The following is a 72,089-nucleotide window of genomic DNA, read 5'->3' as shown; positions in this document are numbered from 1 at the left end:
CTGAGAGATAAGTGTGTGTGAAAGCCGTCCTTCAACTAGCTTGTTGGGAACACAAATTTTTTTTTCAGTTGCCAACTCCATTCCATACATATATATGGGGAGGTAGAAGCTCCACCTCGGTTTTACAGTGAAAACTGCAGGAACTTATCACCGGCACTAGGAAACATACTGAGAAACCAGAGAAAAAGTTTCTCCAGCAAACCGTTCCTTTTGTGCTAGATGAACGAAAGTCTCTCCACATGCTCAGTTGTGAGAGATAAGTGTGTGTGAAAGCCGTCCTTCACCTAGCTTGTTGGGAACACAAAGTTTCTTTTCAGTTGCAAACTCCACTCCATACATATATATGGAGAAGTACAAGCTCCAACTCGGTTTTACACTGAAAACTGCAGGAACTTCAAACCGGCACTAGGAAACAGACTGAGAATCCAGTGTAAAAGTTTCTCCTGCAACACGTTCAATTTGTGCTAGATGAACGAACGTCTCTCCACATGCTCAGTTCTGAGAGATAAGTTTGTGTGAAAGCCGTCCTTAAACTAGCTTGTTGGAAACACAAATTTCCTTTTCAGAATTAAAATACACTCCATAAATATATATGGGGAGTTACTAGCTCCAACTCTGCCCTACAGTGAAACATGCAGGAACTTCAAACCGGCACTAGGAAACAGAATGAGGAACCAGAGTAAAAGTTTCTCCTTCACCCCGTTCCATTGTGCCAGATGAACGAACGTCTCTACACATGCTCATTTCTGAGAGATAAGTGTGTGTGAAAGCGTCCTTCACTTAGCTTCTTGGGAACACAAAGATTCTTTTCAGTTGCAAACTCTTTTCCATACATATATATGCGGAGGTACAAGCTCCAACTCGGTTTTATAGTGAAAACTGCAGGAACTTCAAAACGGCGCTAGGAAACAGACTGAGAAACCAGAGTAAAATTTTGTCATGCAAAGCATTCCAATTGTGCTGGATGAACGAACGTCTCACCACCTGCTCAGTTCTGAGAGATATGTGTGTGTGAAAGCCGTACTTCACTTAGCTTGTTGGGAACACAAAGTTTCTTTTCAGTTGCAAAGTGCAATCCATACATATATATGGGCTGGTACAAGCTCCAACTCTGTTTTACACTGAAAACTGCAGAAACTTCAAACCGGCACAAGGAAACAGACTAAGAAACCAGAGAATAATTTCTCCTGCAACCCGTTCCCTTTGAGCTAGATGAACGAAAGTCTCTCCACATGCTCAGTTGTGAGAGATAAGTGTGTGTGAAAGCCGGCCTTCACCTACTTTGTAGGGAACACAAAGTTTCTTTTCAGTTGCAAACTCCATTCCATAAATATATATGGGGATGTACAAGCTCCAACTCGGTTTTACAGTGAAAACTTCAGAAACTTCAAACCGGCACAAGGAAACAGACTGAGAAACAAGAGTAAAAGTTTCCCCTGCAAAGCTTTCCCATTTTGCTAGATGAACGAATGTCTCACAACATTCTCATTTCTGAGAGATAACTGTGTGTGAAAGCCGTGCTTCATTTAGCTTGTTGGGAACATAAAGTTACTTTTCAGTTGCAAACACCTTTCCATACATATATAAGCGGAGGTACAAGCTTCTATTCGGTTTTACAGTGAAAACTGCAGGAACTTCAAACCGGCACTAGGAAACAGACTGAGAAACAGAGAAAAAGTTTCTCCTGCAAACCGTTCCTTTGGTGCTAGATGAACGAAACTCTCTCCACATGCTCAGTTCTCAGAGATAATTGTGTGTGAAAGTCGTCCATTACCTAGCTTGTTGGGAACACATAGATACTTTTCAGTTGCAAACTGCATTGCATACATATATATGGGGAGGTACAAGCTCCAACTCTGTTTTACACTAAAACTGCAGGAAATTCAAACTGGCATTAGAAAACATACTGAGAAACCAGAGAATAATTTAACCTGCAAACCTTTCCATTTGTGCTAGATGAACGAAAGTCTCCTCACATGATCAGATGTGAGAGATAAGTGTGTGTGAAAGCCGTCCTTCACCTTGCTTGTTGGGAACACAAAGTTTCTTTTCAGTTGCAAACTCCACTCCATACATATATATTGAGAGGTACAAGCTCCAAATCGGTTTTACAGTGAAAACTGCAGGAACTTCAAACCGGAACTAGGAATCAGACTGAGAATTCAGAGTAAAAGTTTCTCCTGCAAAACGTTCCATTTGTGCTACATGAACGAACGTTTCCCACATGCTCAGTTTTGAGAGATAACTGTGTGTGAAAGCCGTCCTTCACCTAGCTTGTTGGGAACACAAATTTCCTTTTCAGAAGCAAACTCCACTCCATAATTATATATGGGGATTTACTAGCTCCAACTCTGCTTTACAGTGAATCATGCAGGAACTTCAAACAGGCACTAGGAAACAGAATGAGGAACCAGAGTAAACGTTTTTCCTGCAACCCGTTCCCTTTTTGCTAGATGAACGAACGTCTCTCCACATGCTCAGTTGTGAGAGATAAGTGTGTGTGATAGCCGTACTTCACCTAGCTTGTTGGGAACAAAAAGTTTCTTTTCAGTTGCAAACCCCACTCCATACGTATATATGGGGAGGTACAAGCTCCAAATCGGTTTTGTAGTGAAAACTGCAGGAGCTTCAAACCGGCACTAGGAAACAGACTGAGAAACCAGAGTAAAATTTTCTCCTGCAAACCTTTCCATTTGAGCTAGATGAACGAACGTCTCTCCACATGCTCAGATCTGAGAGATAATTGTGTGTGAAATCCGTCCTTCACCTATCTATTTGGGAACACAAATTTTTTTTTCAGTTGCAAACTCCAATCCATATATATATATGGGGAGGTAAAAGCTCCACCTCGGTTATACAGAGAAAACTGCAGGAACTTCAAACCGGCACTAGGAAACAGACTGAGAAACCAGAGAAAATGTTTCTACTGCAACCCGTTCCCATTTTGCTAGATGAACGAACGTCTCTACACATGCTCAGTTGTGAGAGATAAGTGTGTGTGAAAGCCGTCCTTCACCTAGCTAGTTGGGAACACAAATTTCCTTTTCAGAATCAAAATACACTCCATAAATATATATGGGGAGTTACTAGCTCCAACTCTGCCCTACAGTGAAACATGCAGGAACTTCAAACCGGCACTAGGAAACAGAATAGGAACCAGAGTAAAACTTTCTCCTTCAACCCGTTCCCTATGTGCCAGATGAACGAACGTCTCTACACATGCTCAGTTCTGAGAGATAAGTGTGTGTGAAAGCGTCCTTCACTTAGCTTCTTGGGAACACAAAGATTCTTTTCAGTTGCAAACTCTTTTCCATACATATATATGCGGAGGTACAAGCTCCAACTCGGTTTTATAGTGAAAACTGCAGGAACTTCAAAACGGCGCTAGGAAACAGACTGAGAAACCAGAGTAAAATTTTGTCATGCAAATCATTCCAATTGTGCTGGATGAACGAACGTCTCACCACCTGCTCAGTTCTGAGAGATATGTGTGTGTGAAAGCCGTACTTCACTTAGCTTGTTGGGAACACAAAGTTTCTTTTCAGTTGCAAAGTGCAATCCATACATATATATGGGCTGGTACAAGCTCCAACTCTGTTTTACACTGAAAACTGCAGAAAATTCAAACCGGCACAAGGAAACAGACTAAGAAACCAGAGAATAATTTCTCCTGCAACCCGTTCCCTTTGAGCTAGATGAACGAAAGTCTCTCCACATGCTCAGTTGTGAGAGATAAGTGTGTGTGAAAGCCGGCCTTCACCTACTTTGTAGGGAACACAAAGTTTCTTTTCAGTTGCAAACTCCATTCCATAAATATATATGGGGATGTACAAGCTCCAACTCGGTTTTACAGTGAAAACTTCAGAAAAATCAAACCGGCACAAGGAAACAGACTGAGGAACAAGAGTAAAAGTTTCCCCTTCAAAGCTTTCCCATTTTGCTAGATGAACGAATGTCTCACAACATTCTCATTTCTGAGAGATAACTGTGTGTGAAAGCCGTGCTTCATTTAGCTTGTTGGGAACATAAAGTTACTTTTCAGTTGCAAACACCTTTCCATACATATATAAGCGGAGGTACAAGCTTCTATTCGGTTTTACAGTGAAAACTGCAGGAACTTCAAACTGGCACTAGGAAACAGACTGAGAAACAGAGAAAAAGTTTCTCCTGCAAACCGTTCCTTTGGTGCTAGATGAACGAAACTCTCTCCACATGCTCAGTTCCCAGAGATAGTTGTGTGTGAAAGTCGTCCATTACCTAGCTTGTTGGGAACACATAGATACTTTTCAGTTGCAAACTGCATTGCATACATATATATATGGGGAGGTACAAGCTCCAACTCTGTTTTACACTAAAACTGCAGGAACTTCAAACTGGCATTAGAAAACATACTGAGAAACCAGAGAATAATTTAACCTGCAAACCTTTCCATTTGTGCTAGATGAACGAAAGTCTCCTCACATGATCAGATGTGAGAGATAAGTGTGTGTGAAAGCCGTCCTTCACCTTGCTTGTTGGGAACACAAAGTTTCTTTTCAGTTGCAAACTCCACTCCATACATATATATTGAGAGGTACAAGCTCCAAATCGGTTTTACAGTGAAAACTGCAGGAACTTCAAACCGGAACTAGGAAACAGACTGAGAATTCAGAGTAAAAGTTTCTCCTGCAAACCGTTCCATTTGTGCTACATGAACGAACGTCTCCCACATGCTCAGTTGTGAGAGATAACTGTGTGTGAAAGCCGTCCTTCACCTAGCTTGTTGGGAACACAAATTTCCTTTTCAGAAGCAAACTCCACTCCATAATTATATATGGGGATTTACTAGCTCCAACTCTGCTTTACAGTGAAACATGCAGGAACTTCAAACAGGCACTAGGAAACAGAATGAGGAACCAGAGTAAACGTTTTTCCTGCAACCCGTTCCCTTTTTGCTAGATGAACGAACGTCTCTCCACATGCTCAGTTGTGAGAGATAAGTGTGTGTGATAGCCGTACTTCACCTAGCTTGTTGGGAACAAAAAGTTTCTTTTCAGTTGCAAACCCCACTCCATACGTATATATGGGGAGGTACAAGCTCCAAATCGGTTTTGTAGTGAAAACTGCAGGAGCTTCAAACCGGCACTAGGAAACAGACTGAGAAACCAGAGTAAAATTTTCTCCTGCAAACCTTTCCATTTGAGCTAGATGAACGAACGTCTCTCCACATGCTCAGATCTGAGAGATAATTGTGTGTGAAATCCGTCCTTCACCTATCTATTTGGGAACACAAATTTTTTTTTCAGTTGCAAACTCCAATCCATATATATATATGGGGAGGTAAAAGCTCCACATCGGTTATACAGAGAAAACTGCAGGAACTTCAAACCGGCACTAGGAAACAGACTGAGAAACCAGAGAAAATGTTTCTACTGCAACCCGTTCCCATTTTGCTAGATGAACGAACGTCTCTACACATGCTCAGTTGTGAGAGATAAGTGTGTGTGAAAGCCGTCCTTCACCTAGCTAGTTGGGAACACAAATTTCCTTTTCAGAATCAAAATACACTCCATAAATATATATGGGGAGTTACTAGCTCCAACTCTGCCCTACAGTGAAACATGCAGGAACTTCAAACCGGCACTAGGAAACAGAATAGGAACCAGAGTAAAACTTTCTCCTTCAACCCGTTCCCTATGTGCCAGATGAACGAACGTCTCTACACATGCTCAGTTCTGAGAGATAAGTGTGTGTGAAAGCGTCCTTCACTTAGCTTCTTGGGAACACAAAGATTCTTTTCAGTTGCAAACTCTTTTCCATACATATATATGCGGAGGTACAAGCTCCAACTCGGTTTTATAGTGAAAACTGCAGGAACTTCAAAACGGCGCTAGGAAACAGACTGAGAAACCAGAGTAAAATTTTGTCATGCAAAGCATTTCAATTGTGCTAGATGAACGAACGTCTCACCATCTGCTCAGTTCTGAGAGATATGTGTGTGTGAAAGCCGTACTTCACTTAGCTTGTTGGGAACACAAAGTTTCTTTTCAGTTGCAAAGTGCAATCCATACATATATATGGGCTGGTACAAGCTTCAACTCTGTTTTACACTGAAAACTGCAGAAACTTCAAACCGGCACTAGGAAACAGACTAAGAAACCAGAGAATATTTTCCCCTGCAACCCGTTCTCTTTGTGCTAGATGAACGAAAGTCTCTCCACATGCTCAGTTGTGAGAGATAAGTGTGTGTTAAAGCCGGCCTTCACCTACTTTGTAGGGAACACAAAGTTTCTTTTCAGTTGCAAACTCCATTCCATAAATATATATGGGGATGTACAAGCTCCAACTCGGTTTTACAGTGAAAACTTCAGAAACTTCAAACCGTCACAAAGAAACAGACTGAGGAACAAGAGTAAAAGTTTCCCCTGCAAAGCTTTCCCATTTTGCTAGATGAACGAACGTCTCACATCATTCTCATTTCTGAGAGATAACTGTGTGTGAAAGCCGTCCTTCACCTAGCTTGTTGGGAACACAAAGTTTCTTTTCAGTTGTAAACTCCACTCCATACATATATATGGAGTGTTACAAGCTCCATCTCGGTTTTACAGTGAAATCTGCAGGAACTTCAAACCGGCATTAGGAAACAGACTGAGAAAACAGAGTAAAAGTTTCTCCTGCAACCTGTTCCCTTTGTGCCAGATGAACGAACGTCTCTTCAAATGCTCAGTTCTCAGAGATAATTGTGTGTGAAATCCGCCCTTCACCTAGCTTGTTGGGAACACAAATTTTTTTTTCAGTTGCCAACTCCATTCCATACATATATATGGGGAGTTAGAAGCTCCACCTCGGTTTTACAGTGAAAACTGCAGGAACTTATCACCGGCACTAGGAAACATACTGAGAAACCAGAGAAAAAGTTTCTCCTGCAAACCGTTCCTTTTGTGCTAGATGAACGAACGTCTCTCCACATGCTCAGTTCTGAGAGAAAAGTGTGTGTGAAAGCCGTCCTTCACCTAGCTTGTTGGGAACACAAAGATACTTTTCAGTTACAAACAGCATTCCATACATATATATGGGTAGGTACAAGCTCCAACTCTGTTTTACACTGAAAACTGAAGGAACTTCAAACCGGCATTAGGAAACAGACTGAGAAACCAGAGAATAATTTCTCCTGCAACCCGTTCCATTTGTGCTAGATGAACGAAAGTCTCACCACATGCTCATATATGAGAAATAAATGTGTGTGAATGCCGTCCTACAAATGGCTTGTTGGGAACACAAATTTCCTTTTCAGAAGCAAACTCCACTCCATACATATATATGGGGAGTTACTAGATCCAACTCTGCTTTACAGTGAAACAGGCAGGAACTTCAAACCGGCACTAGGATACAGATAGAGGAACCAGAGTAAAAGTTTTTCCTGCAACCCGTTCCTTTTTGCTAGATGAACGAACGTCTCTCTTCATGCTCAGTTGTGAAGAGATAAGTGTGGGTGAAGCCGTACTTCACCTAGCTTGTTGGGAACACAAAGTTTCTTTTCAGTTGCAAACCCCACTCCATACGTATATATGGGGAGGTACAAGCTCCAAATCGCTTTTGTAGTGAAAACTGCAGGAGCTTCAATCCGGCACTAGGAAACAGACTGAGAAACCAGAGAAAATATTCTCCTGCAACCCTTTCCCTTTGTGCTAGATGAACGAACGTCTCTCCACATGCTCAGCTGTGGGAGATAAGTGTGTGTGAAAGCCGTCCTTCACCTACCTTTTTGGGAACACAAATTTAGTTTCAGTTGCAAACACGACACCTTACATGTGTATGGGGATGTACTAGTTAAAATCTGTTTTATAGTGAAAACTGCAGGAACTTCAAACCGGCACTAGGAATCAGACTGAGAAACAGAGAAAAAGTTTCTACTTAAACCCGTTCACTTTGTGCTAGATGAACGAAAGTCTCTCGGCATGATCTGTTGTGAGAGAAATGTGTGTGTGAAAGCCGTCCTTCACCTAGCTTGTTGGGAACACAAAGTTTCTTTTCCGTTGCAAACTCCACTCCATATATATATATGGAGAGGTACAAGCTCCAACAGTTTTACAGTGAAAACTGCAGGAACTTCAAAACGGCACTAGGAAACAGACTGAGAAAACAGAGTAAAACTTTCTCCTGAAACCCGTTCCTTTGTGCTAGATGAACGAAAGTCTCTCCACATGCTCAGTTCTGAGAGATAAGTGTGTGTGAAATCCGTCCTTCACCTAGCTTATTGGGAACACAAATTTTTTTTTCAGTTGCCAACTCCATTCCATACATATATATGGGGAGGTAGAAGCTCCACCTCGGTTTTACAGTGAAAACTGCAGGAACTTAAAACCGGCATTAGGAAACAGACTGAGAAATCAGAGAAAAAGATTCTCCTGCAAACCGTTCCTTTTGTGCTAAATGAACGAACGTCTCTCCACATGCTCAGTTGTGAGAGATAAGTGTGTGTGAATGCTGTACTTCACCTAGTTTGTTGGGAACACAAAGTTTCTTTTAAGTTGCAAACTCCACTGCATACATATATATGGAGAAGTACAAGCTCCAACTCGATTTTACAGTGAAAACTGGAGGAACTTCAAACCTGCACTACGAAACAGACTGAGAAACCAGTGTAAAAGTTTCTCCTGCAACCCTTTCCCTTTGTGCTAGATGAACGAACGTCTCTCCACATGCTCAGTTCTGAGAGATAAGTGTGTGTGAAAGCCGTCCTTCACCTAGCTTGTTGGGAACACAAAGATAGTTTTCAGTTACAAACTGCATTCCATAAATATATATGGGGAGTTACTAGCTCCAACTATGCTATACAGTGAAACATGCAGTAACTTCAAACCGACACTAAAAACAGAATGAGGAACCAGAGTAAAAGTTTTTTCTGCAACCCGTTCCCTTTGTGCTAGATGAACGAACGTCTCTCCACATGCTCAGTTGTGAGAGATAAGTGTGTGTGAAAGCCGTCCTTCACTTAGCTTGTTGGGAACACAAAGTTTCTTTTCAGTTGCAAACCCCACTCCATACGTATATATGGGGAATTACAAGCTCCAAATCGATTTTGTAGTGAAAACTGCAGGAGCTTCAATCCGGCACTAGGAAACAGACTGAGAAACCAGAGTAAAAGTTTCCCCTGCAAACCTTTCCATTTGTGCTTGATGAACGAACGTTTCACCACATGCTCAGTTCTGAGAAATAATTTTGTGTGAAAGCCGCACTTCACTTAACTTGTTGGGAACACAAATTTTCTTTTCAGTGGCAAAATGCTTTCCATAAATATATATGCGGAGGTACAAGCTCCAACTCGGTTTTACAGTGAAAACTGCAGGTGTTTCATACCAGCAATAGGAAACATGCTGAGAAACCAGAAAAATAGTTTCTCCTGCAACCCGTTCCATTTGTGCTAGATGAACGAACGTCTCTCCCCGTGCTGAGTTCTGAGAGATAAGTGTGTGTGAAAGCCGTCCTTCACCTAGCTTGTTGGGAACACAAATTTTTTTTTCAGTTGCCAACTGCATTCCATACATTTATATGGGGAGGTAGAAGCTCCACCTCGGTTTTACAGTGAAAACTGCAGGAACTTATCACCGGCACTAGGAAACATACTGAGAAACCAGAGAAAAAGTTTCTCCTGCAAACCGTTCCTTTTGTGCTAGATGAACGAAAGTCTCTCCACATGCTCAGTTGTGAGAGATAAGTGTGTGTGAAAGCCGTACTTCACCTAGCTTGTTGGGAACACAAAGTTTCTTTTCAGTTGCAAACTCCACTCCATACATATATATGGAGAAGTACAAGCTCCAACTCGGTTTTACACTGAAAACTGCAGGAACTTCAAACCGGCACTAGGAAACAGACTGAGAATCCAGTGTAAAAGTTTCTCCTGCAACACGTTCAATTTGTGCTAGATGAACGAACGTCTCTCCACATGCTCAGTTCTGAGAGATAAGTGTGTGTGAAAGCCGTCCTTCACCTAGCTTGTTGGGAACACAAAGATACTTTTCAGTTACAAACAGCATTCCATACATATATATGGGTAGGTACAAGCTCCAACTCTTTTTACACTGAAAACTGAAGGAACTTCAAACCGGCATTAGGAAACAGACTGAGAAACCAGAGAATAATTTCTCCTGCAACCCGTTCCATTTGTGCTAGATGAACGAACCTCTCCCACATGCTCAGTTGTGAGAGATAAGTTTGTGTGAAGCCGTCCTTAACCTAGCTTGTTGGAAACACAAATTTCCTTTTCAGAATTAAAATACACTCCATAAATATATATGGGGAGTTACTAGCTCCAACTCTGCCCTACAGTGAAACATGCAGGAACTTCAAACCGGCACTAGGAAACAGAATGAGGAACCAGAGTAAACGTTTCTCCTTCAACCCGTTCCATTGTGCCAGATGAACGAACGTCTCTACACATGCTCATTTCTGAGAGATAAGTGTGTGTGAAAGCGTCCTTCACTTAGCTTCTTGGGAACACAAAGATTCTTTTCAGTTGCAAACTCTTTTCCATACATATATATGCGGAGGTACAAGCTCCAACTCGATTTTATAGTGAAAACTGCAGGAACTTCAAAACGGCGCTAGGAAACAGACTGAGAAACCAGAGTAAAATTTTGTCATGCAAAGCATTCCAATTGTGCTGGATGAACGAACGTCTCACCACCTGCTCAGTTCTGAGAGATATGTGTGTGTGAAAGCCGTACTTCACTTAGCTTGTTGGGAACACAAAGTATCTTTTCAGTTGCAAAGTGCAATCCATACATATATATGGGCTGGTACAAGCTCCAAATCTGTTTTACACTGAAAACTGCAGAAACTTCAAACCGGCACTAGGAAACAGACTAAGAAACCAGAGAATAATTTCTCCTGCAACCCGTTCCCTTTGAGCTAGATGAACGAAAGTCTCTCCACATGCTCAGTTGTGAGAGATAAGTGTGTGTGAAAGCCGGCCTTCACCTACTTTGTAGGGAACACAAAGTTTCTTTTCAGTTGCAAACTCCATTCCATAAATATATATGGGGATGTACAAGCTCCAACTCGGTTTTACAGTGAAAACTTCAGAAAAATCAAACCGTCACAAAGAAACAGACTGAGGAACAAGAGTAAAAGTTTCCCCTGCAAAGCTTTCCCATTTTGCTAGATGAACGAACGTCTCACATCATTCTCATTTCTGAGAGATAACTGTGTGTGAAAGCCGTCCTTCACCTAGCTTGTTGGGAACACAAAGTTTCTTTTCAGTTGTAAACTCCACTCCATACATATATATGGAGTGTTACAAGCTCCATCTCGGTTTTACAGTGAAATCTGCAGGAACTTCAAACCGGCATTAGGAAACAGACTGAGAAAACAGAGTAAAAGTTTCTCCTGCAACCTGTTCCCTTTGTGCCAGATGAACGAACGTCTCTTCAAATGCTCAGTTCTCAGAGATAATTGTGTGTGAAATCCGCCCTTCACCTAGCTTGTTGGGAACACAAATTTTTTTTTCAGTTGCCAACTCCATTCCATACATATATATGGGGAGTTAGAAGCTCCACCTCGGTTTTACAGTGAAAACTGCAGGAACTTATCACCGGCACTAGGAAACATACTGAGAAACCAGAGAAAAAGTTTCTCCTGCAAACCGTTCCTTTTGTGCTAGATGAACGAACGTCTCTCCACATGCTCAGTTCTGAGAGAAAAGTGTGTGTGAAAGCCGTCCTTCACCTAGCTTGTTGGGAACACAAAGATACTTTTCAGTTACAAACAGCATTCCATACATATATATGGGTAGGTACAAGCTCCAACTCTGTTTTACACTGAAAACTGAAGGAACTTCAAACCGGCATTAGGAAACAGACTGAGAAACCAGAGAATAATTTCTCCTGCAACCCGTTCCATTTGTGCTAGATGAACGAAAGTCTCACCACATGCTCATATATGAGAAATAAATGTGTGTGAATGCCGTCCTACAAATGGCTTGTTGGGAACACAAATTTCCTTTTCAGAAGCAAACTCCACTCCATACATATATATGGGGAGTTACTAGATCCAACTCTGCTTTACAGTGAAACAGGCAGGAACTTCAAACCGGCACTAGGATACAGAAAGAGGAACCAGAGTAAAAGTTTTTCCTGCAACCCGTTCCTTTTTGCTAGATGAACGAACGTCTCTCTTCATGCTCAGTTGTGAAGAGATAAGTGTGGGTGAAGCCGTACTTCACCTAGCTTGTTGGGAACACAAAGTTTCTTTTCAGTTGCAAACCCCACTCCATACGTATATATGGGGAGGTACAAGCTCCAAATCGCTTTTGTAGTGAAAACTGCAGGAGCTTCAATCCGGCACTAGGAAACAGACTGAGAAACCAGAGAAAATATTCTCCTGCAACCCTTTCCCTTTGTGCTAGATGAACGAACGTCTCTCCACATGCTCAGCTGTGGGAGATAAGTGTGTGTGAAAGCCGTCCTTCACCTACCTTTTTGGGAACACAAATTTAGTTTCAGTTGCAAACACGACACCTTACATGTGTATGGGGATGTACTAGTTAAAATCTGTTTTATAGTGAAAACTGCAGGAACTTCAAACCGGCACTAGGAATCAGACTGAGAAACAGAGAAAAAGTTTCTACTTAAACCCGTTCACTTTGTGCTAGATGAACGAACGTCTCTCGGCATGATCTGTTGTGAGAGAAATGTGTGTGTGAAAGCCGTCCTTCACCTAGCTTGTTGGGAACACAAAGTTTCTTTTCCGTTGCAAACTCCACTCCATATATATATATGGAGAGGTACAAGCTCCAACAGGTTTACAGTGAAAACTGCAGGAACTTCAAAACGGCACTAGGAAACAGACTGAGAAAACAGAGTAAAACTTTCTCCTGAAACCCATTCCTTTGTGCTAGATGAACGAAAGTCTCTCCACATGCTCAGTTGTGAGAGATAAGTGTGTGTGAAATCCGTCCTTCACCTAGCTTATTGGGAACACAAATTTTTTTTTCAGTTGCCAACTCCATTCCATACATATATATGGGGAGGTAGAAGCTCCACCTCGGTTTTACAGTGAAAACTGCAGGAACTTAAAACCGGCATTAGGAAACAGACTGAGAAATCAGAGAAAAAGATTCTCCTGCAAACCGTTCCTTTTGTGCTAAATGAACGAACGTCTCTCCACATGCTCAGTTGTGAGAGATAAGTGTGTGTGAATGCTGTACTTCACCTAGTTTGTTGGGAACACAAAGTTTCTTTTAAGTTGCAAACTCCACTGCATACATATATATGGAGAAGTACAAGCTCCAACTCGATTTTACAGTGAAAACTGGAGGAACTTCAAACCTGCACTACGAAACAGACTGAGAAACCAGTGTAAAAGTTTCTCCTGCAACCCTTTCCCTTTGTGCTAGATGAACGAACGTCTCTCCACATGCTCAGTTCTGAGAGATAAGTGTGTGTGAAAGCCGTCCTTCACCTAGCTTGTTGGGAACACAAAGATAGTTTTCAGTTACAAACTGCATTCCATAAATATATATGGGGAGTTACTAGCTCCAACTATGCTATACAGTGAAACATGCAGTAACTTCAAACCGACACTAAAAACAGAATGAGGAACCAGAGTAAAAGTTTTTTCTGCAACCCGTTCCCTTTGTGCTAGATGAACGAACGTCTCTCCACATGCTCAGTTGTGAGAGATAAGTGTGTGTGAAAGCCGTCCTTCACTTAGCTTGTTGGGAACACAAAGTTTCTTTTCAGTTGCAAACCCCACTCCATACGTATATATGGGGAATTACAAGCTCCAAATCGATTTTGTAGTGAAAACTGCAGGAGCTTCAATCCGGCACTAGGAAACAGACTGAGAAACCAGAGTAAAAGTTTCCCCTGCAAACCTTTCCATTTGTGCTTGATGAACGAACGTTTCACCACATGCTCAGTTCTGAGAAATAATTTTGTGTGAAAGCCGCACTTCACTTAACTTGTTGGGAACACAAATTTTCTTTTCAGTGGCAAAATGCTTTCCATAAATATATATGCGGAGGTACAAGCTCCAACTCGGTTTTACAGTGAAAACTGCAGGTGTTTCATACCAGCAATAGGAAACATGCTGAGAAACCAGAAAAATAGTTTCTCCTGCAACCCGTTCCATTTGTGCTAGATGAACGAACGTCTCTCCCCGTGCTGAGTTCTGAGAGATAAGTGTGTGTGAAAGCCGTCCTTCACCTAGCTTGTTGGGAACACAAATTTTTTTTTCAGTTGCCAACTGCATTCCATACATTTATATGGGGAGGTAGAAGCTCCACCTCGGTTTTACAGTGAAAACTGCAGGAACTTATCACCGGCACTAGGAAACATACTGAGAAACCAGAGAAAAAGTTTCTCCTGCAAACCGTTCCTTTTGTGCTAGATGAACGAAAGTCTCTCCACATGCTCAGTTGTGAGAGATAAGTGTGTGTGAAAGCCGTACTTCACCTAGCTTGTTGGGAACACAAAGTTTCTTTTCAGTTGCAAACTCCACTCCATACATATATATGGAGAAGTACAAGCTCCAACTCGGTTTTACACTGAAAACTGCAGGAACTTCAAACCGGCACTAGGAAACAGACTGAGAATCCAGTGTAAAAGTTTCTCCTGCAACACGTTCAATTTGTGCTAGATGAACGAACGTCTCTCCACATGCTCAGTTCTGAGAGATAAGTGTGTGTGAAAGCCGTCCTTCACCTAGCTTGTTGGGAACACAAAGATACTTTTCAGTTACAAACAGCATTCCATACATATATATGGGTAGGTACAAGCTCCAACTCTTTTTACACTGAAAACTGAAGGAACTTCAAACCGGCATTAGGAAACAGACTGAGAAACCAGAGAATAATTTCTCCTGCAACCCGTTCCATTTGTGCTAGATGAACGAACCTCTCCCACATGCTCAGTTGTGAGAGATAAGTTTGTGTGAAGCCGTCCTTAACCTAGCTTGTTGGAAACACAAATTTCCTTTTCAGAATTAAAATACACTCCATAAATATATATGGGGAGTTACTAGCTCCAACTCTGCCCTACAGTGAAACATGCAGGAACTTCAAACCGGCACTAGGAAACAGAATGAGGAACCAGAGTAAACGTTTCTCCTTCAACCCGTTCCATTGTGCCAGATGAACGAACGTCTCTACACATGCTCATTTCTGAGAGATAAGTGTGTGTGAAAGCGTCCTTCACTTAGCTTCTTGGGAACACAAAGATTCTTTTCAGTTGCAAACTCTTTTCCATACATATATATGCGGAGGTACAAGCTCCAACTCGATTTTATAGTGAAAACTGCAGGAACTTCAAAACGGCGCTAGGAAACAGACTGAGAAACCAGAGTAAAATTTTGTCATGCAAAGCATTCCAATTGTGCTGGATGAACGAACGTCTCACCACCTGCTCAGTTCTGAGAGATATGTGTGTGTGAAAGCCGTACTTCACTTAGCTTGTTGGGAACACAAAGTATCTTTTCAGTTGCAAAGTGCAATCCATACATATATATGGGCTGGTACAAGCTCCAAATCTGTTTTACACTGAAAACTGCAGAAACTTCAAACCGGCACTAGGAAACAGACTAAGAAACCAGAGAATAATTTCTCCTGCAACCCGTTCCCTTTGAGCTAGATGAACGAAAGTCTCTCCACATGCTCAGTTGTGAGAGATAAGTGTGTGTGAAAGCCGGCCTTCACCTACTTTGTAGGGAACACAAAGTTTCTTTTCAGTTGCAAACTCCATTCCATAAATATATATGGGGATGTACAAGCTCCAACTCGGTTTTACAGTGAAAACTTCAGAAACTTCAAACCGGCACAAGGAAACAGACTGAGGAACAAGAGTAAAAGTTTCCCCTGCAAAGCTTTCCCATTTTGCTAGATGAACGAATGTCTCACAACATTCTCATTTCTGAGAGATAACTGTGTGTGAAAGCCGTGCTTCATTTTGCTTGTTGGGAACATAAAGTTACTTTTCAGTTGCAAACACCTTTCCATACATATATAAGCGGAGGTACAAGCTTCAATTCGGTTTTACAGTGAAAACTGCAGGAACTTCAAACCGGCACTAGGAAACAGACTGAGAAACAGAGAAAAAGTTTCTCCTGCAAACCGTTCCTTTGGTGCTAGATGAACGAAACTCTCTCCACATGCTCAGTTCTCAGAGATAATTGTGTGTGAAAGTCGTCCTTTACCTAGCTTGTTGGGAACACATAGATACTTTTCAGTTGCAAACTGCATTGCATACATATATATGGGAAGGTACAAGCTCCAACTCTGTTTTACACTAAAACTGCAGGAACTTCAAACTGGCATTAGAAAACATACTGAGAAACCAGAGAATAATTTAACCTGCAAACCTTTCCATTTGTGCTAGATGAACGAATGTCTCTTCACATGATCAGATGTGAGAGATAAGTGTGTGTGAAAGCCGTCCTTCACCTTGCTTGTTGGGAACACAAAGTTTCTTTTCAGTTGCAAACTCCACTCTATACATATATATTGAGAGGTACAAGCTCCAAATCGGTTTTACAGTGAAAACTGCAGGAACTTCAAACCGGAACTAGGAATCAGACTGAGAATTCAGAGTAAAAGTTTCTCCTGCAAACCGTTCCATTTGTGCTACATGAACGAAAGTTTCCCACATGCTCAGTTGTGAGAGATAACTGTGTGTGAAAGCCGTCCTTCACCTAGCTTGTTGGGAACACAAATTTCCTTTTCAGAAGCAAACTCCACTCCATAATTATATATGGGGAATTACTAGCTCCAACTCTGCTTTACAGTGAAACATGCAGGAACTTCAAACAGGCACTAGGAAACAGAATGAGGAACCAGAGTAAACGTTTTTCCTGCAACCCGTTCCCTTTTTGCTAGATGAACGAACGTCTCTCCACATGCTCAGTTGTGAGAGATAAGTGTGTGTGATAGCCGTACTTCACCTAGCTTGTTGGGAACAAAAAGTTTCTTTTCAGTTGCAAACCCCACTGCATACGTATATATGGGGAGGTACAAGCTCCAAATCGGTTTTGTAGTGAAAATTGCAGGAGCTTCAAACCGGCACTAGGAAACAGACTGAGAAACCAGAGTAAAATTTTCTCCTGCAAACCTTTCCATTTGAGCTAGATGAACGAACGTCTCTCCACATGCTCAGATCTGAGAGATAATTGTGTGTGAAATCCGTCCTTCACCTAGCTAGTTGGGAACACAAATTTCCTTTTCAGAATCAAAATACACTCCATAAATATATATGGGGAGTTACTAGCTCCAACTCTGCCCTACAGTGAAACATGCAGGAACTTCAAACCGGCACTAGGAAACAGAATAGGAACCAGAGTAAAACTTTCTCCTTCAACCCGTTCCCTATGTGCCAGATGAACGAACGTCTCTACACATGCTCAGTTCTGAGAGATAAGTTTGTGTGAAAGCGTCCTTCACTTAACTTCTTGGGAACACAAAGATTCTTTTCAGTTGCAAACTCTTTTCCATACATATATATGCGGAGGTACAAGCTCCAACTCGTTTTTATAGTGAAAACTGCAGGAACTTCAAAACGGCGCTAGGAAACAGACTGAGAAACCAGAGTAAAATTTTGTCATGCAAAGCATTTCAATTGTGCTAGATGAACGAAAGTCTCACCATCTGCTCAGTTCTGAGAGATATGTGTGTGTGAAAGCCGTACTTCACTTAGCTTGTTGGGAACACAAAGTTTCTTTTCAGTTGCAAAGTGCAATCCATACATATATATGGGCTGGTACAAGCTCCAACTCTGTTTTACACTGAAAACTGCAGAAACTTCAAACCGGCACTAGGAAACAGACTAAGAAACCAGAGAATATTTTCCCCTGCAACCCGTTCTCTTTGTGCTAGATGAACGAAAGTCTCTCCACATGCTCAGTTGTGAGAGATAAGTGTGTGTGAAAGCCGGCCTTCACCTACTTTGTAGGGAACACAAAGTTTCTTTTCAGTTGCAAACTTCATTCCATAAATATATATGGGGATGTACAAGCTCCAACTCGGTTTTACAGTGAAAACTTCAGGAACTTCAAACCGGCACAAAGAAACAGACTGAGGAACAAGAGTAAAAGTTTCCCCTGCAAAGCTTTCCCATTTTTCTAGATGAACGAACGTCTCACATCATTCTCATTTCTGAGAGATAACTGTGTGTGAAAGCCGTTCTTCACTTACCTTGTTGGGAACATAAAGATACTTTTCAGTTGCAAACACCTTTCCATACATATATAAGCGGAGGTACAAGCTTCAATTCGGTTTTACAGTGAAAACTGCAGGAACTTCAAACCGGCACTAGGAAACAGACTGAGAAACAGAGAAAAAGTTTCTCCTGAAAACCGTTCCTTTGGTGCTAGATGAACGAAACTCTCTCCACATGCTCAGTTCTCAGAGATAATTGTGTGTGAAAGCCGTCCTTCAAATAGCTTGTTGGGAACACAAAGTTTCTTTTCAGTTGCAAACTCCACTCCATACATATATATGGGGAGGTACAAGCTCCAAATTTTTTTTATACTGAAAACTGCTGGAGCTTAAAACCGGCACTAGGAAACAGACTGAGAAAACAGAGTAAAAGTTTCTCCTGCAAACCTTTCCTTTTGTGCTAGATGAACGAAATTCTCACCACATGCTCATTTCTGAGAAATAAGTGTGTGTGAAAGCCGTCCTACAAATGGCTTGTTGGGAACACAAATTTTCTTTTAAGTTGCAATCTCCACTCCATACATATATATTGAGAGGTACAAGCTCCAAATCGGTTTTACAGTGAAAACTGCAGGAACTTCAAACCGGAACTTGGAATCAGACTGAGAATTCAGAGTAAAAGTTTCTCCTGCAAACCGTTCCATTTGTGCTACATGAACGAACGTCTCCCACATGCTCAGTTGTGAGAGATAAGTGTGTGTGAAAGCCGTCCTTCACCTAGCTTGTTGGGAACACAAATTTCCTTTTCAGAAGCAAATTCCACTCCATAATTATATATGGGGAGTTACTAGCTCCAACTCTGCTTTACAGTGAAACATGCAGGAACTTCAAACAGGCACTAGGAAACAGAATGAGGAACCAGAGTAAACGTTTTTCCTGCAACCCGTTCCCTTTTTGCTAGATGAACGAACGTCTCTGCACATGCTCAGTTGTGAGAGATAAGTGTGTGTGACAGCCGTCCTTCACCTAGCTTGTTGGGAACAAAAACTTTCTTTTCAGTTGCAAACCCCACTCCATACGTATATATGGGGAGGTACAAGCTCCAAATCGGTTTTGTCGTGAAAACTGCAGGAGCTTCAAACCGGCACTAGGAAACAGACTGAGAAATCAGAGTAAAATTTTATCCTGCAAACCTTTCCCTTTGAGCTAGATGAACGAACGTCTCTCCACATGCTCAGATCTGAGAGATAATTGTGTGTGAAATCCGTCCTTCAACTATCTATTTGGGAACACAAATTTGTTTTTCAGTTGCAAACTCCATTCCATATATATATATGGGGAGGTAAAAGCTCCACCTCGGTTATACAGTGAAAACTGCAGGAACTTCAAACCGGCACTAGGAAACAGACTGAGAAACAAGAGAAAATGTTTCAACTGCAACCCGTTCCCATTGTGCTAGATGAACGAACGTCTCTACACATTCTCAGGTGTGAGAGATAAGTGTGTGTGAAAGCTGTCCTTCATATAGCTTGTTGGGAACACAAAGTTTCTTTTCAGTTGCAAACTTCGCTCCATACATATATATGGAAAAGTACAAGCTTCAACTCGGTTTTACAGTGAAAACTGCAGGAACTTCAAACCGGCACTAAGAAACAGACTGAGAAACAGAGAAAATGTTTCTCTGGCAAAACGTTCCTTTTGTGCTAGATGAACGAACGTCTCTCCACATGCTCAGTTCTCAGAGTTAAGTGTGTGTGAAAGCCGTCCTTCACATAGCTTGTTGGGAACACATGGATAATTTTCAGTTGCACTGCATTCCATACATATATATGGGGAGGTAGAAGCTCCAACCCTGTTTTACACTGAAAAATGCAGGAGCTTCAAACCGGAACTAGGAAACAGACTGAGAAACCAGAGTAAAAGTTTCTCCTGCAAACCATTCCCTTTGTGCTAGATGAACGAACGTCTCTCCACATGCTCAGATCTCAGAGATATGTGTGTGTGAAAGCCGAACTTCACCTAGCTTGTTGGGAACACATAGATACTTTTCAGTTGCAAACTGCATTCTATATATATATATGGGGCGGTACAGCTCCAACTCGGCTTTACACTGAAAACTGCAGGAACATCAAACCGGCATTTGGAAACAGACTGAGAATCCAGAGAATAATTTCTCCTGCAAACCGTTCTTTTGTGCTAGATGAACGAACGTCTCTCCACATGCTCAGTTGTGAGAGATAAGTGTGTGTGAAAGCCGTCCTTCACCTAGCTTGTTGGGAACACAAATTCCCTTTTCAGATGCGAACTCCACTGCATACATATATAAGGGGAGTTACTAGCACCAAATCTGCTTTACAGTGAAACATGCAGGAAATTCACACCGTCACTATGAAACAGAATGAGAAACCAGAGAAAAAGTTTCTCCTGCAACCCGTTCCCTTTGTGATAGATGAACGAACGTCTCTCCACATGCTCATTTGTGAGGGATAAGTGTGTGGGAAAGCGGTCCTTCACCTAGCTTGCTGGGAACACAAAGTTTCTTTAAAATAGCAAAACCCATTCCATACATATATAAGGGGAGGTACAAGCTCCACCACGGTTTTACTGTGAAAATGGCAGGAACTTCAGAAAGGCACTAGAAAACAGACTGAGAAACCAGAGATATAGTTTCTCCTGCAACCCGTTCCATTTGTTCTAGATGAAAGAACGTCTCTCCACATGCTGAGTTTTGAGAGATAAGTGTGTGTGAAAGCCGTCCTTCACCTAGCTTGTTGGGAACACAAAGTTTCTTTTCAGTTGCAAACTCCACTCCATAAATATATATGGAGAAGTACAAGCTTCAATTCGGTTTTACAGTGAAAACTGCAGGAACTTCAAACCGGCACTAGGAAACAGACTGAGAAACAGAGAAAAAGTTTCTCCTGCAACCCGTTCCTTTGGTGCTAGATGAACGAAACTCTCTCCACATTCTCAGTTCTGAGAGATAATTGTGTGTGAAAGCCGTACATCAACTAGATTTTTGGGAGCACATAGATACTTTTCAGTTGCAAACAGCATTCCATACATATATATGGGGATGTACAAGCTCCAACTCTGTTTTACACTAAAACTGCAGGAACTTCAAACCGGCATTAGAAAACATACTGAGAAACCAGAGAATAATTTATCCTGCAAACCGTTCCCTTTGTGCTAGATGAGCGAATGTCTCTCCACATGCTCATTTGTGAGAGAATAGTGTGTGTGAAAGCCGTCCTTCACCTAGCTTTTTGGGAACACAAAGTTACTTTTCAGTTGCAAACACCACTCCATACATATATAAGGGGAGGTACAAGCTCAAAATTTGTTTTATAGTGAAAACTGCTGGAGCTTCAAACCGGCACTAGGAAACAGACTGAGAAACCAGAGTAAAAGTTTCTCCTGCAAAACTTTCCCTTTGTGCTAGATGAACGAAAGTCTCACAACATGCTCATTTCTGAGAAATAATTGTGTGTGAAAGCCGTCCTACAAATGGCTTGTTGGGAACACAAATTTTCTTTTCAGATGCAAACTCCACTCCATACATATATATTGAGAGGTACAAGCTCCAAATCGGTTTTGCAGTGAAAACTGCAAGAACTTCAAACCGGCACTAGGAATCAGACCTAGAATACAGAGTAAAAGTTTCTCCTGCAAACCGTTCCATTTGTGCTACATGAACGAACATCTCCCACATGCTCAGTTGTGAGAGATAAGTGTGTGTGAAAGCCGTCCTTCACCTAGCTTGTTGGGAACACAAATTTCCTTTTCAGAAGCAAACCCCACTCCATACATATATATGGGGAGTTACTAGCTCCAACTCTGCTTTACAGTGAAACATGCAGGAACTTCAAACAGGCACTAGGAAACAGAATGAGGAACCAGAGTAAAAGTTTTTCCTGCAACCCGCTCCCTTTTTGCTAGATGAACGAACGTCTCTATACATGCTCAGTTGTGAGTGATAAGTGTGTGTGAAAGCCGTCCTTCACCTAGCTTGTTGGGAACAGAAAGTTTCTTTTCAGTTGCAAACACCACTCCATACGTATATATGGGGAGGTACAAGCTCCAAATCGGTTTTGTAGTGAAAACTGCAGGGGCTTCAAACCGGCACTAGGAAACAGACCTAGAAACCAGAGTAAAATTTTCTCCTGCAAACCTTTCCCTTTGAGCTAGATGAACGAACGTCTCTCCACATGTTCAGTTCTGAGAGATAAGTGTATGTGAAATCCGTCCTTCACCTATCTATTTGGGAACAGAAATTTTTTTTTCAGTTGCAAACTCCATTCCATACATATATATGGGGAGGTAAAAGCTCCACCTCGTATTTACAGTGAAAACTGCAGGAACTTCAAAACGGCACTAGGAAACAGACTGAGAAACCAGAGATATAGTTTCTCCTGCAACCCGTTCCCATTGTGCAAGATGAACGAACGTCTCTACAGATGCTCAGTTGTGAGAGATATGTGTGTGTGAAAGCCGTCCTTCACCTAGCTTGTTGGGAACACAAAGTTTTTTTTCGGCTGCAAACTCCACTCCATACATATATATGGAAAAGTACAAGCTTCAACTCGGTTTTACAGTGAAAAGTGCAGGAACTTCAAACCGGAACTAAGAAACAGACTGAGAAACAGAGAAAAAGTTTCTCCTGCAAACCGTTCCATTTTTTTAGATGAACGAACGTCTCTCAACATGCTCAGTTCTCAGAGATAAGTGTGTGTGAAAGCCGTCCTTCACATAGCTTGTTGGGAACACATGGATACTTTTCAGTTGCAAACTGCATTCCATACATATATATGGGGAGGTACAAGCTCCAAATATGTTTTACACTGAAAAATGCAGGAGCTTCAAACCGGCACTAGGAAACAGACTGAGAAACCAGAGTATAAGTTTCTCCTGCATCCCATTCCCTTTGTGGTAGATGAACGAACGTCTCTCAACATGCTCAGATGTGGGAGATAATTGTGTGTGAAAGCCGTCCTTCACCTACATTTTTGGGAACACAAATTTTTTTTCAGTTGCCAACACGACTCCTTACATGTGTATGGAGATGTACTAGCTAAAATTCTGTTTTATAGTGAAAATTGCAGGAACTTCACACCGGCACTAGGAATCAGACTGAGAAACAGAGAAAAAGTTTCTCTTGCAACCCGTTCCATTTGTGCTAGATGAACGAACGTCTCTCCACATGCTCAGATCTCAGAGATAAGTGTGTGTGAAAGCCGAACTTCACCTAGCTTTTTGGGAACACATAGATACTTTTCAGTTGCAAACTGCTTTCCATACATATATATGGGGAGGTACAAGCTCCAACTCTGTTTTACACTGAAAACTGCAGGAACATCAAACCGGCATTTGGAAACAGACTGAGAAACCAGATAATAATTTCTCCTGCAAACCGTTCCCTTTGTGCTAGATGAACGAAAGTCTCTCCACATGCTCATTTGTGAGGGATATGTGTGTGGGAAAGCGGTACTTCACATAGCTTGTTTTGAACACAAAGTTTCTTTTAAGTAGCAAAATCCATTCCATACATATATAAGGGGAGGTAGAAGCTCCACCACGGTTTTACAGTGAAAACGGGAGGAACTTCAAACTGGCACTTGGAAACAGACTGAGAAACCAGAGTAAATGTTTCTACTGAAACCCGTTCACTTTGTGCTAGATGAACGAACGTCTCTCCACATGCACAGTTGTGAGAGGTGTGTGTTAAAGCCGTCCTTCATCTAGCTTGTTGGGAACACAAATTTTCTTTTCAGATGCAAACTCCACTCCTTACATATATATGGAGATGTATAAGCTCCAACAGTTTTACAGTGAAAATTGCAGGAACTTCAAACCGGCACTAGGAAACAGACTGAGAAAACAGAGTAAAACTTTCTCCTGAAACCCGTTCCTTTGTGCTAGATGAACGAAAGTCTCTCCACATGCTCATATCTGAGAGATAAGTGTGTGTGAAATCCGTCCTTCACCTAGCTTGTTGGGAACACAAAGATACTTTTCAGTTACAAACTGCATTCCATACATATATACGGGGAGGTACAAGCTCCAAATCTTTTTTACGCTGAAAACTGAAGGAACTTCAAACCGGCATTAGGAACAGACTGAGAAACCAGAGAATAATTTCTCCTGCAACCCGTTCCTTTTGTGCTAGATGAACGAACGTCTCCCACATGCTCAGTTGTGAGAGATAAGTTTGTGTGAAAGCCATCCTTCACCTAGCTTGTTGGGAACACAAATTTCCTTTTCAGAAGCAAACTACACTCCATAAATATATATGGGGAGTTACTAGCTCCAACTCTGCTTTACAGTGAAACATGCAGGAACTTCAAACAGGCACATAAATACAGAATGAGGAACCAGAGTTAACGTTTTTCCTGCAAATCGTTCCCTTTTTGCTAGATGAACGAACGTCTCTCCACATGCTCAGTTGTGAGAGATAAGTGTGTGTGAAAGCCGTCCTTCACCTAGCTTGTTGGGAACACAGTTTCTTTTCAGTTGCAAACACCACTCCATACATATATAAGGGGAGGTACAAGCTCCAAATTTATTTTATAGAGAAAACTGCTGGGGGTTCAAACCGGCACTAGGAAACAGACTGAGAAACCAGAGTAAAAGTTTCTCCTGCAAACCTTTCCCTTTGTGCTAGATGAACGAAAGTCTCACCACATGCTCATATCTGAGAAATAAGTGTGTGTGAAAGCCGTCCTACAAATGGCTTGTTGGGAACACAAATTTCCTTTTCAGAAGCAAACTCCACTCCATACATATATATGGGGAGTTACTAGATCCAACTCTGCTTTACAGTGAAACAGGCAGGAACTTCAAACCGGCACTAGGATACAGAATGAGGAACCAGAGTAAAAGTTTTTCCTGCAACCCGTTCCTTTTTGCTAGATGAACGAACGTCTCTCCTCATGCTCAGTTGTGAAGAGATAAGTGTGGGTGAAGCCGTACTTCACCTAGCTTGTTGGGAACACAAAGTTTCTTTTCAGTTGCAAACCCCACTCCATACGTATATATGGGGAGGTACAAGCTCCAAATCGCTTTTGTAGTGAAAACTGCAGGAGCTTCAAACCGGCACTAGGAAACAGACTGAGAAACCAGAGAAAATATTCTCCTGCAAACCTTTCCCTTTGAGCTAGATGAACGAACGTCTCTCCACATGCTCAGCTGTGGGAGATAAGTGTGTGTGAAAGCCGTCCTTCACCTACCTTTTTGGGAACACAAATTTTTTTTCAGTTGCAAACACGACACCTTACATGTGTATGGGGATGTACTAGTTAAAATCTGTTTTATAGTGAAAACTGCAGGAACTTCAAACCGGCACTAGGAATCAGACTGAGGAACAGAGAAAAAGTTTCTACTTAAATCCGTTCACTTTGTGCTAGATGAACGAACGTCTCTCCGCATGATCAGTTGTGAGAGAAAATTGTGTGTGATAGCCGTCCTTCACCTAGCTTGTTGGGAACACACAGTTTCTTTTCAGTTGCAAACCCCACTCCATACGTATATATGGGAAGGTACAAGCTCCAAATCGGTTTTGTAGTGAAAACTGCAGGAGCTTCAAACCGGCACTAGGAAACAGACTGAGAAAACAGAGTAAAATTTTCTCCTGCAAACTTCTCCATTTGAGCTAGATGAACGAACGTCTCTCCACATGTTCAGATCTGAGAGATAATTGTTTGTGAAATCCGTCCTTCACCTATCTATTTGGGAACAAAAATTTTTTTTTCAGTTGCAAACTCCATTCCATATATATATATGGGAAGGTAAAAGCTCCACCTCGGTTATACAGTGAAAACTGCAGTAAATTCAAACCGGCACTAGGAAACAGACTGAGAAACCAGAGAAAATGTTTCTACTGCAAACCGTTCCCATTGTGCTAGATGAATGAACGTCTCTACACATGCTCAGTTGTGAGAGAAAAGTGTGTGTGAAAGCCGTCCTTCACATAGCTTTTTGGGAACACAAAGTTTCTTTTCAGTTGCAAACTCCATTCCATACATATATATGGAAAAGTACAAGCTTCAACTCGGTTTTACAGTGAAAACTGCAGGAACTTCAAACCGGCACTAAGAAACAGATTGAGAAACAGAGAGAAAGTTTCTCCTGCAACCCGTTCCTTTTGTGCTAGATGAACGAAAGTCTCTCCACATGCTCAGTTCTCAGAGTTAAGTGTGTGTGAAAGCCGTCCTTCACATAGCTTGTTGGGAACACATGGATACTTTTCAGTTGCACACTGCATTCCATACATATATATGGGGAGGTAGAAGCTCCAACTCTGTTTTACACTGAAAAATGCAGGAGCTTCAAACCGGCATTAGAAAACATACTGAGAAACCAGAGAATAATTTATCCTGCAAACCGTTCCCTTTGTGCTAGATGAACGAATGTCTCTCCACATGCTCAGTTGTGAGAGATAAGTGTGTGTGAAAGCCGTCCTTCACCTAGCTTGTTGGGAACACAAAGTTTCTTTTCAGTTGCAAACTCCACTCCATAAATATATAAGGGGAGGTACAAGCTCCAAATTTATTTTATAGAGAAAACTGCTGGGGGTTCAAACCGGCACTAGGAAACAGACTGAGAAACCAGAGTAAAAGTTTCTCCTGCAAACCTTTCCCTTTGTGCTAGATGAACGAAAGTCTCACCACATGCTCATATCTGAGAAATAAGTGTGTGTGAAAGCCGTCCTACAAATGGCTGGTTGGGAACACAAATTTCCTTTTCAGAAGCAAATTCCACTCCATACATATATATGGGGAGTTACTAGATCCAACTCTGCTTTACAGTGAAACAGGCAGGAACTTCAAACCGGCACTAGGATACAGAATGAGGAACCAGAGTAAAAGTTTTTCCTGCAACCCGTTCCTTTTTGCTAGATGAACGAACGTCTCTCCTCATGCTCAGTTGTGAAGAGATAAGTGTGGGTGAAGCCGTACTTCACCTAGCTTGTTGGGAACACAAAGTTTCTTTTCAGTTGCAAACCCCACTCCATACGTATATATGGGGAGGTACAAGCTCCAAATCGCTTTTGTAGTGAAAACTGCAGGAGCTTCAAACCGGCACTAGGAAACAGACTGAGAAACCAGAGAAAATATTCTCCTGCAAACCTTTCCCTTTCAGCTAGATGAACGAACGTCTCTCCACATGCTCAGCTGTGGGAGATAAGTGTGTGTGAAAGCCGTCCTTCACCTACCTTTTTGGGAACACAAATTTATTTTCAGTTGCAAACACGACACCTTACATGTGTATGGGGATGTACTAGTTAAAATCTGTTTTATAGTGAAAACTGCAGGAACTTCAAACCGGCACTAGGAATCAGACTGAGAAACAGAGAAAAAGATTCTAGTTAAATCCGTTCACTTTGTGCTAGATGAACGAACGTCTCTCCGCATGATCTGTTGTGAGAGAAATGTGTGTGTGAAAGCCGTCCTTCACCTAGCTTTTTGGGAACACAAAGTTTCTTTTCCGTTGCCAACTCCACTCCATATATATATATGGAGAGGTACAAGCTCCAACAGTTTTACAGTGAAAACTGCAGGAACTTCAAAACGGCACTAGGAAACAGACTGAGAAAACAGAGTAAAACTTTCTCCTGAAACCCGTTCCTTTGTGCTAGATGAACGAACGTCTCTCCCCGTGCTGAGTTCTGAGAGATAAGTGTGTGTGAATGCCGTCCTTCACCTAGATTGTTGGGAACACAAAGTTTCTTTTCAGTTGTAAATTCCACTCCATACATATACATGGATAGTTACAAGCTCCAACTCGGTTTTACAGTGAAAACTGCAGGAACTTAAAACCGGCATTAGGAAATAGACTGAGAAATCAGAGAAAAAGATTCTCCTGCAAACCGTTCCTTTTGTGCTAGATGAAAGAACGTCTCTCCACATGCTTAGTTGTGAGAGATAAGTGTGTGTGAATGCTGTACTTCACCTAGTTTGTTGGGAACACAAAGTTTCTTTTAAGTTGCAAACTCCACTCCATACATATATATGGAGAAGTACAAGCTCCAACTCGGTTTTACAGTGAAAACTGGAGGAACTTCAAACCTGCACTACGAAACAGACTGAGAAAACAGTGTAAAAGTTTCTCCTGCAACCCTTTCCCTTTGTGCTAAATGAACGAACGTCTCTCCACATGCTCAGTTCTGAGAGATAAGTGTGTGTGAAAGCCGTCCTTCACCTAGCTTGTTGGGAACACAAAGATACTTTTCAGTTACAAACTGCATTCCATAAATATATATGGGGAGTTACAAGCTCCAGCTATGCTATACAGTGAAACATGCAGTAACTTCAAACCGACACTAAAAACAGAATGAGGAACCAGAGTAAAAGTTTTTTCTGCAACCCTTTCCCTTTGTGCTAGATGAACGAAAGTCTCTCCACATGCTCAGTTGTGAGAGATAAGTGTGTGTGAAAGCCGTCCTTCACTTAGCTTGTTGGGAACACAAAGTTTCTTTTCAGTTGCAAACCCCACTCCATACGTATATATGGGGAATTACAAGCTCCAAATCGATTTTGTAGTGAAAACTGCAGGAGCTTCAATCCGGCACTAGGAAACAGACTGAGAAACCAGAGTAAAAGTTTCCCCTGCAAACCTTTCCATTTGTGCTTGATGAACGAACGTTTCACCACATGCTCAGTTCTGAGAAATAATTTTGTGTGAAAGCCGCACTTCACTTAACTTGTTGGGAACACAAATTTTCTTTTCAGTTGCAAACTGCTTTCCATAAATATATATGCGGAGGTACAAGCTCCAACTCGGTTTTACAGTGAAAACTGCAGGTATTTCATACCAGCAATAGGAAACATGCTGAGAAACCAGAAAAATAGTTTCTCCTGCAACCCGTTCCATTTGTGCTAGATGAACGAACGTCTCTCCCCGTGCTGAGTTCTGAGAGATAAGTGTGTGTGAAAGCCGTCCTTCACCTAGTTTGTTGGGAACACAAAGTTTCTTTTCAGTTGTAAATTCCACTCCATACATATATATGGAGTGTTACAAGCTCCAACTCGGTTTTACAGTGAAAACTGCAGGAACTTCAAACCGGCACTAGGAAACAGACTGAGAAAACAGAGTAAAAGTTTCTCCTGCAACCCGTTCCCTTTGTGCCAGATGAACGAACGTCTCTTCAAATGCTCAGTTCTCAGAGATAATTGTGTGTGAAATCCGTCCTTCACCTAGCTTGTTGGGAACACAAATTTTTTTTTCAGTTGCCAACTCCATTCCATACATATATATGGGGAGGTACAAGCTCCAACTCTGTTTTACACTGAAAACTGAAGGAACTTCAAACCGGCATTAGGAAACAGACTGAGAAACCAGAGAATAATTTCTCCTGCAACCCGTTCCATTTGTGCTAGATGAACGAAACACTCCCACATGCTCAGTTGTGAGAGATAAGTTTGTGTGAAAGCCGTCCTTAACCTAGCTTGTTGGAAACACAAATTTCCTTTTCAGAATCAAAATACACTCCATAAATATATATGGGGAGTTACTAGCTCCAACTCTGCCCTGCAGTGAAACATGCAAGAACTTCAAACCGGCACTAGGAAACAGAATGAGGAACCAGAGTAAATGTTTCTCCTTCAACCCGTTACATTGTGCCAGATGAACGAACGTCTATACACATGCTCATTTCTGAGAGATAAGTGTGTGTGAAAGCGTCCTTCACTTAGCTTCTTGGGAACACAAAGATTCTTTTCAGTTGCAAACTCTTTTCCATACATATATATGCGGAGGTACAAGCTCCAACTCGGTTTTATAGTGAAAACTGCAGGAACTTCAAAACGGCACTTGGAAACAGACTGAGAAACCAGAGTAAAATTTTGTCATGCAAAGCATTCCAATTGTGCTAGATGAACGAACGTCTCACCACCTGCTCAGTTCTGAGAGATAAGTGTGTGTGAAAGCCGGCCTTCACCTACTTTGTAGGGAACACAAAGTTTCTTTTCAGTTGCAAACTCCATTCCATAAAAATATATGGGGATGTACAAGCTCCAACTCGGTTTTACAGTGAAAACTTCAGAAACTTCAAACCGGCACAAGGAAACAGACTGAGGAACAAGAGTAAAAGTTTCCCTGCAAAGCTTTCCCATTTTGCTAGATGAATGAATGTCTCACAACATTCTCATTTCTGAGAGATAACTGTGTGTGAAAGCCGTGCTTCATTTAGCTTGTTGGGAACATAAAGTTACTTTTCAGTTGCAAACACCTTTCCATACATATATAAGCGGAGGTACAAGCTTCAATTCGGTTTTACAGTGAAAACTGCAGGAACTTCAAACCGGCACTAGGAAACAGACTGAGAAACAGAGAAAAAGTTTCTCCTGCAAACCGTTCCTTTGGTGCTAGATGAACGAAACTCTCTCCACATGCTCAGTTCTCAGAGATAATTGTGTGTGAAAGTCGTCCTTTACCTAGCTTGTTGGGAACACATAGATACTTTTCAGTTGCAAACTGCATTCCATACATATATATGGGGAGGTACAAGCTCCAACTCTGTTTTACACTAAAACTGCAGGAACTTCAAACTGGCATTAGAAAACATACTGAGAAACCAGAGAATAATTTAACCTGCAAACCGTTCCCTTTGTGCTAGATGAACCAATGTCTCTTCACATGATCAAATGTGAGAGATAAGTGTGTGTGAAAGCCGTCCTTCACCTTGCTTGTTGGGAACACAAAGTTCTTTTCAGTTGCATACTCCACTCCATACATATATATTGAGAGGTACAAGCTCCAAATCGGTTTTACAGTGAAAACTGCAGGAACTTCAAACCGGAACTAGGAATCAGACTGAGAATTCAGAGTAAAAGTTTCTCCTGCAAACCGTTCCATTTGTGCTACATGAACGAACGTCTCCCACATGCTCAGTTGTGAGAGATAACTGTGTGTGAAAGCCGTCCTTCACCTAGCTTGTTGGGAACACAAATTTCCTTTTCAGAAGCAAACTCCACTCCATAATTATATATGGGGATTTATTAGCTCCAACTCTGCTTTACAGTGAAACATGCAGGAACTTCAAACAGGCACTAGGAAACAGAATGAGGAACCAGAGTAAACGTTTTTCCTGCAACCCGTTCCCTTTTTGCTAGATGAACGAACGTCTCTCCACATGCTCAGTTGTGAGAGATAAGTGTGTGTGAAAGCCGTCCTTCACCTAGCTTGTTGGGAACAGAAAGTTTCTTTTCAGTTGCAAACCCCACTCCATACGTATATATGGGGAGGTACAAGCTCCAAATCGGTTTTGTAGTGAAAACTGCAGGAGCTTCAAACCGGCACTAGGAAACAGACTGAGAAACCAGAGTAAAATTTTCTCCTGCAAACCTTTCCATTTGAGCTAGATGAACGAACTTCTCTCCACATGCTAGATCTGAGAGATAATTGTGTGTGAAATCCGTCCTTCACCTATCTATTTGGGAACACAAATTTTTTTTTCAGTTGCTAAATCCATTCCATATATATATATGGGGAGGTAAAAGCTCCACCTCGGTTATACAGAGAAAACTGCAGGAACTTCAAACCGGCACTAGGAAACAGACTGAGAAACCAGAGAAAATGTTTCTACTGCAAACCGTTCCCATTTTGCTAGATGAACGAAAGTCTCTACACATGCTCAGTTGTGAGAGATAAGTGTGTGTGAAAGCCGTCCTTCATAAAGCTTGTTGGGAACACAAAGATTCTTTTCAGTTGCAAACTCCACTCCATACATATATATGGAAAAGTACAAGCTTCAACTCGGTTTTACAGTGAAAACTGCAGGAACTTCATACCGGCACTAAGAAACAGACTGAGAAACAGAGAAAAAGTTTCTCCTGCAACCCGTTCCTTTTGTGCTAGATGAACGAACGTCTCTCCACATACTCAGTTCTCAGAGTTAAGTGTGTGTGAAAGCCGTCCTTCACATAGCTTGTTGGGAACACATGGATACTTTTCAGTTGCAAACTGCATTCCATACAAATATATGGGGAGGTAGAAGCTCCAACTCTGTTTTACACTGAAAAATGCAGGAGCTTCAAACCGGAACTAGGAAACAGACTGAGAAACCAGAGTAAAAGTTTCTCCTGCAAACCGTTCCCTTTGTTCTAGATGAACGAACGTCTCTCCACATGCTCAGTTCTGAGAGTTAAGTGTGTGTGAAAGCCGTCCTTCACATAGCTTGCTGGGAACACAAAGATTCTTTTCAGTTGCAAACTCCACTCCATACATATATATGGAAAAGTACAAGCTCCAACTCGGTTTTATAGTGAAAACTGCAGGAACTTCAAACCGGCGCTAGGAAACAGACTGAGAAACCAGAGTAAAATATTGTCATGCAAAGCATTTCAATTGTGCTAAATGAACGAACGTCTCACCACTTGCTCAGTTATGAGAGATATGTGTGTGTGAAAGCCGTACTTCACTTAGCTTGTTGGGAACACAAAGTTTCTTTTCAGTTGCAAAGTGCAATCCATACATATATATGGGCTGGTACAAGCTCCAACTCTGTTTTACACTGAAAACTGCAGAAACTTCAAACCGGCACTAGTAAACAGACTAAGAAACCAGAGAATAATTTCTCCTGCAACCCGTTCCCTTTGTGCTAGATGAACGAAAGTCTCTCCACATGCTCAGTTGTGAGAGATAAGTGTGTGTGAAAGCCGGCCTTCACCTACTTTGTAGGGAACACAAAGTTTCTTTTCAGTTGCAAACTCCATTCCATAAATATATATGGGGATGTACAAGCTCCAACTCGGTTTTACAGTGAAAACTTCAGAAAAATCAAACCGGCACAAGGAAACAGAATGAGGAACAAGAGTAAAAGTTTCCCCTTCAAAGCTTTCCCATTATGCTAGATGAACGAATGTCTCAAAACATTCTCATTTCTGAGAGATAACTGTGTGTGAAAGCCGTTCTTCACTTAGCTTGTTGGGAACATAAAGTTACTTTTCAGTTGCAAACACCTTTCCATACATATATAAGCGGAGGTACAAGCTTCAATTCGGTTTTACAGTGAAAACTGCAGGAACTTCAAACCGGCACTAGGAAACAGACTGAGAAACAGAGAAAAAGTTTCTCCTGCAAACCGTTCCTTTGGTGCTAGATGAACGAAACTCTCTCCACATGCTCAGTTCTCAGAGATAATTGTGTGTGAAAGTCGTCCTTTACCTAGCTTGTTGGGAACACATAGATACTTTTCAGTTGCAAACTGAATTGCATACATATATATGGGGAGGTACAAGCTCCAACTCTGTTTTACACTAAAACTGCAGGAACTTCAAACTGGCATTAGAAAACATACTGAGAAACCAGAGAACAATTTAACCTGCAAACCGTTCCCTTTGTGCTAGATGAACGAATGTCTCTTCACATGATCAGATGTGAGAGATAAGTGTGTGTGAAAGCCGTCCTTCACCTAGCTTGTTGGGAACACAAAATTTCTTTTCAGTTGCAAACACCTTTCCATACATATATAAGCGGAGGTACAAGCTTCAATTCGGTTTTACAGTGAAAACTGCAGGAACTTCAAACCGGCACTAGGAAACATACTGAGAAACAGAGAAAAAGTTTCTCCTGCAAACCGTTCCTTTGGTGCTAGATGAACGAAACTCTCTCCACATGCTCAGTTCTCAGAGATAATTGTGTGTGAAAGTCGTCCTTTACCTAGCTTGTTGGGAACACATAGATACTTTTCAGTTGCAAACTGCATTGCATACATATATATGGGGAGGTACAAGCTCCAACTCTCTTTTACACTAAAACTGCAGGAACTTCAAACTGGCATTAGAAAACATACTGAGAAAACAGAGAACAATTTAACCTGCAAACCGTTCCCTTTGTGCTAGATGAACGAATGTCTCTTCACATGATCAGATGTGAGAGATAAGTGTGTGTGAAAGCCGTCCTTCACCTAGCTTGTTGGGAACACAAAATTTCTTTTCAGATGCAAACTCCACTCCATACATATATATTGAGAAGTACAAACTCCAACTCTGTTTTACAGTGAAAACTGCAGGAATTTCAAACCGGCACTAGGAATCAGACTGAGAATACTGAGTAAAAGTTACTCCTGCAAACCTTTCCCTTTGTGCTACATGAACGAACGTCTCTCCGCATGATCAGTTGTGAGAGAATTGTGTGTGTGAAAGCCGTCCTTCACCTAGCTTGTTGGGAACACAAAGTTTCTTTTCCGTTGCAAACTCCACTCCATACATATATATACAGTGGTACAACCTCCAACAGTTTTACAGTGAAAACTGCAGGAAATTCAAACCGGCTCTAAGAAACAGACTGAGAAAACAGAGTAAAACTTTTTCCTGAAACCCGTTCCTTTGTGCTAGATGAACGAAAGTCTCTCCACATGCTCAGTTCTGAGAGATAAGTGTGTGTGAAAGCCGTTCTTCACCTACCTTGTTGGGAACACAAAGTTTCTTTTCAGTTGCAAACTCCACTCCATACATATATATGGAGAAGTACAAGCTCCAACTCGGTTTTACAGTGAAAACTGCAGGAACTTCAAACCGGCACTAGGAAACAGACTGAGAAACCAGTGTAAAATTTCTCCTGCAAACCGTTCCCTTTGTGCTAGATGAACGAACGTCTCTCCACATGCTCAGTTCTGAGAGATAAGTGTGTGTGATAGCCGTCCTTCACCTAGCTTGTTGGGAACACAAAGATACTTTTAAGTTACAAACTGAATTCCATACATATATAAGGGGAGGTACAAGCTCCAACTCTGTTTTACACTGAAAACTGAAGGAACTTCATACCGGCATTAGGAAACAGACTGAGAATCCAGAGAATAATTTCTCCTGTAACCCATTCCCTTTGTGCTAGATGAACGAACGTCTCCCACATGCTCAGTTCTGAGAGATAATTTTGTGTGAAAGCCGTCCTTCACCTAGCTTGTTGGGAACACAAATTTCGTTTTCAGAAGCAAACTACACTCCATAAATATATATGGGGAGTTACTATCTCCAAATCTGCTATACAGAGAAACATGCAGGAACTTCAATCCGGCACTAGGAAACAGAATTAGGAAACAGAGTAAAAGTTTTTCCTGCAACCAGTTCCCTTTGTGCTAGATGAACGAACGTCTCTCCACATGATCAGTTGTTAGAGATAAGTGTGTGTGGAATGCCGCCCTTCACCTTGCTTGTTGGGAACACAAAGTTTCTTTTCAGTAGCAAACCCCACTCCATACGTATATAAAGGGAGGTACAAGCTCCAAATCGGTTTTGTAGTGAAAACTGCAGGAGTTTCAAACCGGCACTAGGAAACAGACTGAGAAACCAGAGAATAATTTCTCCTGCAACCCGTTCCCTTTGTGCTAGATGAACGAAAGTCTCTCCACATGCTCAGTTGTGAGAGATAAGAGTGTGTGAAAGCCGGCCTTCACCTAGCTTGTTGGGAACACATAGTTTCTTTTCAGTTGCAAACACCATTCATTACATTTATATGCGGAGGTACCATCTCCAACTCGGATTTAAACTGAAAACTGCAGGAACTTCAAACCGGCACTAGGAAACAGACTGAGAAAGCAGAGAAAATGTTTCTACAGCAACCCGTTCCCTTTGTGCTAGATGAACGAAAGTCTCACCACATTCTCATTTCTGAGGGATAACTCTGTGTGAAAGCCATCCTTCACTTAGCTTGTTGGGAACATAAAGTTACTTTTCAGTTGCAAACACCTTTCCATACATATATAAGCGGAGGTACAAGCTCCAACTCGGTTTCACAGTGAAAACTGCAGGAACTTCAAACCTGCACTAGGAAACAGACTGAGAAATCAGAGTAAATGTTTCTCCTTCAACCCGTTCCCTATTGCCAGATGAACGAACGTCTCTACACATGCCCAGTTCTGAGAGATAAGTGTGTGTGAAAGCGTGCTTCACTTAGCTTCTTGGGAACACAAAGATTCTTTTCAGTTGCAAACTCCTTTCCATACATATATATGCGGAGGTACAAGCTCAAACTCGGTTTTATAGTGAAAAATGCAGGAACTTCAAACCGGCGCTATTAAACAGACTGAGAAACCAGAGTAAATATTTGTCATGCATAGCTATCCAATTGTGCTAGATGAACGAACGTCTCACCACCTGCTCTGTTCTGAGAGATATGTGTGTGTGAAAGCCGTACTACACTTAGCTTGTTGGGAACACAAAGTTTCTTTTGAGTTGCAAAGTGCAATCCATACATATATATGGGCAGGTACAAGCTCCAACTCTGTTTTACACTGAAAACTGCAGGAACTTAAAAACGGCACTAGGAAACAGACTAAGAAACCAGAGAATAATTTCTCCTGCAACCAGTTCCCTTTGTGCTAGATGAACGAATGTCTCTCCACATGCTCAGTTGTGAGTGATAAGTGTGTGTGAAAGCCGGCCTTCACCTATCTTGTAGGGAACACATAGTTTCTTTTCAGTTGCAAACACCATTCATTACATTTATATGCGGAGGTACCATCTCCAACTCGGATTTATACTGAAAAATGCATGAACTTCAAAACGGCACTAGGAAACAGACTGAGAAACCAGAGAAAAAGTTTCTCCTGCAACCCGTTCCCTTTGTGCTAGATGACGAACGTCTCTCCACATGCTCATTTGTGAGGGATAAGTGTGTGGGAAAGCGGTCCTTCACCTAGCTTTTTGGTAACACAAAGTTTCTTTTAAGTAGGAAAATCCATTCCATACATATATAAGGGTAGGTAGAAGCTCCACCACGGTTTTACAGTGAAAACTGCAGGAACTTCAAAAAGGCACTAGGAAACATTCTGAGAAACCAGAGAAAAATTGTCTCCAGCAACCCGTTCAATTTGTGCTAGATGAACGAACGTCTCACCACATGCTCATTTCTGATAGATAAGTGTGTGTGAAAGCCGTCCTTCACTTAGCTTGTTGGGAACACAAAGTTTCTTTTAAGTGGCAAACTCCACTCCATACATATATATGGGGAGGTAATAGCTCCAAATCGGTTTTAGAGTGAAAACTTCAGGAACTTAAAACCGGCACTAGGAAACAGACTGAGAAACCAGAGGAATTGTTTCTACAGCAAACCGTTCCCTTTGTGCTAGATGAACGAAAGTCTCTCCCCGTGCTGAGTTCTGAGAGATAAGTGTGTGTGAAAGCGTGCTTTACTTAGCTTCTTGGGAACACAAAGATTCTTTTCAGTTGCAAACTCCTTTCCATACATATATATGCGGAGGTACAAGCTCAAACTCGGTTTTATAGTGAAAAATGCAGGAACTTCAAACCGGCGCTATTAAACAGACTGAGAAACCAGAGTAAATATTTGTCATGCATAGCTATCCAATTGTGCTAGATGAACGAACGTCTCACCTCCTGCTCTGTTCTGAGAGATATGTGTGTGTGAAAGCCGTACTTCACTTAGCTTGTTGGGAACACAAAGTTTCTTTTGAGTTGCAAAGTGCAATCCAAACATATATATGGGCAGGTACAAGCTCCAACTCTGTTTTACACTGAAAACTGCAGGAACTTAAAAACGGCACTAGGAAACAGACTAAGAAACCAGAGAATAATTTCTCCTGCAAACCGTTCCCTTTGTGCTAGATGAACGAAAGTCTCTCCACATGCTCAGTTGTGAGTGATAAGTGTGTGTGAAAGCCGGCCTTCACCTATCTTGTTGGGAACACATAGTTTCTTTTCACTTGCAAACACCATTCATTACATTTATATGCGGAGGTACCATCTCCAACTCGGATTTATACTGAAAAATGCATGAACTTCAAAACGGCACTAGGAAACAGACTGAGAAACCAGAGAAAAAGTTTCTCCAGCAAACCGTTCCCTTTGTTCTAGATGAACGAACGTCTCACCACATGCTCATTTCTGAGATAGAAGTGTGTGTGAAAGCCGTCCTTCACTTAGCTTGTTGGGAACACAAAGTTTCTTTTCAGTTGCAAACTCCACTCCATACATATATATGGGAAGGTACAAGCTCCAACTCGTTTTTTTAGTGGAAACTGCAGGAAATTCAAACCGGCACTAGGAAACAGACTGAGAAAGCTGAGAAAAAGTTTCTCCTGCAAAGCTTTCCCATTTTGCTAGATGAACGAACGTCTCACCACATGCTCAGTTCTGAGAGATATGTGTGTGTGAAAACCGTCCTTAACTTAGCTCGTTGGGAACACAAAATTTCTTTTCAGTTGCAAACTCCTTTCCATAAATAAATATGCGGAAGTACAAGCTCCAACGAGGATTTACAGTGAAAACTGCAGGAACTTCATACCGGCACTTGGAAACAGGCTGAGAAACCAGAAATAAAGTTTCTCCTGCGACCCGTTCCCTTTGTGCTACATGAACGAACGTCTCTCCACATGCTCAGTTGTGAGAGATAAGTGTGTGTGAAAGCCTTCCTTCACCTAACTTGTTGGTAACACAAAGTTTCTTTTCAGTTGACAACTCCACTCCATACATATATATGGGGAGGTAGAAGCTCCAATACGATTTTACAGTGAATACTACAGGAACTTAAAACCGGCACTAGGAAACAGACTGAGAAACCAGAGAATAAGTTTCTACTGCAACCCGTTCCTTTGTGCTAGATGAACGAACATATCTCCACATGATAAGTTGTGAGATATAAGTGTGTTTGAAAGCCCTCCTTCACCTAGCTTGATGGGACCACAAAGTTTCTTTTCAGTTTCAAACACCACTCCATACATAAATATGGGGAGGTACGAGCTCCATCTCGGTTTATACAGTGAAAACTTAAGGAACTTCAAACTGGCACTAGGAAACAGACTGAGAAAAACTGAGAAAATTTTTTCCTGCAACCCGTTCCCATTTTGCTAGATGAACGAACGTCTCTCCACATGCTCATTTGTGAGAGATAATTGTGTGGGAAAGCGGTGGTTCAACTAGCATGTTGGGAACACAAAGTTTCTTTTAAGAAGCAAACTCCATTCCGTACATATATAAGGGGAGGTAGAAGCTCCAACACGGTTTTACAGTGAAAAATGCAGGAACTTAAAACCGGCATTAGGAAACAGACTGAGAAATCAGAGAAAAAGATTCTCCTGAAAAACCGTTCCTTTTGTGCTAGATGAACGAACGTCTCTCCACATGCTCAGGTGTGAGAGATAAGTGTGTGTGAATGCCGTCCTTCAACTAGCTTGTTGGGAACATAAAGTTACTTTTCTGTTGCAAACACCTTTCCATACATATATAAGCGGAGGTACAAGCTCCAACTCGGTTTTAAAGTGAAAACTGCAGGAACCTCCAACCGGCACTAGGAAACAGACTGAGAAAACAGAGAAAAAGTTTCTCCTGCAACCCTTTCCCTTTGTGCAAGATGAACGAACGTCTCTACAAATGCTCAGTTCTGAGAGATAAGTGTGTGTGAAAGCCGTCCTTCACCTAGCTTGTTGGGAACACAAAGTTTCTTTTCAGTTGTAAACTCCACTCCATACATATACATGGATAGTTACAAGCTCCAACTCGGTTTTACAGTGAAAACTGCAGGAACTTCAAACCGGCACTAGGAAAGAGACTGAGAAAACAGAGTAAAAGTTCCTCCTGCAACCCGTTCCATTTGTGCCAGATGAACGAACGTCTCTACATGTGCTCAGTTCTGAGAGATAAGTGTGTATGAAAGCGTCCTTCACTTAGCTTCTTGGGAACACAAAGATTCTTTTCAGTTGCAAACTCCTTTCCATACATATATTTGCGGAGGTACAAACTCCAACTCGGTTTGATAGTGAAAACTGCAGGAACTTCAAACCGGCGCTAGGAAACAGACTGAGAAATCAGAGTATAAGTTTCTACTGCAACCGGTTCACTTTGTGCTAGATGAACGAACGTCTCTCCACATGCTCAGTAGTGAGAGATAAGTGTGTGTGAAAGCCGTCCTTCATCTAGCTTGTTGGGAACACAAATTTCCTTTTCAGATGCAAACTCCACTCCATAGATATATATTGAGAAGTACAAGCTCCAAATCTGTTTTACAGTGAAAACTGCAGGAACTTCAAACCGGCACTAGGAATCAGACTGAGAATACAGAGTAAAAGTTACTCCTGCAAACCTTTCCCTTTGTGCTACATGAACGAACGTCTCTCCGCATGATCAGTTGTGAGATAAATGTGTGTGTGAAAGCCGTCCTTCACCTAGCTTGTTGGGAACACAAAGTTTCTTTTCCGTTGCAAATTCCACTCCATACATATATATGGAGAGGTACAAGCTCCAACAGTTTTACAGTGAAACTGCAGGAAATTCAAACCGGCACTAGGAAACAGACTGAGAAAAAACAGTAAAACTTTCTCCTGATACCATTTACTTTGTGCTAGATGAACGAACGTCTCCCACATGCTCAATTCTGAGAGATAAGTGTGTGTGAAAGCCGTCCTTCACCTAGCTTGTTGGGAACACAAATTTCCTTTTCAGAAGCAAACTACACTCCATAAATATATATGGGGAGTTACTAGCTCCAACTCTGCTATACAGAGAAACATGCAGGAACTTCAAACCGGCACTAGGAAACAGAATGAGGAACCAGAGTAAAAGTTTATCCTGCAACCCGTTCCCTTTGTGCTAGATGAACGAACGTCTCTCCACATGCTCAGTTGTTAGAGATAAGTGTGTGTGGAATGCCGCCCTTCACCTTGCTTGTTGGGAACACAAAGTTTCTTTTCAGTTGCAAACCCCACTCCATAGGTATATATGGGGAGGTACAAGCTCCAAATCGGTTTTGTAGTGAAAACTGCAGGAGCTTCAAACCGGCACTAGGAAACAGACTGAGAAACCAGAGTAAAAGTTTCCCCTGCAAACCTTTCCATTTGTGCTAGATGAACGAACGTTTCACCACATGCTCAGTTCTGAGAAATAAGTTTGTGTGAAAGCCGTCCTTCACTTAACTTGTTGGGAACAGAAATTTTCTTTTCAGTTGCAAACTCCTTTCCTTATATATATATGCAGAGGTACAATCTCCAACTCGGTTTTACAGTGAAAACTGCAGGTATTTCATACCGGCAATTGGAAACAGGCTGAGAAACCAGAAAAAAAGTTTCCCTTGCAACCCTTTCCATTTGTGCTAGATGAACGAAAGTCTCTCCCCGTGCTGAGTTCTGAGAGATAAGTGTGTTTGCAAGCCGTCCTTCACCTAGCTTGTTGGGAACACAAAGTTTCTTTTCAGTTGCAAAGTGCAATCCATACATATAAATGGGCAGGTACAAGCTCCAACTCTGTTTTACACTGAGAACTGCAGGAACTTCAAACCGGCACTAGGAAACAGACTAAGAAACCAGAGAATAATTTCTCCTGCAACCCGTTCCCTTTGTGCTAGATGAACGAAAGTCTCTCCACATGCTCAGTTGTGAGAGATAAGAGTGTGAAAGCCGGCCTTCACCTAGCTTGTTGGGAACACATAGTTTCTTTTGAGTTTCAAACACCATTCATTACATTTATATGCGGAGGTACCATCTCCAACTCGGATTTATACTGAAAACTGCAGGAACTTCAAACCGGCACTAGGAAAAGACTGAGAAACCAGAGGAAAAGTTTCTACAGCAACCCGTTCCCTTTGTGCTAGATGAACGAACGTCTCACCACATTCTTATTTCTGAGGGATAACTCTGTGTGAAAGCCATCCTTCACTTAGCTTGTTGGGAACATAAAGTTACTTTTCAGTTGCAAACACCTTTCCATACATATATAAGCGGAGGTACAAGCTCCAACTCGGTTTTACAGTGAAAACTGCAGGAACCTCCAACCGGCACTAGGAAAGAGACTGAGAAACCAGAGAAAAAGTTTCTCCTGCAACCCGTTCCCTTTGTGCTAGATGAACGAACGTCTCTCCACATGCTCATTTGTGAGGGATAACTGTGTGGGAAAGCGGTCCTTCACCTAGATTTTTGGGAACACAAAGTTTCTTTTAAGTAGCAAAATCCATTCCATACATATATAAGTGTAGGTAGAAGCTCCACCAAGGTTTTACAGTGAAAACTGCAGGAACTTCAAATAGGCACTAGGAAACAGACTGAGAAACCAGAGAAAAATTGTCTCCAGGAACCCGTTCAATTTGTGGTAGATGAACGAACGTCTCACCACATGCTCATTTCTGATAGATAAGTGTGTGTGAAAGCCGTCCTTCACTTAGCTTGTTGGGAACAAAGAGTTTCTTTAAAGTGGCAAACTCCACTCCATACATATATATGGGGAGGTACTAGCTCCAAATCGGTTTTAGAGTGAAAACTTCAGGAACTTCAAACCGGCACTAGGAAACAGACTGAGAAACCAGAGAAAATGTTTCTACTGCAACCCGTTCCCTTTGTGCTAGATGAACGAACGTCTCTCCACATGCTAAATTGTGAGATATAAGTGTGTTTGAAAGCCGTCCTTCACCTAGCTTGTTGGGACCACAAAGTTTCTTTTCAGTTTCAAACTCCACTCCATACATATATATGGTGAAGTACAAGCTCCAACTCGGTTTTACAGTGAAAACTGCAGGAACTTCAAACCGGCACTCGAAAACAGACTGAGAATTCAGAGTAAAATTTTCTCCTGCAAACCGTTCCCTTGGTGCAAGATGGACGAACGTCTCTCCACATGCTCAGTTGTGAGAGATAAGTGTGTGTGAATGCCGCCTTCACCTATCTTGTAGGGAACACAAAGTTTCTTTTCAGTTGCAAACTCCACTCCATAAATATATATGGGGAGGTACAAGCTCCAACTCGGTTTTACAGTGAAATCTTCAGGAACTTCAAAACGGCACAAGGAAACAGACTGAGAAAACAGAGTAAAAGTTTCCCCTGCAAAGCTTTCCCATTCTGCTAGATGAACGAACGTCTCACCACATTCTCATTTCTGAGAGATAACTGTGTATGAAAGGGGTACTTCACTTAGCTTGTTGGGAACATAAAGTTACTTTTCATTTGCAAAAACCTTTCCATACATATATAAGCGGAGGTACAAGCTCCAACTCGGTTTTACAGTGAAAACTGCAGGAACCTCCAACCGGCACTAGGAAACAGACTGAGAAACCAGAGAAAAAGTTTCTCCTGCAAACCGTACCCTTTGTGCTAGATGAACGAACGTCTCTCCACATGCTCATTTGTGAGGGATAAGTGTGTGGGAAAGCGGTCCTTCACCTAGCTTTTTGTTAACACAAAGTTTCTTTTAAGTAGCAAAATCCATTCCATACATATAAAAGGGTAGGTAGAAGCTCCACCACGGTTTTACAGTGAAAACTGCAGGAACTTCAAAAAGGCACTAGGAAACAGACTGAGAAAACAGTTTAAAATTTTCCCCTGAAACCCGTTCCTTTGTGCTACATGAACGAAAGTCTCTCCACATGCTCAGTTCTGAGAGATAAGTGTGTGTGAAATCCGACCTTCACCTAGCTTGTTGGGAACACAAATTTTTTTTTAATTTGCCAACCCCATTCCATACATATATATGGAGAAGTACAAGCTCCAACTCGGTTTTACAGTGAAAACTGCAGGAACTTAAAACCGGCACTAGGAAACAGACTGAGAAACCAGTGTAATAGTTTTTCCTGCAACCCGTTCCCTTTGTGCTAGATGAACGAACGTCTATCCACATGTTCAGTTCTGAGAGATAAGTGTGTGTGAAAGCCGCCCTTCACCTAGCTTGTTGGGAACACAAAGATACTTTTAAGTTACAAACTGCATTCCATACATATATATGGGGAGGTACAAGCTCCAACTCTGTTTTCCACTGAAAACTGAAGGAACTTCATACCGGCATTAGGAAACAGACTGAGAAACGAGAGAATATTTTCTCCTGCATCCCGGTCCCTTTGTGCTAGATGAACGAACGTCTCCCACATGCTCAGTTGTGAGAGATTAGTTTGTGTGAAAGCCTTCCTTCACCTAGCTTGTTGGGAACACAAATTTCCTTTTCAGAAGCAAACTACACTCCATAAATATATATGGGGAAATACTAGCTCCAACTCTGCTATACAGAGAAACATGCAGGAACTTCAAACCGGCACTAGGAATCAGAATGAGGAACCAGAGTAAAAGTTTTTCCTGCAACCCGTTCCCTTTGTGCTAGATGAACGAACATCTCTCCACATGCTCAGTTGTGAGAGATATGTGTGTGGGGAATGTCGTCCTAAACCTAGCTTGTTGGGAACACAAAGTTTCTTTTCAGTTGCAAACCCCACTCCATACGTATATATGGGGAGGTACAAGCTCCAAATCGTTTTTGTAGTGAAAACTGCAGGAGCTTCAAACCGGCACTAGGAAACAGACTGAGAAACCAGAGTAAAAGTTTCTCCTGCAAACTTTTCCATTTGTGCTAGATGAACGAACGTTTCACCACATGCTCAGTTCTGAGAAATAAGTTTGTGTGAAAGCCGTCCTTCACTTAACTTGTTGGGAACAGAAATTTTCTTTTCAGTTGCAAAGTCCTTTCCATAAATATATATGCAGAGGTACAAGCTCCAACTCGGTTTTACAGTGAAAACTGCAGGTATTTCATACCGGCAATAGGAAACAGGCTGAGAAACCAGAAAAAAAGTTTCTCCTGCAACCCGTTCCATTTGTGCTAGATGAACGAAAGTCTCTCCCCGTGCTGAGTTCTGAGAGATAAGTGTGTGTGAAAGCCATCCTTCACCTAGCTTGTTGGGAACACAGAGTTTCTTTTCAGTTTTAAACTCCACTCCATACATATATATGGAGAGTTACAAGCTCCAACTCGGTTTTACAGTGAAAACTGCAGGAACTTCAAACCGGCACTAGGAAACAGACTGAGAAAACAGAGTAAAAGTTTCTCCATCAACCCGTTCCCTTTGTGCCAGATGAACGAACGTCTGTACACATGCTCAGTTCTGAGAGATAAGTGTGTGTGAAAGCGTGCTTCACTTAGCTTCTTGGGAACACAAAGATTCTTTTCAGTTGCAAACTCCTTTCCATACATATATATGCGAAGGTACAAGCTCAAACTCGGTTTTATAGTGAAAAATGCAGGAACTTCAAACCGGCGCTATTAAACAGACTGAGAAACCAGAGTAAATATTTGTCATGCATAGCTATCCAATTGTGCTAGATGTACGAACGTCTCACCACCTGCTCTGTTCTGAGAGATATGTGTGTGTGAAAGCCGGCCTTCACCTAGAATGTTGGGAAAACATAGTTTCTTTTCAGTTGCAAACAACATTCATTACATTTATATGCGGAGGTACCATCTCCAACTCGGATTTATACTGAAAAATGCATGAACTTCAAACCGGCACTAGGAAACAGACTAAGAAACCAGAGAAAAAGTTTCTCCAGCAACCCGTTCCCTTTGTGCTAGATGAACGAACGTCTCACCACATGCTCATTTCTGTGATAGAATTGTGTGTGAAAGCCGTCCTTCACTTAGCTTGTTGGGAACACAAAGTTTCTTTTAAGTTGCAAACTCCACTCCATACATATATATGGGGAGGTACTAGCTCCAAATCGTTTTTAGAGTGAAAACTGCAGAAACTTCAAACCGGCACTAGGAAACAGACTGAGAAACCAGACAAAAAGTTTCTACTGCAACCCGTTCCCTTTGTGCTAGATGAACGAACGTCTCTCCACATGCTCAGTTGTGAGAGATAAGTGTGTGTGAAAGCCGCCTTCACCTATCTTGTAGGGAACACAAAATTTCTTTTCAGTTGCAAACTCCATTCCATATAATTATATGGGAGGTACAAACTCCAACTCGGTTTTACAGTGAAATCTTCAAGACTTTCAAACCGGCACTAGGAAACAGACTGAGATACCAGAGAAAAAGTTTCTCCTGCAACCCGTTCCCTTTGTGCTAGATGAAGGAACGTCTCTCCACATGCTCAGTTGTGAGAGATAAGTGTGTGTGAAAGCCGTACTTCACTTAGCTTGTTGGGAACACTAAGTTTTTTTTCAGTTGCAAACTCCACTCCACACATATATATGGGAAGGTACAAGCTCCAACTCGTTTTTATAGTGGAAACTGCAGGAACTTCAAACCGGCACTAGGAAACAGACTGAGAAAGCTGAGAAAAAGTTTCTCCTGCAAAGCTTTCCCATTTTGCTAGATGAACGAACGTCTCACCACATGCTCAGTTCTGAGAGATATGTGTGTGTGAAAACCGTCCTTAACTTAGCTCGTTGGGAACACAAAGTTTCTTTTCAGTTGCAAACTCCTTTCCATAAATATATATGCGGAAGTACAATCTCCAACGAAGTTTTACAGTGAAAACTGCAGGAACTTCATACCGGCAGTTGGAAACAGGCTGAGAAACCAGAAATAAAGTTTCTCCTGTGACCCGTTCCATTTGTGCTACATGAACGAACGTCTCTCCACATGCTCAGTTGTGAGAGATAAGTGTGTGTGAAAGCCTTCCTTCACCTAACTTGTTGGTAACACAAAGTTTCTTTTCAGTTGACAACTCCAATCCATACATATATAAGGGGAGGTAGAAGCTCCACCACGATTTTACAGTGAAAACTACAGGAACTTAAACCCGGCACTAGGAAACAGACTGAGAAACCAGAGAAAAATTGTCTCCAGGAACCCGTTCAATTTGTGGTAGATGAACGAACGTCTCACCACATGCTCATTTCTGATAGATAAGTGTGTGTGAAAGCCGTCCTTCACTTAGCTTGTTGGGAACAAAGAGTTTCTTTAAAGTGGCAAACTCCACTCCATACATATATATGGGGAGGTACTAGCTCCAAATCGGTTTTAGAGTGAAAACTTCAGGAACTTCAAACCGGCACTAGGAAACAGACTGAGAAACCAGAGAAAATGTTTCTACTGCAACCCGTTCCCTTTTTGCTAGATGAACGAACGTCTCTCCACCTGCTAAATTGTGAGATATAAGTGTGTTTGAAAGCCGTCCTTCACCTAGCTTGTTGGGACCACAAAGTTTCTTTTCAGTTTCAAACTCCACTCCATACATATATATGGTGAAGTACAAGCTCCAACTCGGTTTTACAGTGAAAACTGCAGGAACTTCAAACCGGCACTCGAAAACAGACTGAGAATTCTGAGTAAAATTTTCTCCTGCAAACCGTTCCCTTGGTGCAAGATGAATGAACGTCTCTCCACATGCTCAGTTGTGAGAGATAAGTGTGTGTGAATGCCGCCTTCACCTATTTGTTGGGAACACAAAGTTTCTTTTCAGTTGCATACTCCACTCCATAAATATATATGGGGAGGTACAAGCTCCAACTCGGTTTTACAGTGAAATCTTCAGGAACTTCAAAACGGCACAAGGAAACAGACTGAGAAAACAGAGTAAAAGTTTCCCCTGCAAAGCTTTCCCATTGTGCTAGATGAACGAACGTCTCACCACATTCTCATTTCTGAGAGATAACTGTGTATGAAAGGGGTACTTCACTTAGCTTGTTGGGAACATAAAGTTACTTTTCAGTTGCAAACACCTTTCCATACATATATAAGCGGAGGTACAATCTCCAACTCGGTTTTACAGTGAAAACTGCAGGAACCTCCAACCGGCACTAGGAAACAGACTGAGAAACCAGAGAAAAAGTTTCTCCTGCAAACCGTACCCTTTGTGCTAGATGAACGAACGTCTCTCCACATGCTCATTTGTGAGGGGTAAGTGTGTGGGAAAGCGGTCCTTCACCTAGCTTTTTTGGAACACAAAGTTTCTTTTAAGTAGCAAAATCCATTCCATACATATATAAGGGTAGGTAGAAGTTCCACCACGGTTTTACAGTGAAAACTGCAGGAACTTCAAAAAGGCACTAGGAAACAGACTGAGAAAACAGTATAAAATTTCCCCCTGAAACCCGTTCCTTTGTGCTACATGAACGAAAGTCTCTCCACATGCTCAGTTCTGAGAGATAAGTGTGTGTGAAATCCGACCTTCACCTAGCTTGTTGGGAACACAAATTTTTTTTTTAAGTTGCCAACTCCATTCCATACATATATATGGAGAAGTACAAGCTCCAACTCGGTTTTACAGTGAAAACTGCAGGAACTTCAAACCGGCACTAGGAAACAGACTGAGAAACCAGTGTAATAGTTTTTCCTGCAACCCGTTCCCTTTGTGCTAGATGAACGAACGTCTCTCCACATGCTCAGTTCTGAGAGATAAGTGTGTGTGAAAGCCGTCCTTCACCTAGCTTGTTGGGAACACATAGATACTTTTCAGTTACAAACTGCATTCCATACATATATATGGGGAGGTACAAGCTCCAACTCTGTTTTCCACTGAAAACTGAAGGAACTTCATACCGGCATTAGGAAACAGACTGAGAAACGAGAGAATATTTTCTCCTGCATCCCGGTCCCTTTGTGCTAGATGAACGAACGTCTCCCACATGCTCAGTTGTGAGAGATAAGTTTGTGTGAAAGCCTTCCTTCACCTAGCTTGTTGGGAACACAAATTTCCTTTTCAGAAGCAAACTACACTCCATAAATATATATGGGGAGTTACTAGCTCCAACTCTGCTATACAGAGAAACATGCAGGAACTTCAAACCGGCACTAGGAATCAGAATGAGGAACCAGAGTAAAAGTTTTTCCTGCAACCCGTTCCCTTTGTGCTAGATGAACGAACGTCTCTCCACATGCTCACTTGTGAGAGATATGTGTGTGGGGAATGTCGTCCTAAACCTAGCTTGTTGGGAACACAAAGTTTCTTTTCAGTTGCAAACCCCACTCCATACGTATATATGGGGAGGTACAAGCTCCAAATCGGTTTTGTAGTGAAAACTGCAGGAGCTTCAAACCGGCACTAGGAAACAGACTGAGAAACCAGAGTAAAATTTCTCCTGCAAACTTTTCCATTTGTGCTAGATGAACGAACGTTTCACCACATGCTCAGTTCTGAGAAATAAGTTTGTGTGAAAGCCGTACTTCACTTAACTTGTTGGGAACAGAAATTTTCTTTTCAGTTGCAAAGTCCTTTCCATAAATATATATGCAGAGGTACAATCTCCAACTCGGTTTTACAGTGAAAACTGCAGGTATTTCATACCGGCAATAGGAAACAGGCTGAGAAACCAGAAAAAAAGTTTCTCCTGCAACCCGTTCCATTTGTGCTAGATGAACGAAAGTCTCCCCCCTGCTGAGTTCTGAGAGTTAAGTGTGTTTAAAAACCATCCTTCACCTAGCTTGTTGGGAACACAGAGTTTCTTTTCAGTTTTAAACTCCACTCCATACATATATATGGAGAGTTACAAGCTCCAACTCGGTTTTACAGTGAAAACTGCAGGAACTTCAAACCGGCACTAGGAAACAGACTGAGAAAACAGAGTAAAAGTTTCTCCATTAACCCGTTCCCTTTGTGCCAGATGAACGAACGTCTGTACATATGCTCAGTTCTGAGAGATAAGTGTGTGTGAAAGCGTGCTTCACTTAGCTTCTTGGGAACACAAAGATTCTTTTCAGTTGCAAACTCCTTTCCATACATATATATGCGAAGGTACAAGCTCAAACTCGGTTTTATAGTGAAAAATGCAGGAACTTTAAACCGGCGCTATTAAACAGACTGAGAAACCAGAGTAAATATTTGTCATGCATAGCTATCCAATTGTGCTAGATGTACGAACGTCTCACCACCTGCTCTGTTCTGAGAGATATGTGTGTGTGAAAGCCGGCCTTCACCTAGAATGTTGGGAAAACATAGTTTCTTTTCAGTTGCAAACTCCATTCCATATAATTATATGGGGAGGTACAAACTCCAACTCGGTTTTACAGTGAAAACTTCAAGACCTTCAAACCGGCACTAGGAAACAGACTGAGAAACCAGAGAAAAAGTTTCTCCTGCAACCCGTTCCCTTTGTGCTAGATGAAGGAACGTCTCTCCACATGCTCAGTTGTGAGAGATAAGTGTGTGTGAAAGCCGTACTTCACCTAGCTTGTTGGGAACACTAAGTTTTTTTTCAGTTGCAAACCCACTCCATACATATATATGGGAAGGTACAAGCTCCAACTCGTTTTTATAGTGGAAACTGCAGGAACTTCAAACCGGCACTAGGAAACAGACTGAGAAAGCTGAGAAAAAGTTTCTCCTGCAAAGCTTTCCCATTTTGCTAGATGAACGAACGTCTCACCACATGCTCAGTTCTGAGAGATATGTGTGTGTGAAAACCGTCCTTAACTTAGCTCGTTGGGAACACAAAGTTTCTTTTCAGTTGCAAACTCCTTTCCATAAATATATATGCGGAAGTACAAGCTCCAACGAGGTTTTACAGTGAAAACTGCAGGAACTTCATACCGGCACTTGGAAACAGGCTGAGAAACCAGAAATAAAGTTTCTCCTGCGACCCGTTCCATTTGTGCTACATGAACGAACGTCTCTCCACATGCTCAGTTGTGAGAGATAAGTGTGTGTGAAAGCCTTCCTTCACCTAACTTGTTGGTAACACAAAGTTTCTTTTCAGTTGACAACTCCTATCCATACATATATATGGGGAGGTAGAAGCTCCACCACGATTTTACAGTGAAAACTACAGGAACTTAAACCCGGCACTAGGAAACAGACTGAGAAACCAGAGAAAAAGTTTCTACTGCAACCCGTTCCTTTGTGCTAGATGAACGAACGTATCTCCACATGCTAAGTTGTGAGATATAAGTGTGTTTGAAAGCCGTCCTTCACCTAGCTTTTTGGGACCACAAAGTTTCTTTTCAGTTTCAAACTCCACTCCATACATAAATATGGGGTGGTACGAGCTCCATCTCGGTTTATACAGTGAAAACTTAAGGAACTTCAAACTGGCACTACGAAACAGACTGAGAAAACCTGAGAAAATTTTTTCCTGCAACCCGTTCCCTTTTTGCTAGATGAACGAACGTCTCTCCACATGCTCAGTTGTGAGAGATAAGTGTGTGGGAAAGCAGTGGTTCAACTAGCATGTTGGGAACACAAAGTTTCTTTTAAGAAGCAAACTCCATTCCGTACATATATATGGGGAGGTAGAAGCTCCACCACGGTTTTACAGTGAAAAATTCAGGAACTTCAAACCGGCAAAAAGAAACAGACTGAGAAAACTGAGTAAAACTTTCTCCTGAAACCCGTTCCTTTGTGCTAGGTGAACGAAAGTCTCTCCACATGCTCAGTTCTGAGAGATAAGTGTGTGTGAAATCTGTACTTCAACTAGCTTGTAGGGAACACAAATTTTTTTTTCAGTTGCAAACTCCATTCCATAAATATATATGGGGAGGTAGAAGCTCCACCTCGGTTTTACAGTGAAAACTGCAGGAACTTAAAACCGGCATTAGGAAACAGACTGAGAAATCAGAGAAAAAGATTCTCCTGAAAAACCGTTCCTTTTGTGCTAGATGAACGAACGTCTCTCCACATGCTCAGTTGTGAGAGATAAGTGTGTGTGAATGCCGTCCTTCACCTAGCTTGTTGGGAACATAAAGTTACTTTTCAGTTGCAAACACCTTTCCATACATATATAAGCGGAGGTACAAACTCCAACTCGGTTTTAAAGTGAAAACTGCAGGAACCTCCAACCGGCACTAGGAAACAGACTGAGAAACCAGAGAAAAAGTTTCTCCTGCAACCCGTTCCCTTTGTGCCAGATGAACGAACGTCTCAACAAATGCTCAGTTCTGAGAGATAAGTGTGTGTGAAAGCGTCCTTCACTTAGCTTCTTGGGAACACAAAGATTCTTTTCAGTTGCAAACTCCTTTCCATACATATATTTACGGAGGTACAAGCTCCAACTCGGTTTTAAAGTGAAAACTGCAGGAACCTCCAACCGGCACTAGGAAACAGACTGAGAAACCAGAGAAAAAGTTTCTCCTGCAACCCGTTCCCTTTGTGCTAGATGAACGAACGTCTCTCCACATGCTCATTTGTGAGGGATAAGTGTGTGGGAAAGCGGTCCTTCACCTAGCTTGTTGGGAACACAAAGTTTATTTTAAGTAAGAAAATCCATTCCATACATATATAAGGGGAGGTAGAAGCTCCACCACGGTTTTACAGTGAAAACTGCATTAACTTCAAAAAGGCACTAGGAAACAGACTGAGAAACAAGAGAAAAGTTTCTCCTGCAACCCGTTCCCTTTGTGCTAGATGAACGAACGTCTCTCCAAATGCTTAGTTTTGAGAGATAAGTGTGTGTGAAAGCCGTCTTTCACCTAGCTTGTTGGGAACACAAAGTTTCTTTTCAGTTGCAAACTCCTTTCCATACATATATATGGAGAATTACAAGTTTCAATTCGGTTTTACAGTGAAAAGTGCAGGAACTTCAAACCAGCACTAGGAAACAGACTGAGAAACAGAGAAAAAGTTTCTCCTGCAACCCGTTCCTTTGGTGCTAGATGAACGAAACTCTCTCCACATGCTCAGTTCTCAGAGATAATTGTGTGTGAAAGACGTCCTTCACCTAGCTTGTTGGGAACACATAGATACTTTTCAGTTGCAAACTGCATTCCATACATATATATGGGGAGGTACAAGCTTCAACTCTGTTTTACACTAAAACTGCAGGAACTTCAAACTGGCATTAGAAAACATACTGAGAAACCAGGGAATAATTTATCCTGCAAACCGTTCCCTTTGTGCTAGATGAACGAACGTTTCACCACATGCTCATTTCTGAGAAATTAGTTTGTGTGAAAGCCGTCCTTCACTTAACTTGTTGGGAACAGAAATTTTCTTTTCAGTTGCAAACTCCTTTCCTTAAATATATATGCAGAGGTACAAGCTCCAACTCGGTTTTACAGTGAAAACTGCAGGTATTTCATACCGGCAATTGGAAACAGGCTGAGAAACCAGAAAAAAAGTTTCCCCTGCAACCCTTTCCATTTGTGCTAGATGAACGAAAGTCTCTCCCCGTGCTGAGTTCTGAGAGATAAGTGTGTGTGAAAGCCGTACTTCACCTAGCTTGTTGGGAACACAAAGTTTCTTTTCAGTTGTAAACTCCACTCCATACATATATATGGAGAGTTACAAGCTCAAACTCGGTTTTACAGTGAAAACTGCAGGAACTTCAAACCGGCACTAGGAAACAGACTGAGAAAACAGAGTAAAAGTTTCTCCTTCAACCCGTTCCCTTTGTGCCAGATGAACGAACGTCTGTACACATGCTCAGTTCTGAGAGATAAGTGTGTGTGAAAGCGTGCTTCACTTAGCTTCTTGGGAACACAAAGATTCTTTTCAGTTGCAAACTCCTTTCCATACATTTATATGTGGAGGTACAAGCTCCAACTCGGTTTGATAGTGAAAACTGCAGGAATATCATACCGGCGCTATTAAACAGACTGAGAAACCAGAGTAAATGTTTGTCATGCAAAGCTTTCCAAGTGTGCTTGATGAACGAACGTCTCACCAACTGCTCTGTTCTGAGAGATATGTGTGTGTGAAAGCCGTACTTCACTTAGCTTGTTGGGAACACAAAGTTTCTTTTCAGTTGCAAAGTGCAATCCATACATATATATGGGCAGGTCCAACTCCAACTCTGTTTTACACTGAAAACTGCAGGAACTTCAAACCGGCACTAGGAAACAGACTAAGAAACCAGAGAATAATTTCTCCTGCAACCCGTTCCCTTTGTGCTAGATGAACGAAAGTCTCTCCACATGCTCAGTTGTGAGAGATAAGAGTGTGAAAGCCGGCCTTCACCTAGCTTGTTGGGAACACATAGTTTCTTTTGAGTTTCAAACACCATTCATTACATTTATATGCGGAGGTACCATCTCCAACTCGGATTTATACTGAAAACTGCAGGAAATTCAAACCGGCACTAGGAAAATACTGAGAAACCAGAGAAAAAGTTTCTACAGCAACCCGTTCCCTTTGTGCTAGATGAACGAACGTCTCACCACATTCTTATTTCTGAGAGATAACTCTGTGTGAAAGCCATCCTTCACTTAGCTTGTTGGGAACATAAAGTTACTTTTCAGTTGCAAACTCCATTCCATACATATATAAGGGGAGGTACTAGCTCCAACTCGGTTTTACAGTGAAAACTGCAGGAACCTCCAACCGGCACTAGGAAACAGACTGAGAAACCAGAGAAAAAGTTTCTCCTGCAACCCGTTCCCTTTGTGCTAGATGAACGAACGTCTCTCCACATGCTCATTTGTGAGGGATAACTGTGTGGGAAAGCGGTCCTTCACCTAGATTTTTGGGAACACAAAGTTTCTTTTAAGTAGCAAAATCCATTCCATACATATATAAGGGTAGGTAGAAGCTCCACCACGGTTTTACAGTGAAAACTGCAGGAACTTCAAATAGGCACTAGGAAACAGACTGAGAAACCAGAGAAAAATTGTCTCCAGGAACCCATTCAATTTGTGCTAGATGAACGAACGTCTCACCACATGCTCATTTCTGACAGATAAGTGTGTGTGAAAGCCGTCCTTCACTTAGCTTGTTGGGAACACAAAGTTTCTTTAAAGTGGCAGACTCCACTCCATACATATATACGGGGAGGTACTAGCTCCAAATCGGTTTTAGAGTGAAAACTTCAGGAACTTCAAACCGGCACTAGGAAACAGACTGAGAAACCAGAGAAAATGTTTCTACTGCAACCCGTTCCCTTTGTGCTAGATAAACGAACGTCTCTCCACATGCTAAATTGTGAGATATAAGTGTGTGTGAATGCCGCCTTCACCTATCTTGTAGGGAACACAAAGTTTCTTTTCAGTTGCAAACTCCACTCCATAAATATATATGGGGAGGTACAAGCTCCAACTCGGTTTTACAGTGAAATCTTCAGGAACTTCAAAACGGCACAAGGAAACAGACTGAGAAAACAGAGTAAAATTTCCCCTGCAAAGCTTTCCCATTGTGCTAGATGAACGAACGTCTCACCACATTCTCATTTCTGAGAGATAACTGTGTATGAACGGGGTACTTCACTTAGCTTGTTGGGAACATAAAGTTACTTTTCAGTTGCAAACACCTTTCCATACATATATAAGCGGAGGTACAAGCTCAACTCGGTTTTACAGTGAAAACTGCAGGAACCTCCAACCGGCACTAGGAAACAGACTGAGAACCCAGAGAAAAAGTTTCTCCTGCAACCCGTTCCCTTTGTGCTAGATGAACGAACGTCTCTCCACATGCTCATTTGTGAGGGATAAGTGTGTGGGAAAGCGGTCCTTCACCTAGCTTATTGGGAACACAAAGTTTCTTTTAAGTAGCAAAATCCATTCCATACATATATAAGGGTAGGTAGAAGCTCCACCACGGTTTTACAGTGAAAACTGCAGGAACTTCAAACCGGCACTAGGAAACAGACTGAGAAACCAGTGTAATAGTTTTTCCTGCAACCCGTTCACTTTGTGCTAGATGAACGAACGTCTCTCCACATGCTCAGTTCTGAGAGATAAGTGTGTGTGAAAGCCGTCCTTCACCTAGCTTGTTGGGAACACAAAGATACTTTTCAGTTACAAACTGCATTCCATACATATATATGGGGAGGTATAAGCTCCAACTCTGTTTTCCACTGAAAACTGAAGGAAATTCATACCGTCATTAGGAAACAGACTGAGAAACGAGAGAATATTTTCTCCTGCAACCCGTTCCCTTTGTGCTAGATGAACGAACGTCTCTCCACATGATCAGTTGTGAGAGATAATTGTGTGTGATTGCAGTCCTTCACCTAGCTTGTTGGGAACACAAAGTTTCTTTTCAGTTGCAAACCCCACTCCATACGTATATATGGGGAGGTACAAGCTCCAAATCGGTTTTGTAGTGAAAACTGCAGGAGCTTCAAACCGGCACTAGGAAACAGACTGAGAAACCAGAGTAAAAGTTTCTCCTGCAAACTTTTCCATTTGTGCTAGATGAACGAACGTTTCACCACATGCTCAGTTCTGAGAAATAAGTTTGTGTGAAAGCCGTACTTCACATAACTTGTTGGGAACAGAAATTTTCTTTTCATTTGCAAACTCCTTTCCATAATTATATATGCAGAGGTACAAGCTCCAACTCGGTTTTACAGTGAAAACTGCAGGTATTTCATACCGGCAATAGGAAACAGGCTGAGAAACCAGAAAAAAAGTTTCTCCTGCAAACCGTTCCATTTGTGCTAGATGAACGAAAGTCTCTCCCCGTGCTGAGTTCTGAGAGATAAGTGTGTGTGAAAGCCATCCTTCACCTAGCTTGTTGAAAACACAGAGTTTCTTTTCAGTTTTAAACTCCTCTCCATACATATATATGGAGAGTTACAAGCTCCAACTCGGTTTTACAGTGAAAACTGCAGGAACTTCAAAACGGCACAAGGAAACAGACTGAGAAAACAGAGTAAAAGTTTCTCCATCAACCCGTTCCCTTTGTGCCAGATGAACGAACGTCTCTACACATGCTCAGTTCTGAGAGATAAGTGTGTGTGAAAGCGTGCTTCACTTAGCTTCTTGGGAACACAAAGATTCTTTTCAGTTGCAAACTCCTTTCCATACATATATATGCGAAGGTACAAGCTCAAACTCGGTTTTATAGTGAAAAATGCAGGAACTTCAAACCGGCGCTATTAAACAGACTGAGAAACCAGAGTAAATATTTGTCATGCATAGCTATCCAATTGTGCTAGATGTACGAACGTCTCACCACCTGCTCTGTTCTGAGAGATATGTGTGTGTGAAAGCCGGCCTTCACCTAGAATGTTGGGAACACATAGTTTCTTTTCAGTTGCAAACAACATTCATTACATTTATATGCGGAGGTACCATCTCCAACTCGGATTTATACTGAAAACTGCATGAAATTCAAACCGGCACTAGGAAACAGACTGAGAAACCAGAGAAAAAGTTTCTACAGCAACCCGTTCCGTTTGTGCTAGATGAACGAACGTCTCACCACATGCTCATTTCTGAGATAGAATTCTGTGTGAAAGCCGTCCTTCACTTAGGTTGTTGGGAACACAAAGTTTCTTTTAAGTTGCAAACTCCACTCCATACATATATATGGGGAGGTACAAGCTCCAAATCTTTTTTAGAGTGAAAACTTCAGGAACTTCAAACCGGCACTAGGAAACAGACTGAGAAACCAGACAAAAAGTTTCTACTGCAACCCGTTCCCTTTGTGCTAGATGAACGAACGTCTCTCCACATGCTCAGTTGTGAGAGATAATTGTGTGTGAAAGCCGCCTTCACCTATCTTGTAGGGAACACAAAGTTTCTTTTCAGTTGCAAACTCCATTCCATATAATTATATGGGGAGGTACAAACTCCAACTCGGTTTTACCGTGAAAACTTCAAGACCTTCAAACCGGCACTAGGAAACAGACTGAGATACCAGAGAAAAAGTTTCTCCTACAACCCGTTCCCTTTGTGCTAGATGAAGGAACGTCTCTCCACATGCTCAGTTGTGAGAGATAAGTGTGTGTGAAAGCCGTACTTCACCTAGCTTGTTGGGAACACTAAGTTTTTTTTCAGTTGCAAACTCCACTCCATACATATTTATGGGAAGGTACAAGCTCCAACTCGTTTTTATAGTGGAAACTGCAGGAACTTCAAACCGGCACTAGGAAACAGACTGAGAAAGCTGAGAAAAAGTTTCTCCTGCAAAGCTTTCCCATTTTGCTAGATGAACGAACGTCTCACCACATGCTCAGTTCTGAGAGATATGTGTGTGTGAAAACCGTCCTTAACTTAGCTCGTTGGGAACACAAAGTTTCTTTTCAGTTGCAAACTCCTTTCCATAAATATATATGCGGAAGTACAAGCTCCAACGAGGTTTTACAGTGAAAACAGCAGGAACTTCATACCGGCACTTGGAAACAGGCTGAGAAACCAGAAATAAAGTTTCTACTGCGACCCGTTCCATTTGTGCTACATGAACGAACGTCTCTCCACATGCTCAGTTGTGAGAGATAAGTGTGTGTGAAAGCCTTCCTTCACCTAACTTGTTGGTAACACAAAGTTTCTTTTCAGTTGACAACTCCAATCCATACATATATATGGGGAGGTAGAAGCTCCACCACGATTTTACAGTGAAAACTACAGGAACTTAAACCCGGCACTAGGAAACAGACTGAGAAACCAGAGAAAAAGTTTCTACTGCCACCCGTTCCTTTGTGCTAGATGAACGAACGTATCTCCACATGCTAAGTTGTGAGATATAAGTGTGTTTGAAAGCCGTCCTTCACCTAGCTTTTTGGGACCACAAAGTTTCTTTTCAGTTTCAAACTCCACTCCATACATAAATATGGGGTGGTACGAGCTCCATCTCGGTTTATACAGTGAAAACTTAAGGAACTTCAAACTGGCACTAGGAAACAGACTGAGGAAACCTGAGAAAATTTTTTCCTGCAACCCGTTTCCTTTTTGCTAGATGAACGAACGTCTCTTCACATGCTCAGTTGTGAGAGATAAGTGTGTGGGAAAGCGGTGATTCAACTAGCATGTTGGGAACACAAAGTTTCTTTTAAGAAGCAAACTCCATTCCGTACATATATATGGGTAGGTAGAAGCTCCACCACGGTTTTACAGTGAAAAATTCAGGAACTTCAAACCGGCAAAAAGAAACAGACTGAGAAAACTGAGTAAAACTTTCTCCTGAAACCCGTTCCTTTGTGCTAGGTGAACGAAAGTCTCTCCACATGCTCAGTTCTGAGAGATAAGTGTGTGTGAAATCCGTACTTCAACTAGCTTGTAGGGAACACAAATATTTTTTTCAGTTGCAAACTCCATTCCATAAATATATATGGGGAGGTAGAAGCTCCACCTCGGTTTTACAGTGAAAACTGCAGGAACTTAAAACCGGCATTAGGAAACAGACTGAGAAATCAGAGAAAAAGATTCTCCTGAAAAACCGTTCCTTTTGTGCTAGATGAACGAACGTCTCACCACATGCTCAGTTGTGAGAGATAAGTGTGTGTGAATGCCGTCCTTCACCTAGCTTGTTGGGAACATAAAGTTACTTTTCAGTTGCAAACACCTTTCCATACATATATAAGCGGAGGTACAAGCTCCAACTCGGTTTTAAAGTGAAAACTGCAGGAACCTCCAACCGGCACTAGGAAACAGACTGAGAAACCAGAGAAAAAGTTTCTCCTGCAACCCGTTCCCTTTGTGCCAGATGAACGAACGTCTCAACAAATGCTCAGTTCTGAGAGATAAGTGTGTGTGAAAGCGTCCTTCACTTAGCTTCTTGGGAACACAAAGATTCTTTTCAGTTGCAAACTCCTTTCCATACATATATTTACGGAGGTACAAGCTCCAACTCGGTTTGATAGTGAAAACTGCAGGAACTTCAAACCGACACTAGGAAAGAGACTGAGAAACCAGAGAAAAAGTTTCTCCAGCAACTCGTTCCCTTTGTGCTAGATGAACGAACGTCTCTCCCCGTGCTGAGTTCTGAGAGATAAGTGTGTGTGAAAGCCGTCCTTCACCTAGATTGTTGGGAACACAAAGTTTCTTTTCAGTTGTAAATTCCACTCCATACATATACATGGATAGTTACAAGCTCCAACTCGGTTTTACAGTGAAAACTGCAGGAACTTCAAACCGGCACTAGGAAAGAGACTGAGAAAACAGAGTAAAAGTTTCTCCTGCAACCCGTTCCCTTTGTGCCAGATGAACGAACGTCTCTACAAATGCTCAGTTCTGAGAGATAAGTGTGTGTGAAAGCGTCCTTCACTTAGCTTCTTGGGAACACAAAGATTCTTTTCAGTTGCAAACTCTTTTCCATACATATATATGCGGAGGTACAAGTTCCAACTCGGTTTTATAGTGAAAACTGCAGGAACTTCAAACCGGCGCTAGGAAACAGACTGAGAAACCAGAGTAAAATTTTGTCATGCAAAGCATTCCAATTGTGCTAGATGAACGAACGTCTCAACACCTGCTCAGTTCTGAGAGATATGTGTGTGTGAAAGCCGTACTTCACTTAGCTTGTTGGGAACACAAAGTTTCTTTTCAGATGCAAAGTGCAATCCATACATATATATGGGCTGGTACAAGCTCCAACTCTGTTTTACACTGAAAACTGCAGAAACTTCAAACCGGCACTAGGAAACAGACTAAGAAACCAGAGAATATTTTCTCCTGCAACCCTTTCCCTTTGTGCTAGATGAACGAAAGTCTCTCCACATGCTCAGTTGTGAGAGATAAGTGTGTGTGAAAGCCGGACTTCACCTATCTTGTAGGGAACACAAAGTTTCTTTTCAGTTGCAAACTCCATTCCATAAATATATATGAGGATGTACAAGCTCCAACTCGGATTTACAGTGAAAACTTCAGGAACTTCAAACCGGCACAAGGAAAGAGACTGAGGAACCAGAGTAAAAGTTTCCCCTGCAAAGCTTTCCCATTGTGCTAGATGAACGAACGTCTCACAACATTCTCATTTCTGAGAGATAACAGTGTGTGAAAGCCGTTCTTCACTTAGCTTGTTGGGAACATAAAGTTACTTTTCATTTGCAAACACCTTTCCATAAATATATAAGCGGAGGTACAAGCTCCAACTCGGTTTTAAAGTGAAAACTGCAGGAACCTCAAACCGGCACTAGGAAACAGACTGAGAAACCAGAGAAAAAGTTTCTCCTGCAACCCGTTCCCTTTGTGCTAGATGAACGAACGTCTCTCCACATGCTCATTTGTGAGGGATAAGTGTGTGGGAAAGCGGTCCTTCACCTAGCTTGTTGGGAACACAAAGTTTAGTTTAAGTAGCAAAATCCATTCCATACATATATAAGGGGAGGTAGAAGCTCCACCACGGTTTTACAGTGAAAACTGCAGGAACTTTAAAAAGGCACTAGGAAACAGACTGAGAAACCAGAGAAAAGTTTCTCCTGCAACCCGTTCCCTTTGTGCTAGATGAACGAACGTCTCTCCAAATGCTTAGTTTTGAGAGATAAGTGTGTGTGAAAGCCGTCTTTCACCTAGCTTGTTGGGAACACAAAGTTTCTTTTCAGTTGCAAACTCCTTTCCATACATATATATGGAGAATTACAAGTTTCAATTCGGTTTTACAGTGAAACTGCAGGAACTTCAAACCGGCACTAGGAAACAGACTGAGAAACAGAGAAAAAGTTTCTCCTGCAACCCGTTCCTTTGGTGCTAGATGAACGAAACTCTCTCCACATGCTCGGTTCTCAGAGATAATTGTGTGTGAAAGACGTCCTTCACCTAGCTTGTTGGGAACACATAGATACTTTTCAGTTGCAAACTGCATTCCATACATATATATGGGGAGGTACAAGCTCCAACTCTGTTTTACACTAAAACTGCAGGAACTTCAAACTGGCATTAGAAAACATACTGAGAAACCAGGGAATAATTTATCCTGCAAACCGTTCCCTTTGTTCTAGATGAACGAATGCCTTTCCACATGCTCAGATGTGAGAGATAAGTGTGTGTGAAAGCCGTCCTTCACCTAGCTTGTTGGGAACACAAATTTTCTTTTCAGTTCCAAACTCCACCCCATACATATATATGGGGAGGTACAAGCTCCAAATTTTTTTTATAGTGAAAACTGCTGGAGCTTCAAACCGGCACTAGGAAACAGACTGAGAACCCAGAGTAAAAGTTTCTAATGCAAACCTTTCCCTTTCTGCTGGATGAACGAAAGTCTCACCACATGCTCATTTCTGAGAAATAAGTGTGTGTGAAAGCCGTCCTACAAATGGCTTGTTGGGAACACAAATTTTCTTTTCAGTTGCAAACTCCACTCCATACATATATATTGAGAGGTACAAGCTCCAAATCGGTTTTACAGTGAAAACTGCAGGAACTTCAAACCGGAACTAGGAATCAGACTGAGAATTCAGAGTAAAAGTTTCTCCTGCAAACCGCTCCCTTTGTGCTACATGACGAACGTCTCCCACATGCTCAGTTGTGAGAGATAAGTGTGTGTGAAAGCCGTCCTTCACCTAGCTTGTTGGGAACACAAATTTCCTTCTCAGAAGCAAACTCCACTCCATAATTATATATGGGGAGTTACTAGCTCCAACTCTGCTTTACAGTGAAACATGCAGGAACTTCAAACAGGCACTAGGAAACAGAATGAGGAACCAGAGTAAAAGTTTTTCCTGCAACACGTTCCAATTTTGCTAGATGAACGAACGTCTCTCCACATGCTCAGTTGTGAGAGATAAGTGTGTGTGATAGCCGTCCTTCACCTTGCTTGTTGGGAACAAAAAGTTTCTTTTCAGTTGCAAACCCCACTCCATACGTATATATGGGGTGGTACAAGCTCCAAATCTGTTTTGTAGTGAAAACTGCAGGAGCTTCAAACCGGCACTAGGAAACAGACTGAGAAACCAGAGTAAAATTTTCTCCTGCAAACCTTTCATTTTGAGATAGATGAAAGAACGTCTCTCCACATGCTCAGTTCAGAGAGATAATTGTGTGTGAAATCCGTCCTTCACCTATCTATTTGGTAACACAAATTTTTTTTTCAGTTGCAAAGAACATTCCATATATATATATGGGGAGGTAAAAGCTCCACCTCAGTTTTACTGTGAATACTGCAAGAACTTCAAACCGGCACTAAGAAACAGACTGAGAAACAGAGAAAAATTTCTCCTGCTACAAGTTCCATTTGTGCTAGATGAACGGACGTCTCTCCACATGCTCAGTTCTCAGAGTTAAGTGTGTGTGAAAGCCGTCCTTCACATAGCTTGTTGGGAACAGATGGATACTTTTCAGTTGCAAACTGCATTCCATACTTATATATGGGGAGGTAGAATCTCCAACTCTGTTTTACACTGAAAAATGCAGGAGCTTCAAACCGGCACTAGGAAACAGACTGAGAAACCAGAGTAAAAGTTTCTCCTGCAAACCATTCCCTTTGTGCTAGATGAACGAACGTCTCTCCACATGCTCAGTTGTGGGAGATAAGTGTGTGTGAAAGCCGTCCTTCACCTACCTTTTTGGGAACACAAATTTTTTTTCAGTTGCAACACGACTCCTTATATGTGTATGGGGATGTACTAGCTAAAACTCTGTATTATAGTGAAAACTGAAGGAACTTCAAACCGCACAAGGAATCAGACTGAGAAACAGAGAAAAAGTATCTCCTGCAACCCGTTCCATTTGTGCTAGATGAATGATCGTCTGTCCACATGCTCAGATCTCAGAGATAAGTGTGTGTGAAAGCCGACCTTCACCTAGCTTGTTGGGAACACATAGATACTTTTCAGTTGCAAACTGCATTCTATAAATATATATGGGGAGGTACAAGCTCCAACTCTTCTTTACACTGAAAACTGCAGGAACATCAAACCGGCATTTGGAAACAGACTGAGAAACCAGAGAATAATTTCTCCTGCAAACCGTTCCCTTTGTGCTAGATGAACGAACGTCTCTCCACATGCTCAGTTGTGAGAGATAATTGTGTGTGAAAGCCGTCCTTCACCTAGCTTGTTGGGAACACAAATTTCCTTTTCAAATGCGAACTCCACTCCATACATATATAAGGGGAGTTACTAGCACCAAATCTGCTTTACAGTGAAACATGCAGGAAATTCACACCGGCACTAGGAAAGAGAATGAGAAACCAGAGTAAAAGTTTCTCCTGCAACCCGTTCCCTTTGTGCTAGATGAACGAACGTCTCTCCACATGCTCATTTGTGAGGGATAATTGTGTGGGAAAGCGGTCCTTCACCTAGCTTGATTGGAAAACAAAGTTTCTTTTAAGTAGCAAAATCCATTCCATACATATATAAGGGGAGATAGAAGCTCCACCACGGTTTTACAGTGAAAACGGCAGGAACTTCCAAAAGGCACTAGAAAACTGACTGAGAAACCAGAGAAAAAGTTTCTCCTGCAACCCTTTCCCTTTGTGCTAGATGAAGGAACGTCTCTCCACATGCTCACTTTTGAGAGATAAGTGTGTGTGAAAGCCGTCCTTCACCTAGCTTGTTGGGAACTCAAAGTTTCTTTTCAGTTGCAAACTCCACTCCATATATATATATGGAGAAGTACAAGCTTCAATTCGGTTTTACAGTGAAAACTGCAGGAACTTCAAACCGGCACTAGGAATCAGACTGAGAAACAGAGAAAAAGTTTATCCTGCAACCCGTTCCTTGGTGCTAGATGAACGAAACTCTCTCCACATGCTCAGTTCTCAGAGATAATTGTGTGTGAAAGCCGTACTTCACCTAGCTTGTTGGGAGCACATAGATACTATTCAGTTGCAAACTGCATTCCATACATATATATGGGGATGTACAAGCTCCAACTCTGTTTTACACTAAAACTGCAGGAACTTCAAACCGGCATTAGAAAACATACTGAGAAACCAGAGAATAATTTATCCTGCAAACCGTTCCCTTTGTGCTAGATGAACGAATGTCTCTCCACATGCTCAGTTGTGAGAGATAAGTGTGTGTGAAAGCCGTCCTTCACCTAGCTTGTTGGGAACACAAAGTTTCTTTTCAGTTGCAAACACCACTCCATACATATATATGGGGAGGTACAAGCTCCAAATTTGTTTTATAGTGAAAACTGCTGGAGCTTCAAACCGGCACTAGGAAACAGACTGAGAAACCAGAGTAAAAGTTTCTCCTGCAAACCTTTCCATTTTTGCTAGATGAACGAAAGTCTCACCACATGCTCTTTTCTGAGAAATAAGTGTGTGTGAAAGCCGTCCTACAAATGGCTTGTTGGGAACACAAATTTTCTTTTCAGTTGCAAACTCCACTCCATACATATATATTGAGAGGTACAAGCTCCAAATCGGTTTTACAGTGAAAACTGCAGGAACTTCAAACCGGAACTAGGAATCAGACTGAGAATTCAGAGTAAAAGTTTCTCCTGCAAACCGCTCCCTTTGTGCTACATGACGAACGTCTCCCACATGCTCAGTTGTGAGAGATAAGTGTGTGTGAAAGCCGTCCTTCACCTAGCTTGTTGGGAACACAAATTTCCTTCTCAGAAGCAAACTCCACTCCATAATTATATATGGGGAGTTACTAGCTCCAACTCTGCTTTACAGTGAAACATGCAGGAACTTCAAACAGGCACTAGGAAACAGAATGAGGAACCAGAGTAAAAGTTTTTCCTGCAACACGTTCCAATTTTGCTAGATGAACGATCATCTCTCCACATGCTCAGTTTTGAGAGAATAGTGTGTGTGAAAGCCGTCTTTCACCTAGATTGTTGGGAACACAAAGTTTCTTTTCAGTTGCAAACTCCAGTCCATAAATATATATGGAGAAGTACAAGCTTCAATTCGGTTTTACAGTGAAAACTGCAGGAACTTCAAACCGGCACTAGGAAACAGACTGAGAAACAGAGAAAAAGTTTCTCCTGCAACCCGTTCCTTTGATGCTAGATGAACGAAACTCTCTCCACATGCTCAGTTCTGAGAGATAAGTGTGTGTGAAATCCGTACTTCAACTAGCTTGTAGGGAACACAAATTTTTTTTTTCAGTTGCAAACTCCATTCCATAAATATATATGGGGATGTAGAAGCTCCACCTCGGTTTTACAGTGAAAACTGCAGGAACTTAAACCCGGCATTAGGAAACAGACTGAGAAACAGAGAAAAAGTTTCTCCTTCAACCCGTTCCTTTGGTGCTAGATGAACGAAACTCTCTCCACATGCTCAGTTCTCAGAGATAATTGTGTGTGAAAGACGTCCTTCACCTAGCTTGTTGGGAACACATAGATACTATTCAGTTGCAAACTGCATTCCATACATATATATGGGGAGGTATAAGCTCCAACTCTGTTTTACACTAAAACTGCAGGAACTTCAAACTGGCATTAGAAAACATACTGAGAAACCAGGGAATAATTTATCCTGCAAACCATTCCCTTTGTGCTAGATGAACGAATGCCTCTCCACATGCTCAGATGTGAGAGATAAGTGTGTGTGAAAGCCGTCCTTCACCTAGCTTGTTGGGAACACAAATTTTCTTTTCAGTTTCAAACTCCACCCCATACATATATATGGGGAGGTACAAGCTCCAAATTTTTTTTATAGTGAAAACTGCTGGAGCTTCAAACCGGCACTAGGAAACAGACTGAGAAACCAGAGTAAAAGTTTCTAATGCAAACCTTTCCCTTTCTGCTAGATGAACGAAAGTCTCACCACATGCTCATTTCTGAGAAATAAGTGTGTGTGAAAGCTGTCCTACAAATGGCTTGTTGGGAACACAAATTTTCTTTTCAGTTGCAAACTCCACTCCATACATATATATTGAGAGGTACAAGCTCCAAATCGGTTTTACAGTGAAAACTGCAGGAACTTCAAACCGGAACTATGAATCAGACTGAGAATTCAGAGTAAAAGTTTCTCCTGCAAACCGCTCCCTTTGTGCTACATGACGAACGTCTCCCACATGCTCAGTTGTGAGAGATAAGTGTGTGTGAAAGCCGTCCTTCACCTAGCTTGTTGGGAACACAAATTTCCTTCTCAGAAGCAAACTCCACTCCATAATTATATATGTGGAGTTACTAGCTCCAACTCTGCTTTACAGTGAAACATGCAGGAACTTCAAACAGGCACTAGGAAACAGAATGAGGAACCAGAGTAAAAGTTTTTCCTGCAACACGTTCCAATTTTGCTAGATGAACGAACGTCTCTCCACATGCTCAGTTGTGAGAGATAAGTGTGTGTGATAGCCGTCCTTCACCTTGCTTGTTGGGAACAAAAAGTTTCTATTCAGTTGCAAACCCCACTCCATACGTATATATGGGGTGGTACAAGCTCCAAATCTGTTTTGTAGTGAAAACTGCAGGAGCTTCAAACCGGCACTAGGAAACAGACTGAGAAACCAGAGTAAAATTTTCTCCTGCAAACCTTTCATTTTGAGATAGATGAAAGAACGTCTCTCCACATGCTCAGTTCAGAGAGATAATTGTGTGTGAAATCCGTCCTTCACCTATCTATTTGGTAACACAAATTTTTTTTTCAGTTGCAAAGAACATTCCATATATATATATGGGGAGGTAAAACTCCACCTCAGTTTTACTGTGAATACTGCAAGAACTTCAAACCGGCACTAAGAAACAGACTGAGAAACAGAGAAAAATTTCTCCTGCTACACGTTCCATTTGTGCTAGATGAACGGACGTCTCTCCACATGCTCAGTTCTCAGAGTTAAGTGTGTGTGAAAGCCGTCCTTCACATAGCTTGTTGGGAACAGATGGATACTTTTCAGTTGCAAAATGCATTCCATACTTATATATGGGGAGGTAGAAGCTCCAACTCTGTTTTACACTGAAAAATGCAGGAGCATCAAACCGGCACTAGGAAACAGACTGAGAAACCAGAGTAAAAGTTTCTCCTGCAAACCATTCCCTTTGTGCTAGATGAACGAACGTCTCTCCACATGCTCAGTTGTGGGAGATAAGTGTGTGTGAAAGCCGTCCTTCACCTACCTTTTTGGGAACACAAATTTTTTTTCAGTTGCAACACGACTCCTTATATGTGTATGGGGATGTACTAGCTAAAACTCTGTATTATAGTGAAAACTGAAGGAACTTCAAACCGGCACAAGGAATCAGACTGAGAAACAGAGAAAAAGTATCTCCTGCAACCCGTTCCATTTGTGCTAGATGAATGATCGTCTGTCCACATGCTCAGATCTCAGAGATAAGTGTGTGTGAAAGCCGACCTTCACCTAGCTTGTTGGGAACACATAGATACTTTTCAGTTGCAAACTGCATTCTATAAATATATATGGGGAGGTACAAGCTCCAACTCTTCTTTACACTGAAAACTGCAGGAACATCAAACCGGCATTTGGAAACAGACTGAGAAACCAGAGAATAATTTCTCCTGCAAACCGTTCCCTTTGTGCTAGATGAACGAACGTCTCTCCACATGCTCAGTTGTGAGAGATAATTGTGTGTGAAAGCCGTCCTTCACCTAGCTTGTTGGGAACACAAATTTCCTTTTCAGATGCGAAATCCACTCCATACATATATAAGGGGAGTTACTAGCACCAAATCTGCTTTACAGTGAAACATGCAGGAAATTCACACCGGCACTAGGAAAGAGAATGAGAAACCAGAGTAAAAGTTTCTCCTGCAACCCGTTCCCTTTGTGCTAGATGAACGAACGTCTCTCCACATGCTCATTTGTGAGGGATAATTGTGTGGGAAAGCGGTCCTTCACCTAGCTTGTTGGGAAAACAAAGTTTCTTTTAAGTAGCAAAATCCATTCCATACATATAAAAGGGGAGATAGAAGCTCCACCACGGTTTTACAGTGAAAACGGCAGGAACTTCCAAAAGGCACTAGAAAACTGACTGAGAAACCAGAGAAAAAGATTCTCCTGCAACACGTTCCCTTTGTGCTAGATGAAGGAACGTCTCTCCACATGCTCACTTTTGAGAGATAAGTGTGTGTGAAAGCCGTCCTTCACCTAGCTTGTTGGGAACACAAAGTTTCTTTTCAGTTGCAAACTCCACTCCATATATATATATGGAGAAGTACAAGCTTCAATTCGGTTTTACAGTGAAAACTGCAGGAACTTCAAACCGGCACTAGGAATCAGACTGAGAAACAGAGAAAAAGTTTATCCTGCAACCCGTTCCTTGGTGCTAGATGAACGAAACTCTCTCCACATGCTCAGTTCTCAGAGATAATTGTGTGTGAAAGCCGTACTTCTCCTAGCTTGTTGGGAGCACATAGATACTATTCAGTTGCAAACTGCATTCCATACATATATATGGGGATGTACAAGCTCCAACTCTGTTTTACACTAAAACTGCAGGAACTTCAAACCGGCATTAGAAAACATACTGAGAAACCAGAGAATAATTTATCCTGCAAACCGTTCCCTTTGTGCTAGATGAACGAATGTCTCTCCACATGCTCAGTTGTGAGAGATAAGTGTGTGTGAAAGCCGTCCTTCACCTAGCTTGTTGGGAACCCAAAGTTTCTTTTCAGTTGCAAACACCACTCCATACATATATATGGGGAGGTACAAGCTCCAAATTTGTTTTATAGTGAAAACTGCTGGAGCTTCAAACCGGCACTAGGAAACAGACTGAGAAACCATAGTAAAAGTTTCTCCTGCAAACCTTTCCATTTTTGCTAGATGAACGAAAGTCTCACCACATGCTCTTTTATGAGAAATAAGTGTGTGTGAAAGCCGTCCTACAAATGGCTTGTTGGGAACACAAATTTTCTTTTCAGAGGCAAACTCCTCTCCATACATATATATTGAGAGGTACAAGCTCCAAAACAATTTTGCAGTGAAAACTGCAGGAACTTCAAACCGGCACTAGGAATCAGACTGAGAATACAGAGTAAAAGTTTCTCCTGCAAACCGTTCCCTTTGTGCTACATGAACGAACGTCTCCCACATGCTCAGTTGTGAGAGATAAGTTTGTGTGAAAGCCGTCCTTCACCTAGCTTGTTGGGAACACAAAGTTTCTTTTAAGTAGCAAAATGCATTCCATATATTTATAAGGGGAGGTAGAAGCTCCACCACGGTTTTACAGTGAAAACGGCAGGAACTTCAAAAAGGCACTAGAAAACAGACTGAGAATCCAGAGAAAAAGTTTCTCCTGCAACCCGTTCCCTTTGTGCTAGATGAACGATCGTCTCTCCACATGCTCAGTTTTGAGAGAATAGTGTGTGTGAAAGCCTTCTTTCACCTAGATTGTTGGGAACACAAAGTTTCTTTTCCGTTGCAAACACCAGTCCATAAATATATATGGAGAAGTACAAGCTTCAATTCGGTTTTACAGTGAAAACTGCAGGAACTTCAAACCGGCACTAGGAAACAGACTGAGAAACAGAGAAAAAGTTTCTCCTGCAACCCGTTCCTTTGATGCTAGATGAACGAAACTCTCTCCACATGCTCAGTTCTGAGAGAAAAGTGTGTGTGAAATCCGTACTTCAACTAGCTTGTAGGGAACACAAATTTTTTTTTCAGTTGCAAACTCCATTCCATAAATATATATGGGGAGGTAGAAGCTCCACCTCGGTTTTACAGTGAAAACTGCAGGAACTTAAACCCGGCATTAGGAAACAGACTGAGAAAACAGAGAAAAAGTTTCTCCTGAAAAACCGTTCCTTTTGTGCTAGATGAACGAACGTCTCACCACATGCTCAGTTGTGAGAGATAAGTGTGTGTGAATGCCGTCCTTCACCTAGCTTGTTGGGAACATAAAGTTACTTTTCAGTTGCAAACACCTTTCCATACATATATAAGCGGAGGTACAAGCTCCAACTCGGTTTTAAAGTGAAAACTGCAGGAACCTCCAACCGGCACTAGGAAACAGACTGAGAAACCAGAGAAAAAGTTTCTCCTGCAACCCGTTCCCTTTGTGCCAGATGAACGAACGTCTCAACAAATGCTCAGTTCTGAGAGATAAGTGTGTGTGAAAGCGTCCTTCACTTAGCTTCTTGGGAACACAAAGATTCTTTTCAGTTGCAAACTCCTTTCCATACATATATTTACGGAGGTACAAGCTCCAACTCGGTTTGATAGTGAAAACTGCAGGAACTTCAAACCGGCACTAGGAAAGAGACTGAGAAACCAGAGAAAAAGTTTCTCCAGCAACTCGTTCCCTTTGTGCTAGATGAACGAACGTCTCTCCCCTTGCTGAGTTCTGAGAGATAAGTGTGTGTGAAAGCCGTCCTTCACCTAGATTGTTGGGAACACAAAGTTTCTTTTCAGTTGTAAATTCCACTCCATACATATACATGGATAGTTACAAGCTCCAACTCGGTTTTACAGTGAAAACTGCAGGAACTTCAAACCGGCACTAGGAAAGAGACTGAGAAAACAGAGTAAAAGTTTCTCCTGCAACCCGTTCCCTTTGTGCCAGATGAACGAACGTCTCTACAAATGCTCAGTTCTGAGAGATAAGTGTGTGTGAAAGCGTCCTTCACTTAGCTTCTTGGGAACACAAATTTCTTTTCAGTTGCAAACTCTTTTCCATACATATATATGCGGAGGTACAAGTTCCAACTCGGTTTTATAGTGAAAACTGCAGGAACTTCAAACCGGCGCTAGGAAACAGACTGAGAAACCAGAGTAAAATTTTGTCATGCAAAGCATTCCAATTGTGCAAGATGAACGAACGTCTCAACACCTGCTCAGTTCTGAGAGATATGTGTGTGTGAAAGCCGTACTTCACTTAGCTTGTTGGGAACACAAAGTTTCTTTTCAGTTGCAAAGTGCAATCCATACATATATATGGGCTGGTACAAGCTCCAACTCTGTTTTACACAGAAAACTGCAGAAACTTCAAACCGGCACTAGGAAACAGACTAAGAAACCAGAGAATAATTTCTCCTGCAACCCTTTCCCTTTGTGCTAGATGAACGAAAGTCTCTCCACATGCTCAGTTGTGAGAATTAAGTGTGTGTGAAAGCCGGACTTCAACTATCTTGTAGGGAACACAAAGTTTCTTTTCAGTTGCAAACTCCATTCCATAAATATATATGGGGATGTACAAGCTCCAACTCGGTTTTACAGTGAAAACTTCAGGAACTTCAAACCGGCACAAGGAAACAGACTGAGGAACCAGAGTAAAAGTTTCCCCTGCAAAGCTTTCCCATTGTGCTAGATGAACGAACGTCTCACAACATTCTCATTTCTGAGAGATAACTGTGTGTGAAAGCCGTTCTTCACTTAGCTTGTTGGGAACATAAAGTTACTTTTCATTTGCAAACACCTTTCTATAAATATATAAGCGGAGGTACAAGCTCCAACTCGGTTTTAAAGTGAAAACTGCAGGAACCTCCAACCGGCACTAGGAAACAGACTGAGAAACCAGAGAAAAAGTTTCTCCTGCAACCCGTTCCCTTTGTGCCAGATGAACGAACGTCTCAACAAATGCTCAGTTCTGAGAGATAAGTGTGTGTGAAAGCGTCCTTCACTTAGCTTCTTGGGAACACAAAGATTCTTTTCAGTTGCAAACTCTTTTCCATACATATATATGCGGAGGTACAAGCTCCAACTCGGTTTTATAGTGAAAACTTCAGGAACTTCAAACCGGCACAAGGAAACAGACTGAGGAACCAGAGAAAAAGTTTCTCCTGCAACCCGTTCCCTTTGTGCTAGATGAACGAACGTCTCTCCACATGCTCATTTGTGAGGGATAAGTGTGTGGGAAAGCGGTCCTTCACCTAGCTTGTTGGGAACACAAAGTTTATTTTAAGTAGCAAAATCCATTCCATACATATAT

This window comes from Camelus dromedarius, chromosome 9, assembly GCF_036321535.1.
Source record: "Camelus dromedarius isolate mCamDro1 chromosome 9, mCamDro1.pat, whole genome shotgun sequence".
NCBI lineage: Eukaryota > Metazoa > Chordata > Mammalia > Artiodactyla > Camelidae > Camelus > Camelus dromedarius.
The sequence above is the reverse complement of the archived record's forward strand: the minus strand, read 5'-3'. Positions refer to the sequence as shown.